A 72,089-nucleotide genomic window follows, 5' to 3' on the forward strand; every position below is an offset into this window, starting at 1 on the left:
GTGATGTGTGAAAATTGCTCTGGTTTTTAAGTGGAAATAACCTGTGCTGGGGAACTGGTTAATAACAAATAAAAGCAGTAATAATTATAGAATAAACAAATTGTCTATGAATATTACAGAAAAAAAATCTCACCACTCCTTTCCTATCAGCTCCTAAAGTTAATTGCAATAGATAACTTTACTTTTGTTAAATTTGGCATACTATTTTGATTATTATTACAAATTCACATTCAATCTTGATTTTGCATAATTTTTGCAAGCTACGCAAAATTACATTCTTGGAATTCAATAGTGTTTTGAACATATTTTCACAAAGATAAGTGCAAACATTTATGAGCGTACAGCTGAAAATTAATTTTCACCTAATGCATTCAATTCAATGAGTATTTTTACATGGATGAATATTTCACAAAATTACGCATTTTATTTACAATTACATACAAAAATTAATTTCGCAATAGTTGAAATTTCACATTACAGTTTTGCATCATAATTTTAGATGAAGTAATTGCAAAATTACTATTATACAAGTTTACAAAAATATTCTTTAAGAAAAGGGTAATTAGTGTAAACAACTATTATATTGATTTTCTATCCTTTTTGAACTATTCTCTCTGCAGGGAACTTTAATGCTGGGAATACACCATGTGTTTTTCCAGCAGATACATGGTTTAATAGATAATTTCCGACATGTCAGATCTCACGTTCGATGGTTTTACCCAGGGCCGGTTTAAGCAACAATGGGGCCCCAGGGCAAAATAAACCTGGGGGGCCCCCCCAACATATACCCCGGAACAAAAATCGGCATTAGGGGACCTTTTTTGCAGCTGGTATAGTCAGGGTGTGAAGTCCCAATCGGTCGGAGCTCCACATTCTGGCTATCCCAGCCTGCATGGGGGACAAGGGGTTAAAAAGTTTCACATAATTTAAAAAAAAAAAATTCCCACACTCAACATAAAAAAAAATTGGGAAAATAGAAAAAAATGCCAGGGATCTTCATACAGCCATATTGCGGCTGTATAGCGATCCCTGGCCAAAGCGCTGTGGCTGCGTATAGACCTCCTGGAAACCCAGTCAGGAAATGTATTGCGCTTTCTTTTGATGCATCTAAAATTACACTACCGTTAGGTTTGCTACTAAAAGTGACAATTTACCGCATTTAAAAGTATACTTTTTTCCTTCGAAACTTTAAAATCGATTTTCTCAAAAACTATAAGGTCTTTTTGAAAAATTGTTTTTTCCTCTTATGCCTAATGATCTCCTTAACATATCCTGCAAATTTAGGGTTTCTAGCATTTAAGGTGGATTTGCTATCAACCATTAAAGTCGGCAGGTTTTTAAATGTGTATTTTTTTTCCTTTAAAACTTTAAAATCGATTTTCTCAAAAACTATAAGGCCGATTTTGAAAAAAATTTTTTCCTCTTGTAGCCACTGGGGGCCCCTACAAGCTCTGGGGCCCTAGGGCAGCTGCCTCCTCTGCCTCTATGGTAGCGCCGGCCCTGGTTTTACCCCTCGATTTCTCATACAAGTGAAAGGAAAAAGATAAGAAAAATGAGCAGAAGAATCAAGGGGAAAAACCGCTTCGTGTATTCCCAGCATTAGGCCTGCTAATCCGGACTTCTGTTAAGATTCTGGTTATTTAAAAAGTTTGTTTGTTTTGTTTGTTTGTTTTTGCAGAAATGTATTATCTATTATCTAATTATCTATCTTTACTTCTTTCTATCTGCCACTCTCTATTTCTCAGTGAGGCTGAATTCCAGCAGGGGGCAGCATCACCCAGAATGATTAAGAGGGTGGTAACAGAGGCTGCTGCATCATAATGTGCATTATAGGAGAACCAGTGCCAGCAGGACCGACTGGTAGACGATGGTGGTGAACCACACTGACTATGGCATGGCACTCTGTGTTGTGCACTCTGCCAGATGACCCAAAAATATATAAAAAAAAACAAAAACAAATATAAAAAAAGATATGATACCATGATTTTTGACAACTAAGTTTGTGAAATATATCTCTTTCTCTCTCTATCTCTCTCTCTCTCTCTTTTGCAGCTTACTACTTATAAAGAAGAACAATATTAAGGTAAAAAGAATGGAATAGCGTTAATATTTTATAATAAAAACTTTGGGCTGGGTCCACTAGAAATCACAAATTGTTCTAAAAAAAAACTATAGCCATTTTTGCTCAAAAAATGCTGCAGGCACCATGTTTTTGGCAAATCAGAATCGCTCCTGTGGAATCACCATTATAGACATTGGCAAAGCGCTATTGGAATAGCTGGTGATTCCAATGTAAATTGCTCCTGTAAGTGCAGTAGTGGGCCCCGCGCCTTAGAGTTGATCTTATGGTACAAAAAGAAAAAAAATCACCTGTCGCGGAGAAAGCTGATCTTCCCCTCTGTAGTAAAGCTGCTGTTAATCAGGAAGTAGAGAGTGTATCAGGGGCTATGCAGACGGAAGGAGAACAGTGGCAAGTGAGCTGCGATCGGAACAAGCAGGGAGGTGAGTTGCTAATACGAGAATTCCCTGCACTTACTCTGCAAAGAGAGGGGAGCATGGAGGGGTGCCCTGGGTAGTCAGAAGGAGAAGTTGGGCTCCCCTCCACACGGCTGAGTCTCAGTGCCGCTCCCCCTTCCATCACCTATACGGAGGGGGGGGGGGGCACCTATACTTAGCTAACCTATACTGGTCGAACCTATACCTATCTAACCTATACTGGCTGCAACTATACCTAGCTAACATATACTGGTGGCACCTATACCTAGCTAACCTATACTGGCTGTACTTATACCTAGCTAACCTATACTAGGAGCACCAATAGCTAGCTATCTATACTGGTGGCACCTACAGCTGGCTACCTATACTGGGGACACCTATGCCTGGCTACCTATACTGAAGGCACCTATACCTAGCTACCTATACCGAAGGCACCTATACCTAGCTACCTTTAGCTACCTATACTGAAAGCACCTGTACCAAGCTACCTATACTGAAGGCACCTAAACCTAGCTATCTATACTGGTGGCACCTATACCTAGCTAACCTATACTGGCTGCACACATCTCGAACTAACCTATACTAGGAGCACCTATAACTAGCTATCTATACTGGGGGTACCTACAGCTGGCTACCTATACTGGAGACACCTATGCCTGGCTACCTATACTGGGTGCACCCATACCTGACTAATACTGGGTGCATGAGTTCGCGAGTCCACGGTGAGGGGGGGGGGGTGCAATTTTTACACCAACGCCCTGGGTGCAATTTAGCCTAGAAACTGCCCTGGCTGAAGCTCTCATCTTTTCCAGATCTCATGACTGGGAATCATGTGGCCAACCTATCTGATGCTTCCTCCATGCTTGGTCAGCTAGGCCGCCACTGCAAAAATGGTAAGTACTCCTGTCAAGGAAAGCCTCGCTCTTTAATTTTCCATAACTTCCGATACATTTTATTAAGGGTGGGATGTGGTGGTCATCTTGGAAGAAGAGGCAGTGGGTCATAAGCAATGTCCCAATAGTGCAAGAGCTTTAGAGTAATAAAGAGGGTTTTTTTGTTTGATTTGTATATTTTGTTTTAATATTAATACTACTTGGCCTAAGGCTTGGTTAGTAATGCCTTTTATAGATGGTAATAATTCACACTTGCATGCAATTTTTTTCCATGCAGCTTAGAATTGAGCCAATCAAATAATAGCAGTAAAGTGGGTTTAGGCCCAACTCCAATCTGCATTACATCTGCACGCAAGCCAGAAATATTAGCATCTCACTGACCATCTCAAATGGCTTTAGGTTAGTTTTAGCTATAGTTTATACATCACCTTAGTGTTAGGGTAGGTTTACTAAGTGTATTTAAGGTTAAATCAGGCTATATAACTTTCTGGTGGCGTGTCTCCTTTCCTCTGTGACAGGTTCATATATTACTGAGATCCTGGCACCAAATAATAACATCCTTACACCAACCCTCTTCCTTTCTCAGCATGGGCTTGCGCTTGGCAATGCAGTGGCTATATTAGAAGAAAAGCACTTCTAATTCTGGTATGGTGACACTCTTGCATGTCACTTTCAAATTTATGTAGTCGGTGTGTATTCCCAGCTGTATGGTTCAGAGTGCAGTATATGGGGAAAAGCTGTGCGACAGAGGCTTGTCTACAACATGCTGACCATGGCTGAACATTGCTGTCTGTATGCTGTGGTTCTTGCCTTCCCACGTGCAGCAGCTGTACAGCATGTGTGAGGTGCAGGAAGGAGAGTGATAACTCACCGAGGTTACAGGCCACATGGGGTTAACCTCTGGCTCTGACTCACTCCGGGGTGGACACTCCTGCGGTTGGTGGTTTGGCTTCTGGATGACCCCCTGATTGTCTCACCACAGAAATGACACCTCATCCCACGACGGGAGCTAGCCAGAGAGGAGCCAGGATGACAGAGGGACTGAATACCCACAGAAGGAGCTAGGGTGAAAAATATTACACATGACAGCTGGATACTGCACAGTAGGGCAGGCTCAGCCAATCCACTCTATTTCTCAATGGACACATACATACAATGATTAGGACATCACCATTGTCACATGACCATTCATTCAGTTTTTTTGTCGCAGCAGCTTGTTAAGCTTTGGATGAGAATAATTGTAATAAGCATTTTAAAACAGATGGTCTACGCCAGTGTTTCTTAACATCATTAAAGGTTGTATGGGAGTCAGCTTGGGTGTCCACAGAGAAGTATCCAGAGGGAGGAAACCTTGTTAGGTGACCCACAGAAGAAAGACACATTGGCCCCAGTGCATGAGAGTTTACATCTTAACTTAACCTAGCAAATTAAAAAGAAAGGCCCATATGCATTTTCTCCTAGGAGATTTTTTTTATTTCTTTTTAAAATAACTTTTCAGCACTTTGCAATTAAAAAAGTACCAAAAGGAGGCCGACGAAGTATCATCTAAATTATTTTGAGTATTTTCTCGCTTGTTGGCGGTTTAAAAAAGCATTTTATTTACAAGATGTGAAAATATCCCTTAGGAGAAACTCAGGAGAAAAAGTTAATTGCATATGGGCCTAAGGCTCTTATCCAATTCATTTTTCTCCTACGTTTTCTGTTAGGAGATTATTTTTTATCTTCTGTTCAAAGATGCACCCAGCCATTAGAAATCTACCAAAAAGTAGGTGAAAAAGTACCATCAAAATTAATTTGAGTATTTACTTGCTTGCTGGTGGCTTAAAGGGCATTTTACTGACAAAGGCCCATATGCAATTACATTTTTCTCCTTAGCTTTCTACTTGGTGATATTTTCAAAATTGTCATTCAAATACATTTTAAGGTACCAGCAAGCAATAAATACTCAAAATAATTTTGATAGTAATTTTTCATCTACTTGTTGGTACTTTTTTAGTTGCAAAGTGCTGAAACGTTATTTTAAATAGAAGATGAAAAATTATCTCCTAGGAGAAAACTCAGGAGAAAAAGTAAATTGACTAAGGGCCTAAATGTTGGGCTTACTTTCTCACATTACTTGGTAGGTGTAGAGAAGTTGCACAGAAAAAGTAAGTAAAAGACGCATTACCTTTTTTTGAAAACCTAATCAAGTTGATCAACAATAGAATTCTAAAAAATATACTGGGAATTAACCTTCACCAAATCAGGGTAAATTTTAAAAGTATTCTTTGTTTCGGTTTTCTATTTTAAAAAAAATATAGTTTGGCTTGTTGCCTTTAACATTAACCACTTATTGGCCCATATGCAATTCACTTTTTCTCCTGAGTTTTCTCCTAGGTGATATTTTTAAACTTGTCAATAAAATTCCTTTTAAGCCACCAGAAAGCAAGAAAATACTCCAAATAATTTTGATAGTACTTTTTCATCTACTTTTTGGTACTTTTTTAGTTGAAAAGTGCTGAAAAGTTATTTTAAATCAAAGATGAAAAATTATCTCCTAGGAGAAAACTCAGGTGAAAAAGTGAATTGCATACGGCCCATTGTGTCTGCAGTATATCTATGCCCTGCAGGACTTCACTTATCGTCCAAGGGGCGTAGCTAATCGTCTCTGGATTAACCTGCGCACGCACCCATGACCGGCAGTTACAGAGCAGATTGGTGAATGGGTGAATTGGGTACATACGATCCCAAAGCCAATCTAAGTGCCGGATTTATGAATACTGGTAATCTCTGCTGTAACAAACAGCAGAGATTATTCATTGAAAAACTGTAAAAAAGAAACATTTCTTTCGCATTCGTTATAGTATAGAAATCTGTGGTTCAGCTGTCTATACTTGATGGTGCCATCTAGTGGACAGGTATAATAGAGCACTACACTATTATTTCTGTCAGACACACAAAAAAAGACACATATATAATAACATAAATAAAATACACATTAACCCTTTTCATTCCCCATAGTTACTATAAAAAAAAAGAACCAAAGTGACAGAATTTAAAAGAGAATGCATTCATTGTTACATTAGAGACTTAGCTTTTTTTTAAAATATGTTTGCCATGAGGGTATATTATTGTTTTTTGTAAAAAAAAAAAAAAAAAAAATGGAAAAAAAGCACCTTTACTTCCAAATAAAATATTGTCGCCATACATTGTACTAGGGACATAATTTAAATGTTGGAATAACCGGGACAAATGGGCAAATAAAATGTGTGGCTTTTATCTACAGTCGCATGTGATATTTTAAAACTATATTTTTTTGAATTTGTTTCTTAATATTTCTGTTAAAATGCATATAAAATAAAAAAATTCTTAGCAAAAAAATATGACCCAAAGAAAACCAAATTTGTGGCGAAAAAAAGAATGTGTAGATGATTTCAGTGTGAATGAGAGGAGTGCAGAAATGTGAATATTGCTCTGGTCCAAAAGCAGAAAAACCCCTTAGTGGTGAAGAGGTTAAATAATATTTACACGATGTAACAATGATATTTGTGATATAATTCCCATTATCACTCTTCATTGCACAGCCTGCACAGTGACATCACTGATTAGAGCAAACCTAGAGGAGAGCTCCAGCCTGGCCGGTTTAAGTAGCACAGGGTACCCAGGGCAAAAGGTAACATGGGGGCCTCCTAAACCCCCTCACCCCCCACAACAACCGCCCCCACCCGGTGGTCTCCAGCAACTGCTCCACGGGGCCCCTGCATGATGTGTTGCTGCAGTGTAACACCTCACCTTTCCGTGTGCACTGCTCCATCTGTGCTCCATGCTGCGCATGTTGAGCATAAATAACCTGCACCAGATCATGGAGAAGAGGCAGGCAGCAGGGATGAAGACGGAGCACGGATGGAGCAGCGCGCACGGACAGGTGAGTTATTACAATGCAGCCACACATCATGCAAGAGATTTGGGAGCAGTTGGGTGAGATCAAGTGGGGGGGGGGGGGTCCAGAGGTGCAGGGGGACCCAGTTATGATTGGGGGCCCCAGGGGAATTGCTTCCTTTTCCTTAATAGCAGCGCTGGCCCTGCAGTCAGGCAAGGGACACCAGAATGGATGTGTTTGGCTTTCAAGGACAACAAAGGGACACTTTGCACATTTAGCAATGGTGCATTGTGGGAGACCTCAAATGCTCACTTCAACCCAAATGATTGCAAATACCTGTTGTTTTAAGAAGGCACATTTCTGTTTTGCATAGGGTTAAAGTAAGAAATAGGGCTTTTGGGTCCTTTTATAGAGCCCCTTACGCACTCCTAGAAGTTCTGGTTCACCATGAGCTTGCTGGCAAATCTGTAACTCCAGCTCAGAGCTGTAGTTGTGCAACACATTTTTCAACTATACCATTTTCAGCCCCAAGGCTTCAAAATATTTGCTTCCTTCTTGACTGTAAGGGGTTGGGCTTACTGGGAGTGACACCTAGTGGTCAGAGGAAGAGTAGTTGTAAACAATGTCTTGGCTTTTTTTTAATCACATGACCCCTGGTGCCAGCAAATAGGAAAGTGGATGTGTGTGTGTATACAGCACAAATTTTGGATATGTATCCTGTGTAAAGGTGACCACTAATGATCCAATCTTTTTTTGTCCAATCTTACCATTTCTATGCAATATAAGGGACTGACTAAAGTATCCATTCAATATATTCACTTTCAAAAAAAGATTGGATTATCAGTGGCCACCATAAGTCTGAATTTCCTTTAATACCATTGTTCTGGGGCATTGCTAGGATCCTGGACTATCCGGGGCACCCCTGGGCACCAAAGTAGTTGTAAATGCACCCTAGAGCAAAAAAAATTAAAAAATGGGTGTGTCCATGCATCACAAAGTGGGCATTGTCATGGGCAGGGCCAAATGTATATGTAAGTAGCAGTAGTGGTTCAAAGACAGTGGGCCTGCCCAGAAAAAAAATTGGATGATACCCCTCCCCTTAGCAGCAGGTAGGAAGATTCAGGCTGGTAATGAATGGTACACAATCTATTGGCAGGTAGGTAGTAATCCATAGATTCTAGTGGTGTGTAAGTAGTCATCAGTAGAACCTAATGACAGGCAAGTAGTGATCAGTAGCTTCTACTAGCATGCTGGAAGTTACAGTTAGATTCTAGTGGTGGGTAGGTAGTGATAAGGTAGTGACTGTAGAGGCAATGTGGTAATGATAGTTAGATTATAGCAGAGGGTAGGTAAATTCTAGTGGCAGGCTGGTAGAAATCTGGTAGGAATTTGTAGAATGTAGTGATAGGCAAGTATCAGGCAATTCTAAGTAGTGATAGTCAGGCATTAGGTTACAGGTAGTAAAGCACAAGCAGTGATAGACAGTGTGCTGACAAGCAGTAGGTAGTAGGTGAAAAGCAGTAGGAGATGGACAACTAGTATGATAAAGAAGCAGTGGATGCAAAGATGCAGTGAATTTGAAGCAGCAGTAGGTGCACAGTGGCCCTGGGCACTTAAGGTACGTGCAGTGGATGCTATGGTCCAGTGGGTAATAAAGTGACAACATACAGTTTGTCTAAAATTGCAGATAGTGGCAAGGTCCAGCTTCTGCCAAGTTGCAATGGGTGCTAAGTAGTACTGGGTGCCTCATTGCAGTGGGTGCTAGGCAGTACTGAGTAATAGCTAGCAGTTGGTGCTAATTTCAGTAAGTGCTGAGCAGTGCTGAGTGCCAAGTTGCAGCGAGTGCTAAGCAGTATTGGGTACCAATTTGCAGTAGATGTTAACCACTTTTAGGTATAGAGTTGCAGTGGGTGCAAAGCTTCAGGTGACATTAAACAGTCCTGGGTGCCATGTGGGTGCAGGCATAGGGGGTACTGGGTGCCATGGAGGTGCTAGGTATGTGGATGCTGGGTGCAATGTTGGCGCAGGCTTCGTCAGGTACTGGTGCCATGTGGATGCTGGATGCAGACCATAGGGCTACTGGATGCCATGTGGGTGGTTTAAGAAGGCTAGGGGGTGTACTGGGTGCCATGTAGGTGCTGAATGTGGGCTATGAGGGTGCTGGGTGTTATGTGGGTGCTACATGTGGGCTATTTGGTTGCTGGGTGTCATTTGGGCTCTGGGTGCAAGCTAGGAGAGATTCTGGGAGCCATGTAGGTCCTATATGAGAACTATGTGGGTCCTTGGTGTCATGCTGCTGTTACATGTGGGCCATGTGGTTGTCCAGGCCGGCGCTTCCATATAGGCAAAGGGGGTAATTGCCCCAGGGCCCCCACATCCATAGGGGCCCCCAAGTGTCTCCATTCACCCCAATAAATCATATGCCTGATGGCCAGATGCCCCCTGAAGACACACACTCACTTCCTCCAAGTTCCAAGTGATGCAGCTTCCATCAGTCTCCCCTGTAGTGACCCTGTCTTTCACTTCCTGCTTTGAATTTGGAGGAGTTGAGTGTGTGATGGTACCCAGTCCCACTGCCTCCGTTACACTGTGGGGGGGGGAGCGAGCATAGAAGGGGGCCTCTTGCCGGCAGCCACAGTGGGGGGGGGGGGGGGGCAAGTGGGGGCCTCTCTGGCGGCAGCTAATTTAGCAGCTAATTTAGTGGGATGGGGGAACATCAGGCTACTATACTGGGGATGGAGGGAGGGACATCTGGCTAGTTTCTGGGGGGAATTAGGAGGGTGCACATCTGGCTATCACTGGAGATGTGGTGGAGGTCAGGGGGGACCCCAGGTCACTTTTGCCCCAGGGCCCCAATTGTAGCTAGTACCGGCCCTCGGGGTGCAAGCTAGGGGAGGTAGTTGGTGTCATGTGGGTACTGGGTGCCATGTAGGTGCTGGGTGAAAGCTAAGGGTCATACTTAGTGTAATGTGGGTACTGCATGCCATGTAGGTGCTGGGTGAGGGCTAAGGGTTATACTGGGTGCCAGAGCCGGAACAAGGTCCTCCAGCACCCAAGGCTGAGACACCAAAATGCGCCCCTCCATCCCTGCCTCCCCAGCCGTCACACACTGATTCCTATTAGACTAAGAGGTGCCACAGGGCCCACAACCTCCCCAACACCTTACTATCTAGTTATCTGGCTTGCAGTCACTGCCATGTATCCTCTTTTCTTATTTCTCTCTGCTTCAAACACAATTAGGAATGACAGCTGAATGAATTCTGCGCCCCCTCCTACATTGCGCCCTGAGGCTGGAGCCTCTCCAGCCTATGCCTCGGCCCAGCCGTGCTGGGTGCCATGTGGGTACTGTGTACAATGTAGGTTCTGGGTGAGGGCTATGTGGGTACTGGGCACCGTATAGGTGCTGAGTAAGGTCTAAGGCAGGGGTGGGCAAAATTTGTGACCCGAGGGCCACATGGGATTCTCAAGTTTGACCGAGGAAGGCTGGACCAGAATAGGAGTGCGCGCCACTGAAAAAATGGGAGTGGCCATGACAGAATGTGGGTTGAGCTAACGAATGTAACAGTGTAACTCAAAGAGGTGAGATGCCATTTCGACGTCCCCCCTACATTCGGGGGAAACGGTCCACAAAACAAAAGGATTGGAGCTCTAGGCCCGAATCTATCCCCCTAGCGTCTGTCATACGTAATGTAAGTGCATAAATCACTTGAATTTACAGAATATGTAGCTCATATTCAGACAATTAAACCTAAATTGCTGTTAAAAATATGCAAGCATACGTCACAGCTGAAGAGCAGAAGACGGCTGGCATTATTACAGAAGAGAGGCTACAAGCGAACATAACATAAGCTAACATAATATCCTAAGGGGCTGATTCTGAAGTTTCTTTTCAGCATCTGTACAGGTACAAGGCATTGTGACAAATACAGTGGCAAACGTTTCTTGAGTAATTCCACCATTCATGGACAGAACATTTTCTATTTTCCTTGCTTGTTTTCACAGATATGAGATTCCCAGCGTTGTATTTGTGACATACCATATTGTGCTGCCAAATGGCGTGTGGTGGGCCTCAGGGAACAGAAGCAGTTCTGTGGCCTGGCGAGATGTGAGGACCTGCTTATTCTTTATTTTCCTAAGGAAACACATTGGTGGGGTGCTTAGTAACCAGGAGAAATGAGGAAATCTAAAAATAAAATTATAAAGCAGAAAAGGACAATGTTATTGTACACGTTTGACTCTTCATTTCAGCAGCTCGTCCCCGGCACAGATTTCAAAACACCATCTAACAACTCAGCAGTCAGTGTGCTAAAATGTTACCTGTTTGTGGGAAATGAGAGTTTTGCAGCTAAAAACTCTGCCATGAACACACTTGTCATGACCGGCATTTTGCCACTGCTGTATAAACACCTGCAAATTATCTCTTTTTTGCACAGACTCCTCTAGGATAAGCATAGAAAGAGCAGCAAACTCCATAAAGGAAATGTATATACCGTGGGATGCAAAAGTTTGGACAACCTTGTTAATCGTCATGATTTTCCTGTATAAATCGTTGGTTGTTACGATAAAAAATGTCAGTTAAATATATGGTATAGGAGACGCACACAGTGATATTTGAAAAGTGAAATGAAGTTTATGCGATTTACAGAAAGTGTGCAATAATTGCTTAACAACTTGAGGAACGCAGTGTTAAACCCCCCTAAAGACCAGGCCATTTTTAGTTACATTGGCCACTGCAGCTTTAAGGCCAAGCAGCAGGGCCACACTACTCAGCACACAAGTAATTCCCCACCCCCCCCCCCCCTTTTCTCCCCACCAACAGAACTTTCTGTTGGTGGGGTCTGATCACTCCGCCCTGTGTTCATTTTTTTTAAATAAATATTTACTTTATTATTTTTATAATAAAATTTACTATTTTTTGTTTATTTATACCCTGCTCCCTCCCCCATCAGCGTGATCGGCTGTCATAAGCTTCAGCCTATGACAGCGGATCATTTCCGCATCACCAGAGGGGACAGTCGTGTCACACGGCTGTCCCCAGTACAGCTCTGCTGCAGATCGCAGCACTGTACAGCATAATTAGACAGCGGTTTCGCCGTCTAACAGTCTCCGAGCGGCAATCACTGCTGGGAGACTGAAGGTGGAGCGTAGCTCTGCCTTCCAAGCAAGAGATGTGCGCGCAGCCTGCGCGCGATCTCCTGCTAGCCCCATAGAGACCTGCTCACGCCAATCGTGAAAGAGTATTTAAGGGGGTCAATTGTAAGTTTCCCTCCTCTTTTTAATTTAACTCTGAAGAGTAGCAACATGGGGGTCTCAAAACAACTCTCAAATGACCTGAAGCCAAAGATTGTTCCCCATCATGGCTTAGGGGAAGGATACAGAAAGCTGTCTCAGAGATTTCAGCTGTCTGTTTTCACAGTTAGGAACATATTGAGGAAATGGAAGACCACAGGCTCAGTTCAAGTTAAAGCTCGAAGTGGCAGACCAAGAAAAATCTCGGACAGACAGAAGCGACGAATGGTGAGAACAGTCATAGTCAACCCACAGACCAGCATCAAAGACCTACAACATCATCTTGCTGCAGATGGAGTCACTGTGCATCGTTTAACCATTCAGCGCACTTTACACAAGGACTTGCTGTATGTGAGAATGATGCAGAGGAAGCCTTTTATCTTCCCACAGCACAGTCAGAGCCGCTTGAGGTATGCTAAAGCACATTTGGACAAGCTAGCTTAATTTTGGAATAAGGTGCTGTGGACTGATGAAACTAAAATTGAGTTATTTGGGCATAACAAGATGCGTTATGCATGGAGGAAAAACAACAAAGAATTCCAAGTAAAACACCTGCTACCTACAGTAAATTATGGTGGTGGTTCCATCATGCTGTGGGGCTGTGGGGCTAGTGCATGGACTGGGAATCTTGTCAAAGTTAAGGGATGCATGGATTCCACTCAGTATCAGCAGATTCTGGAGACCAATGTCCAGGAATCGGTGACAAAGCTGAAGCTGTGCCAGGGCTGGACCTTTCAACAAGACAACGACCCTAAACACTGCTCAGAATCCACTAAGGCATTCATGCAGAGGAACAAGTACAACATTCTGGAATAGCCATCTCTGTTCCCAGACCTGAATATAATTGAAAATCTGTGGTGTGAGTTAAAGAGAGCTGTCCATGCTTGGAAGCCATCAAACCTGAATGAACTAGAGATGTTTTGTAAAGAGGAATGGTCCAAAATACTTTCAAACAGAATCCAGACTATTGGAACCTACAGGAAGCGTTTAGAGTCTGTAATGTATGCAAAAGGAGGATCTACTAAATATTGATTTCATTCCTTTTTGTGGTGCCCAAATTTATGCACCTGTCTAATTCTGTTTAACCACTTGAGGACCGCAGTGTTAAACGCCCCAAAAGACCAGGCCATTTTTCATTAAATTGGCCACTGCAGCTTTAAGGCCAAGCTGCCGGGCCACTTGACACAGCACACAAGTGATTACCCCCCCCCCCCTTTTCTCCCCACCGCTCTGTTGGTGGGGTCTGATTGCCCCCCCCCCCCAATGTTTGTTTGTTTATTTGTTTGTTTGTATGTTTTTCTTTAATGAAAATAAATGTTTTTTTTTAAACTACTGTAACTCCCCTTCCCTCCCTCCCACCACCAGCCAATCCCCGGGATCAGCTGTCATAGGCTTCAGCTATGAAGGAGCCCCTAGTGGCGGCGCCTCCTGATGCGTCATTATGCGACGCATGTGAAGCCGCCGGGTGGACAGTGAACGAAGAGAGAGGACGGGCCGCACAGCTTCTGGACAGCACAATGGGACGTTACACCGGCATGGAAAAGGTGAGATGTCCCCTATCTGCCCTCCGCTGCGCCTACTCTGCTTAAGGAATGGGGGAGACCCGACATAAGAACAAATTCAGGTTACGAACGAACCTTCAGCCCCTATATCGTTCGTTAACCGAGGACTACCTGTACACTTTCTCTCCCCTCAAAATGGGGAGAAAAAGTCACACTAATACAGGGAGTCCCCAACTTACGAATGCCAATGATGTTGGGGACTCCCTGTTGGAGACAACTCCTCTCTCTTACTGCACCCCTAGTGCATGGGGGAGACAAGAGGACACATGGGGACACAGGAGGACACGTGCGGGGACACAGGAGGACACATGCGGGACACAGGAGGACACGTGCGGGACACAGGAGGACACGTGCGGGACACAGGAGGACATGTGCGGGACACAGGAGGACACATGCGGGACACAGGAGGACACATGCGGGACACAGGAGGACACATGCAGGACACAGGAGGACACGTGCGGGACACAGGAGGACACATAGAGACACAAGAGTAACAAGAGGGACATAATAATTAGAGGGATAACATCTACAAGACACCAATGGACCATGGACGAACCAGGTTTAGTATATTTTTTCTTTTCCCTGGTTTTTGTCCTCTAAACCGAGGTGTGTCTTTTAATCCAGAGGCTGGAGCGTCTTATATTAACTACTTTCACATCCTGGAAGTACTAGCTACGACCAGGAGGCCGACCGCGGTTCGTTAGCCAGGTAATCAGTGAATCGGGCTATGGTGCCAGATTACTGATTCCTCTCCCCCGCAGAAAAAGCGACAGCTTCTCTCGGAAGCTTCGCTTTTTCTGGCTCGAGCGTCCCCATGCGTCCCTCTAAACGTTCGTGTTACGCCTAGAGTGAAGTCATGTAAACAAACTCATGGCTGCCATCTTGTGGCCAAAAAGTAAAACTACAACCAAATGTAAAAAAAAATAAAAATCAACACATATTTACTGAAAAAAAATACTGTTTACATCCCACCCTCCCAAAAATACCCAAATAAAATGTTTAACCACTTCACCCCCCCCCCCCCCAGTGCAAAATTTCTCCGTCCCTCTGCGAACCGCTTCACCCCAGGGACGGAGAAAGGCGCACTTGTTTGTTTACTGGCTGGGAGTGGGCGGGGAACTCTCGCTCATACTCCAGCCAGCCCGCACAGCAGGTGACTAATTGGATGTTAGGAACAAGCGTTCCTAAATCCAATTAGCCTCGCCGATTGCGAGTAGAATGAAGACGGCTTCAAACAAAAGCCGTCTTCATTCAAAACAATGTAGGTAAACAAAGGTGCAGCGCACGATCTCCAGTCCCCAATAACCAATCATAGTACATAAATTCTAGAATGCAAGCAGCGCTGAAAGGTAAACAAATCACGCTGGTGTTTCAGGGGTAAAACCCCTCAGTTGTGAAATGGTTAATATAAAAAAAAAAACATTACAATAAAAAAAAAACATGTAAATATTTACCTAAGGGTCTAAACTTTTTAAATATCAATGTAAAGATTAAATATTTCTATTTTTTTTTCTACTTTTAAACTTGTAAATAGTGATGGATGCAAAAAGGAAAAAAATGCACCTTTATTTCCAAATAAAATATTGTCGCCATACATTGTGATAGGAACATCATTTAAACGGTGTATTAACCGGGACAAATAGGCAAATACAATACGTGAGTTTTAATTATGGAGGCATGATTTATTTTAAAACTATAATGGCTGAAAACTAAGAAATAATGACTTTTTTCAGTTTTTTTCTTATTCTTCCTGTTAAAATGCATTTACAGTAAAGTGGCTCTTAGCAAAATGTACCACCCAAAGAAAGCCTAATTGGTGGCGGAAAAAACAAGATATAGATCAGTTCATTGTGATAAGTAGTGATAAAGTTATAGGCTAATGAATGGGAGGTGAACATTGCTCAGATGCATAAAGTGCATGAAGGCTGAAGGCTGAAGTAGTTAAAAAGAAATACGGTATATGTGTTTTCCATGTCTGCGGTGCAAGAGTTTAGGTCTGCTTTAAGGTTTGATTGTATTGACTGTATGATTGTCTCTGGTGTGGAAGTCAGACACTACTACAGCTAGAAAGATTTGCAAGACAAGCTACTAGCATTGTTGAAAATGTAATAATATTTGTCTCACTTAAGGGTCACTGTAAACAGTATGAGGCCCAAATCAGCCAACTGGGGTCCATTAGCATGAGGAATCGCTCTGCTGCACATCACAGCATTGTTTTTGGTCGCTGTACAGAATTGATGGGGTATTAAACTTCAGGAATCAAACCCTGACATAATATTCAATAAAAACATGTTTTCCTTCTTTTTATATGCCATATGGTTATCATATTTGCATTTGTGCATAGGTATTATTATTCATTTAGAAATTATAGGTTCCCAAAAGTACATTTTTTTGCTTTTTGAGCTGACTTTGCATTTTATTAATAACGGGTTTTATTTATTATGTATTGAAGGCAGACATGCTTTGACTCTCTAGTATACAAACATGGAGAAAAGGATACCCCCATAAACAGCACCAAACTAGTCGTATTCAAACAGTATAAATCTTTATTGTTTTTCCAAATCCATCAAAATTGTTAAAAGCAATTAAAATGTCACAAACTGTGACCACCGGGGTCTCTTTACCATAATATATAACAAAAATAAGCACACAATACTACAATGCAACCTCTGGCAACTAAATTTTTATGGACTAGATAAATAGCGTAAAAGGACCGCCTATAGAAATGTATAATGTCATGAATTGATAATTGCACCACCACAAAAAGAGTTATAAATAGAATGGTGATACATTATATATATATATATCTGTGTGAATTAGATCTACATAATAGGTCCAAGATTGGATAATAAATAAATGAATGGTTGATAAAATATATATAAGTGGTATATAGGGTTGATAAGGAATAGATAATCTAAATTGGATACGTGCACAACCATTCAAAAAATCATCAATAGGTGCATAATCAAAAATACGAAATGGGTTATACAATTAACATTAGAACACCTGTGGAGCAGATTTGTATATTAATAATACATATGTATAAATAAATAAGTAAAGTGCTGAGCGCAAACATGATGAAAAAGTGACAGCGGAACTTACGCAAGAAGATGACGGGATGAACGTCCAAGCTGCCAAAGGAGAGAAGAGAGACACCCGGGAAACAGCCTTAGTGCACCACGCAGGCACGACCTGCTTCAGAAGAGGCTGAAGTAAGAAGGAAAATAGGCCGCACTTATACCCTATGAACGCCGGGAAAACCGGAAGTGATGCACCGCAGAAAACGGATATGACGCAGCAGCGTCATCAGTCAAACAACTCCGGGTAACCATAGAAACCCGACGCTATTGACTGTCCGAATAAGAAGGAGCCATATTGAGTGACACTGCGGGCAAGGGGGCAGGCGGAACAATTATAGATTTAGAAAAAACAACAGTAATCTTCATAAATAAGAAAAAAGAAGAATTAAGAATAAATATATGTATATATAAATAAATAGGTTAAGAAAAATACACATATATGTATATAATAATAATAATAATAATAATAATAATAATGATAATAGAGGAATAGAAATAAGTAAGTTACATTGTATAGAGTCTCAGCACCATAGTCAAATAGTGGCAATACTGCCACCTAGCGAAAAAATAGAGGTCAGACAGAGTCAATTTTAAGAAAAAAAATAGCGAAAAATATATATATACATATATAACAGAAATCATCTATGTATAATAACAGGAGGAATAAGATCCATCTGCTCTCTGCTGGAATTGTCATCTTTTCTTCGGAGATAGGTTCATGCCATAAAGACAGAGGTAAGTATTTATAGATTTTCCACTAAATAAGGAGAAATATAAGATATAAAAAAGGAGGATGTTAGTATAACTAATAATAACAAAAACCTTTAAACTTCAACAGCTCCATCAAAGGATTGTGCTCATCCCAAGGTTTACCTCCAAAGTGATACAGGAAAATATAGTGAAATATAGTATAAATGTAAAATATATATATATATATATATAAATTACCAAGAGGTAAGCAGCACAAACCAATTTTTTTTATGCAATTCTATGCAAAGCATGCACGCAGCGCTGGAGGTCCCCAGACTCCATAAGAAATATATAAATACAGAGGGGCTGCAGCCCCTCTGTATTTATATATATATATATATATATATATATATATATATATATATATATATATATATATATATATATATATATATATATATATATATATATATGAAAAGGGCCTGAAACAAAATAGACCAGAGTGGGGAAGGAGAAATACTCACATATCTCCTCCAGGATACATATCAACATGCCATAAAGACAGAGGTACGTATTTATAGATTTTCCACTAAATAAGGAGGAATATAAGATATAAAAAAGGAGGATGTTAGTATAACTAATAATAACAAAAACCTTTAAACTTCAACAGCTCCATCAAAGGATTGTGCTCATCCCAAGGTTTACCTCCAAAGTGATACAGGAAAATATAGTGAAATATAGTATAAATGTAAAATATTATATATATATATATGGATAAATAAAAGGGTGTATAGTCACCAAACCACAATCTTTTCTATATATATACACAACGTCTTTTCATTCCAGTCGACTTGGAAAGAACGTTACTATGATCCTCCATAGAGAGTAGGCCAAGGACCTAGAAGCTATAAAGGGAGAAACACAATAAAATTGGTTATTTGTATATAATATACACCTTACTACTATTCCCCCAAGCTCTGGAATGGGGAGGAGAAAGAGAGAAAGAGAAAGAAGGGAAGAGAAAAAAGAAAAAGGAAAAAACGAGGGGGAAGGAAGAGAGAAGAAAAATATATATAAAATATAATAAGGAGTCACCAAAGGAGAAAAAGTGGTCAAAAAATCGGTCAAAAAATCAATCAAATAATCCAAGAGGAGAAAGTACCAAAAAACACCACCAAATCCGGGGGAGATAAGAAGCAAATTGCGAAGGGTGCTATTACACAATGAGAGCTCAGTGTAAAAAACTAATAAAATAAAAGTCCTCATTAAGACCTGTGGGTACCTGTGTATCCATTTGAAAAATCCATCTAGCTTCTGCACTTAAGAGTTGTTGAGTGATATCACCCCCTCGAACTGGGGGAAAGAACCTTTGTAAACCCGTAATCCTCCAACCAGAGGTACAGCTATTATGATGTAATAAAGCATGCTTTGCTACTGGCGTGTTTTTCCTTCCTCAAAATCCTTCACAGACAGGCGAATAGTAGAAAAATGTTTCTGCATCCGTTGTTTGAACACATTTTTTGTTTGTCCAATATATTTCAGGCCACATGGGCACTCCAGAAGGTACACAACTCCCGTAGTTTGACAATTAATGTATTGATTTATGTTAAAAAATCTTGTATGTGAGGAGTTCCAAACTTGTTTAGTTGGTTCAACATGCTTACAAATATTGCATTTCCCACAAGGGAAGCTTCCCTTCACTTTTAATTGTTGGTTAGATTTTTTGTCATAGTGACTTCTACAAATAAGGTCTCGCAAAGTCAAAGTCTCTTTTGGCTGTAATGGATGCCCTTTCGGTAGTATACTGTTGTATCACCTGGTCATTTCTAATGATAGGCCAATGTTTGGACAAGATCCTTTTCATGTTTTGCCATTGATTATTGTAGGGAGTGCAGAATCTTACCACATCCTCACTCTTTTGCTTTGACTCTCTGTCTGTGTGGAGCTGCTTCTCCACAGTCAGATAATGTGTCACATTCCTCACTTGATACATTTAAGTAAACACAAGATAACATAATTTACAACTTCAGATGCGTCCACATTTCACTGCACTGAACTTTCAAGCTCTGTGTGTAACCCTTCGAATGCTGGTCTAGTAAAAAAAAAAAATGCTGGTTGCATATAATATGCTGTAAATAATGTTTTAGAGCAGGGGTCCTCAAACTTTTTATACCGGGGGCCAGTTCACGGTCACTCAGACTGTTGGGGGGCCGGAACTATTATTTGTAGTGAAAATAAAACATCAAAGAAACTACCTGTTTCTGTGTGGCAACTGATGCAGCTGGTCTGGAATTCTGGGTGGCAGGCGATGCAGCTGGTCTTGGTAGCAGGTGATGCAGCTGGTCTGGGTAGCAGGTGATGCAGCTGGTCTGGGTTTCTGGGTAGCAGGTGATGCAGCTGATCTGGGTAGCAGGTGATGCAGCTGGTCTGGAATTCTGTGTGGCAGGTGATGCAGCTGGTCTGGGTTTCTGGGTGGCAGGTGGTGCAGCTGGTCTGGGTGGCAGGTGATGCAGCTGGTCTGGAATTCTGGGTGGCAGGTGATGTAGCTGGTCTGTGTTTCTGGGTGGCAGGCGATGCAGCTGGTCTGGGTGGCAGGTGATGCAGCTGGTCTGGGTGGCAGGTGATGCAGCTGGTCTGGGTGGCAGGTGATGCAGCTGGTCTGGAATTCTGGGTGGCAGGTGATGCAGCTGGTCTGGAATTCTGGGTGGCAGGTGATGTAGCTGGTCTGGGTTTCTGGGTGGCAGGCGATGCAGCTGGTCTGGGTGGCAGGTGATGCAGCTGGTCTGGGTGGCAGGTGATGCAGCTGGTCTGGGTGGCAGGTGATGCAGCTGGTCTGGAATTCTGGGTGGCAGGTGATGCAGCTGGTCTGGGTTTCTGGGTGGCAGGTGATGCAGCTGGTCTGGGTTTCTGGGTGGCAGGCAATGCAGCTGGTCTGGGTTTCTGGGTGGCAGGTGATGCAGCTGGTCTGGGTGGCAGGTGATGCAGCTGGTCTGGAATTCTGGGTGGCAGGTGATGCATCTGGTCTGGGTTTCTGGGTGGCAGGCAATGCAGCTGGTCTGTGTTTCTGGGTGGCAGGCAATGCAGCTGGTCTGGGTTTCTGGGTGGCAGGTGATGCAGCTGGTCTGGGTTTCTGGGTGGCAGGTGATGCAGCTGGTCTAGAATTCTGGGTGGCAGGTGATGCAGCTGGTATGGGTTTCTGGGTGGCAGGTGATGCAGCTGGTCTGGGTGGCAGGTGATGCAGCTGGTCTGGGTGGCAGGTGATGCAGCTGGTCTGGAATTCTGGGTGGCAGGTGATGCAGCTGGTCTTGGTTTCTGGGTGGCACTGGGTGGTACTGGCTGGAAAAGCTGCTGGCCTGGTACTGGCTGGAAGTGCTGCTGGTCTGGTACTGGCTGGAAGTGCTGCTGGCCTGGTACTGGCTAGAAGTCTTGTACTGGCTGGAAGTGCTGCTGGTCTAGTACTGGCTAGAAGTGCTGCTGGTCTGGTACTGGCTAGAAGTGCTGCTGGCCTGGTACTGGCTGGCGTGAGCAGCTGCTGGTCTGGTACTGGCTGGAAAAGCTGCTGGCCTGGTACTGGCTGGAAGTGCTGCTCGTCTGGTACTGGCTGGAAGTGCTGCTGGCCTGGTACTGGCTAGAAGTGTTGCTGGCCTGGTACTGGCTGGAAGTGCTGCTGGCCTGATACTGGCTGGCGTGAGCAGCTGCTGGTCTGGTACTGGCTGGAAAAGCTGCTGGCCTGGTACTGGCTGGAAGTGCTGCTGGTCTGGTACTGGCTGGAAGTGCTGCTGGCCTGGTACTGGCTGGCGTGAGCAGCTGCTGGTCTGGTGCTGGCTGGAAAAGCTGCTGGTCTGGTACTGGCTGGAAGTGCTGCTGGTTTGGTACTGGCTGGAAGTGCTGCTGGCCTGGTACTGGCTGGAAGTGCTGCTGGCCTGGTACTGGCTGGCGTGAGCAGCTGCTGGCCTGGTACTGGCTGGAAGTGCTGCTGGCCTGGTACTGGCTGGAAGTGCTGCTGGCCTGGTACTGGCTGGAAGTGCTGCTGGCCTGGTACTGGCTGGAAGTGCTGCTGGTCTGGTACTGGCTAGAAGTGCTGCTGGTCTGGTACTGGCTAGAAGTGCTGCTGGTCTGGTACTGGCTAGAAGTGCTGCTGGTCTGGTACTGGCTAGAAGTGCTGCTGGCCTGGAACTGGCTGGCGTGAGCAGCTGCTGGCCTGGTACTGGCTGGAAAAGCTGCTGGCCTGGTACTGGCTAGAAGTGCTGCTGGCCTGGCACACGGGAGCTGCTATTTGCCTGGTACTGGCTGGCAGAAGTTGCAACAGGCCTGGCACTAGCTGGCGGGTGGTAATTGCTGCTGGCCAAGATTTGCAACAGGCCTGGTACTGGTTTTGCTGCTTAAACCTGCACTTGGGCTGCCAAGAGCTGCTGCTGACCTGGCAGGTTTGCTGTATTGCAGCTGGACCTGCTGGTGTATTGGAGGCCTCTGTAGTATTTCAAGCTAACAGGGCTCAGTAATCATATGAAGAAGCTTGTTGGCAGACAGTTGAAAAAAATATGGTACTGGTACTGATACTAGCAGATATTGTACCCGGGCTGCTAGTATGATGAAGGAATTAGTGATGTCTGAGAGAACACACACACACACACACTCTGCTTGTTACTAGACTAGAGAGAACCCACACACACTGATTGATCGTGCAGCTATCCTGCTACAGGGCGCTCTGCACGTCACATCCCCTTCTGCACGTCACATCCCCTTCTGCACGTCACCGCCCCTTTGGTTACCATGGTAACCCGACCCCTGCGCAGAGGACGCTGAACAGCTTCTGTCACGCTGAACAGCTCCCCATGATTGCGCATTATCGCCCGCATGGTTACCCGAACAGACGCTACCTGCAGAGGCGGGGACTGGATCTCGGAACTCCGGGCAGCGGCGGTTTGAAGCGGCGGTGATGCGGCGGGCCGGTAGAACTCGGGCCAGCGGTGGTTTGATGTGAAGGTGACTGGCGGGCCGGCAAAAAGGAGAAGGCGGACCGGATGCGGCCCTCGGGCCGTAGTTTGAGGACCTATGTTTTAGAGCAAAGATGAAATGCTGGGTTATATTCCGCTTTAAGGAACATAGCAAAATTAAGCACCTCATACCTCCAGCAGATCTTCCTACCCTAGTTCATCAGCTGAACTACTGCAATGTTCTCTACACAGGCATTCCAAACAAAGACCTGCACCGCCTGCAATTAGTAACAAGCCAACCCCGTCATTGCCACATAACACCGATCCTTGTCCACTGGCTGACAATAAAATGTAAAATTCTGTTTAAGATTGGTTTATTGACATTTAAGTTCTTGCACAATCTGGGCCCTGAATACCTTAAAGGAATACCATTGATTACATTTTAGGGCTCACAAGTACTAGGAGCAATTTCCTTCCTCACACAGCTCTGCCTCTCTGATGTAAAATCCTCCATCAGTTTTAGATACAAAAGTGTTGGGCTCTTATGCTGGGAATACATGGGTCGATTCTGGCACTTGATTCTGTGCCCGATCGTTTTGCCCGCTCGATTCTCTTATCTTCCGCTCGGTTTTCTTATTTTTTTCAATTAATTTCCATGACAAATCGAGCGGCACAATGATCGAACGGTGATCGGACATGTTGGAAATTATCTATCGAGCCATCTTAATGGCTCAAAATCGAGCCGTGTATTCCCAGCATTAGAGGGTTAGACCATGTTCCTACACAGGGGCATTCAACTCCTCAGTGTATAGTTTAATAACCACCTTGCTGAAAGAATCTTATTCAGATGGTGGTAAGGGGGTAAAGATTCCAGCAATGTGTGTTTATTATCTTTTCTTCTCTGACTGATAAAGATCCTAATAAATAATGCCTTTGTAAACAGGGTCTCTCCCTCTCAGCAAGGCACCACATAGAAGCCAACAAAGTAGATGCAGCCTGGGGTGAAAAGTCACAAGCAAGCCAGTCAGTCAGGAATAGTGTTTACATATCTCCCTGCTAGTTACATTACAGCAATATGACAGCACATCTAGCTACATGTTATCTCCTCAGATCAGCCTTTTCCTCCTCATGTCTCCTGCATGCTCTGACACAGTGAAGTATATTTGTGAGCTGTGTGAGGAATGAAGGATTATTTTTAAGCAGGAAGACAGAGAGAGAGAGAGAACTGGGTGAATAAATAAAGTGCCCCTAGCACTAGTGGTCATGTGTACCTTAATATAGAGCATTAAAAAAAAAGTTGTTTTAATTGATAGTGTTCCTTTAAGGATTTGTAACAACTGTATCATGCCTCCTCCAGATCAAAAGCATCTAATAACTTGGTCAGCCTGATAGTTCATCTCGGAATCTTTGGAGACAGAGCCGTCTGTCATGCTGCCCTTACACTTTGGAACTCCTTGCCAAATCCAATAAGGACATATCCATCCCTGGAAGCAGGGAAAGCAAATGAAAAGCTACCTGTTTAGTCTGGCATTTATGTAACACAGTCCATCCTGCAACTATGTATTGATCTGAGACATATCTATGCGCTTTGAGTCCAATAGTGGAAAAGTGCTTTACAAATGTTATTGTATTGTATTATTGTATATTGTATAATAAACGCTGGCCTTTCATAAACAGGTCACAGTTTACATGTATACATTGATAAATAGCGTTGCGAAAAATGGCACAGGGTCATGCCGATAATAACATCTTGTTACTAAGGTTAACGTTTTAGAAATGTCCTAAAACGTTAAATAACCTTAGTAACAAGATGTCATTACCGGCATCTATTATACATTACCTAGTCCTGGCCAATCGTGTCTCCTCCACTCCTGGTTCGTATGCAAAAGTTCTGAAGCCAGCTGATCACCATTTGGGGACTGAAGCCACATGGTGATTGGCTGGCTGCAGGACAACTGCAAACTAACTAGGAAGCGGAAGAGATGTGATTGCCCAGCCAGGACCAGGTACTGTATACTTGCCAACTATCACACTGAACCCCCCCTCAACCTATGCCTAACCCTAAGAGCCCCCCAGGTGCCTAACCCTAACCACTTCACCCCCGCTGTCTAACTCTAACCACTCTATCCTGCTGCCTAACCCTAAGACACCCCCCAGGTGCCTAACCCTAACCACTTCACCCCCGCTGTCTAAGTCTAACTCTAACCCCTCCATCCTGCTGCCTAACCCTAAGGCCCCCCCCCCAGGTGCCTAACCCTAACCATTCCACCCCAGCAGCCTAACCCTAACCATTCACTGGTGGTGCCTAACCCTATGACCTGCCTGGTGGTGCCTAACCCTATGACCACCCCAGCGCTTATAAAAATGGGCAGTAGTAAAAGCCGCAATTAGCAGCAAGTAGCTTAAATTATGGTGTCCGATAAATATCAGGCACAATAATTTAACCTCCTTGTTGCTGATCGCGGCTTTTACTACTGCCCATTTTTATAAGCGCTGGGGTGGTCATAGGGTTAGGCACCACCAGGCAGTGTCTTAGGGTTAGGTATTGGTAGAGGGAGGGTTCTGGGTGAGAGTAAGGTTTAGTTTAACTATAGTAACATCGGTAAAATTTAACGACAAGAAAGCACCACACACTACCAGTATAGGTTGCTCAATCACCAGTGTGATTTATTAATCAACTAGCAGACCTAAGCCTGTTTAAAAACAGGCTCTAGGTCTGTGTTTCTCGCCGCCGCCCGCCGCATGTTACTGTGCACACCCCGCACACGTGCGCGCATGCACACCCAGCCGCCTGCTCACGCCTGCCCGGCTCCCTGGCCCCGTCCTCCTGTCTCTGTGAGGCTGGGTCCGTGCTGCGTACATGCGCAGTAGCAAAAAGCACAGACCTAGCTACACAGGGACAGCGTGACGCAGGGACACAGGATTTTTTACAGAGGATTTTTAAATAACAGGTAGTACACGAATTGTATATATCAGTTACATATGAGCATATATCCACTACTAGGACAATTTAGTCCCACAAGGCCAATCAGCCCAAGAAAGCCTCAATACTCATGACTCCATATAATGACCATGAGGCACCACCCCCAAACCTGTTGCCATGGTGCCCCGTGAGCTGCTCTCCCATCCTAGTCCTCAAATCGCAGCTACTCTGCCCGCCTGCCCTCCTCCCCTCCCCGCTCGTCCCCCCTCCTCCTCCTCCCCCCGCACATATACAAACAGTGGCTGCTTACCTTTGCCTCGATTCCAGAGTCGAGCCTGGAGACCAGCCGCAGACCTCACTCTCCCTCCTGCTGTTCCCCCTAGTGACTGGCTTCTGCTAATGACGCTGATTGTGCTATTACCTACCTACCTATACTGAAAGCCCTATTACCTACCTACCTATACTGAAAGCCCCATACCTACCTACCTACCTATACTGAAAGCCCAATACCTACCTACCTATACTGAAAGCCCCATTACCTACCTACCTACCTATACTGCAAGCCCTATTACCTACCTATACTGCAAGCCCCATACCTACTTACCTATACTGAAAGCCCCATTACCTACCTACCTATACTGAAAGCCCTATTACCTACCTACCTATACTGAAAGCCCCATACCTACCTACCTATACTGAAAGCCCAATACCTACCTACCTATACTGAAAGCCCCATTACCTACCTACCTATACTGAAAGCCCTATTACCTACCTACCTATACTGCAAGCCTCATACCTACCGAGCTATACTGAAAGCCCCATTAACTACCTATCGATACTGAGGACCCCATACCTACCTACCTATACTGAGGACCCCATACCTACCTACCTATACTGAAGGCCCCATACCTATCTACCTATACTGAGGACCCCATTCCTACCTGCCTATACTGAAGGCCCCATACCTACCTACCTATACTGAAGGCCCCATGCCTACCTACTTACTTATACATGAGGACTCCATACCCAGCTATCTATACTGAAGGCCCCTATACCTACCTACCTATAGGCCTAAACGCCCAAAAATGCCCTCACCCCAGGTAACCCACAGCAAATTGCCCAGCCCAGCAAAGCCCCCAATAAATCACCCAGCAAAGCCCCAGGTCCAGCACCCAGCAAAGCCAGGGCAGCACAGCATCACCACCAGCCAGGCAGCCCAGCATCCGCGCCCTCTTGGTGCCCAGGGGTGCCACAGATCTCCCAGGAACCTAGAAACGTCCCTGTGAATTGACATGATACATCTGCAGATGTGCTGAGAGGCATCAGTAGAAAGAGACTATGTTTTGCTCAAAGTGACTTTCCCCTGATTTTTGCTACCCGCTTACAAATATATACATATATATATTTTTCTACAACTGTTACATGGCATCCAACCATTGATGATTGGGGTGACGACCGCTATGGTGACTATTGTGTACTAGAGCAGGGGTGTTGTGACTGCGGGGGGGGGGGGGGGGGGGGGGGGGAGATAGCTGTCTAATGAGCGTTGTTTTGTGTTTATTGCTATGGAACAGGGCATTGGCAGATTTCACTTTATACCAATTGGTCTCACTATTGATTATGCCCATGTTCTGTTTCATGGTTAGTGAACATGTGTGAGAGAATTACATATGGCAATTTTACTTAACAAATTTGGGTCCTAATGTATGGACATGGTCATTAGATGGAGTCATGAGTATTGAGGCTTTCTTGGGCTGATTGGCCTTATGGGACTAAATTGTCCTAGTAGTGGATATATGCTCATATGTAACTGATATATACAATTCGTGTACGACCTGTTATTTAAAAATTGATTAATAACTCACATTGGTGATTAAGCAGCCTATACTGGTAGTGTGTGGTGTTTTGTTGTCGTTAATTATGACCAGTGCTGTCTCTCACCTAGGTTGCATACGATCATATGATTGAAGGGTAATGCATATTGTTTTGATATCGGTCAGTAATATTTACCTGTTTTACTATGCTTATTACGACTGTAAATATATTTTCATTTTCAATGTTATAGAGGATATTTTAAGATTTCAGCTTCATTTGGTACCCTTTTTATTACTGTAATTTTAACATATTTATTATTATATTTCAGATAAAGATGAAGAAACAATAAAAAAAAATAGTTATAGACTATATTTTAAAATGTCGGCTATACCCAGTGTCGTTTTTTTCCTGGTGCCCTTATTTAATGTATGCCTTGTGGCTGCCTTGCAAGCACTTTGAGTCCAACAGGAGAAAAGCACTGTACAAATACTGGAATTATTATTCTTGTTATCTGTCTACAGTAGCCTTGGATTCAATTATATACTGGTATACCACCATTTCTGTCAGTGAAAACAGGTGAAAAAGTATTCGCAAAAAAATGAAAGGGCAAGAAAAAAGTATTTTATGCTTAAATGCTTTAGTGATTGCTTGAATCCTTTTACTGTTTGGAATTCATAGTCACTTCACTGATGCTTTGCTGCCATCTGGTGGCCTGTTATTGGGTTACGGCTTCAGAAATGTCATTTGTTACTTTAATTGACAAAAAGTTATTCTTTTTGAACACGTTTTTTGCATTCCAGAATGCACAAGCTATTTTCTACCATGAAATAAACACAGTAATATGTTTTATCTATCTATTTTACTTTTGCATGGTGCATGGGTAAAACGATTAAGAATGAAAGCTAAATGTGAGAGCTATGCAACTCACAATTACTGGCATAGCTACACAGTCATGTAAATACTTGATCGTTATTATCAGGGCCAGGCCGAGGCATAGGCTGGAGAGGCTCCAGCCTCAGGGCGCAGTGTAGGAGGGGGAGCACAATTCATTCAGCTGTCATTCCTAATTGTGTATGAAGCAGAAAGAAATAAGAAAAGGGGATACATAGCAGTGACTGCAAGCCAGATAACTAGATATTAAGGTGTTGGGGATGTTGTGGGCCCTGTGGCCCTCTTAGTCTAATAGCAATCAGAGTGTGACGGCTGGGGTGGGAGGGATGGAGGGGCGCACTTTGGTGTCTCAGCCTTGGGTGCTGGAGGACCTTGTCCCTGCTCTGGTTATTATTATTATTTATTGGATTTATATAATGCTAACATAATATGTAGCGCTGGACAATAAATAAGGTTACAGACAATGGTAATAGGGGTGGTAATAGCAGTAGGATACACAATACACAATGGTAGATCATGCACGGGAGTGGTAGTCCCAGTAATTCAAGTTCACGTTATTCTGTAGGCAGAGTGCATGAGCAGGCAGGATACAAACGGTGGGAGGGCCCTGCCAAAGGCTTACAACCTAAAGTGATGGGGTGGTGACACGGTAGGAGGGGGACTGTTTTGAGAGGATCTCGGCTAGTAGAATATTTGCAATACTGCTGATATTCTACTAAGGCTTTTACCTGGTTATACACTAACTCTACCCCTAGCTCCTTTCTAATCTAGCCCCTACTGTAAACCCTATCCCTAACACTACCCATCCCTTTTTAATATTAATTTGGACCTTGCCTATTGTTGATGCCCAAATTACTGTACACACTCCAGGCACTGCTGTAGACTTAATTAACATTGTGGTCTATGGCGGCCCTCAAATCACCAGGTGCCAAGCAGCACTCAAAGTACCAGCTTCATTTGGGTCTTCTCCTGCTCTTTAATGTTCAGTCTGCTCTTCCACAAGTTCATTGCCAACACTGGTTATGTGAACTGTGAAGTGTCTCTGCCTCTGAATCATGGTTCTTCCTGAGCCCTACCATATACTGTATATGGCACACTTGTACATCTTCTGGTCTAGGTGCACATAGGGTCCCTTGCCTCTTGTGATACATGACCAATTTGGTGTATATGTTACGGCCAGAACCCGAAGTCTGGCCACTTCGGGATCTGGCTGGCCAAAACGCGATGTGGCCAGTTGCTGCGGCCAATGTTAGAAATGAAATAATTCCTGTAACATTCATGTATTTTCTGGCCGTCTCGCTGCGGCCAAATGTATAAAAGTGAGTTAATTTATTTAAATTAAGCTGGCGGCAAGGTAACAGAATATGCCGCCGGCTTCGGCTCTGCCTCCTCTCCCTGCCCCCTATACAATACTGGCAGTCGGGGACATGCGTGTCCCCCCAGAGTCGTTCATCGCGCCAGGGAAGCAGAGCGGGGAGGCTGCAGACATTGCTTCTGCCAGCACCCGCTCTGCAGGAACGGCAGGATTCCCTGCTGCGACAAACGACTCTGGGGGGACACGCATGTCCCCCGGCTGCCAGTATTGTATAGGGGCAGGGAGAGGAGGCAGAGCTGAAGCCGGCGGCTTTATCTGTTACATTGCCGCCGGCTTAATTTCATTAAATTAACTCACTTTTATACATTTGGCCGCAACGAGACGGCCAGAAAATACATGAATGTTACAGGAATAATTTCATTTCTAACATTGGCCGCAGGGGCACGGCCACGTTGCGTTTTGCCCGGCCAGATCCCGAAGTGTCCAACTTCGGGTTCTGGCCGTAACATATATATTCAATACAATGAATGTACTATTATGACGCTTTTCCTCCTTTATACCATGATGTTTACGGTTTATATATTATCATACAGCTGATGCAATGAACATTGTTCATTGCATCAGCTGTAATCAACCAGTGCCTTTTATTGTTAACTATTGTATTGTTTATTTTGCATTACTATACCTTATATTCTGTTCTACAGCGCCACAGAAGATGCAGGTGCTATATAAATCAGTAATAATAATAATACATAGAACTGTCTAGCACCACTATTATTTACAGTACCTTGTGAAAATCCCTGCCTTGCAGAAGTTGCAATACCTTTTGGTTTTTTTTTGATGTCTAAACGATTTTAAGATGTAAAGCTTATATTTGTTTTCTGATCCTTTTATCTATATTGAACAAAGATGTCATTACGAAGCCTGCTTGTTTATTATTACAGTATCTGTAAAGGATCTTCACTGATAGGATATGACTACACCCAATAGGCAAAAACTTTTCAGCTGTAGTAACAAGCAAAATTTGCTGTTGGTGCCCCAAATAAAGCAATGTATATGAATATATATGAATAGGTACATTGAGGATAAATTCATGCACAGTGCAGGCTATATCTCATGTTCACTCATGTGTGAAGTGCTTCTGAACACAGCTAATGATTTGTGCGTGGTTCCTGTAGCTTTATAAGTCAATGAGAAATGTGTTATTTTTGGCGCTATTGCCTGCATTGTTTCAGACAGCCATAAATAGATCCTGGCATTCTGTGTGAATTGGAAAGAAATCTTTTGAGGAACCAATTCACAGAAAGCATCTTGTGTGAGCGGTAGCAGGAATACACCTTGGTCTTCTCTGTCATCATTGTACAGCTCAGAGCAAAATCTAGTCAATCAAACCGCCCATTCCTTAGTAGTGATGGGCCAAATACCGAACTTTGGGTTTGCGAATTTCGAATGCGAATCTCCGCAAAAATTTGTGAATCTGGTGAATTTGCAAATCTCCATAGACGCCAATAGGCAGGAGAATTTTAAAACCTACAAAGACTGTTTCTGGCCACAAAAGTGATGGAAAAGTTGTTTCAAGGGGCCTAACACGTGGACCGTGGCATGCCAGAGGGGGATCCATGGCAAAAGTACCACCAAAAATTACGGAGTTGACGCAGAGTCATGTTTTAATTGCTAAAGGGCAGAGATCACATTATATTCCTAAATTGGTGGAATAAAGTGCTTTAAAACATCTGACATGTGTACACGTCCATCAGGTAAGTGTAAGGGTTACGCCTAACACTGACAGACAAAATGCCGTGTTTAATGCACCACAAACAACCTCAAAGACCTTTAGTGATTACGGCAGGTGAGCATATCTTTGTTTTTCCTAGTTGACACCTCCAGAAGATAAATGTTAGTCCTATCTGTGGCAATCTTTGAGTAGTGGTGTGTAATGGCCACTGTGCTTGTGCGCACAATCGTGGGAGTGCAGGTGATTGCGGTTTTCCAGTCTCTATGGTCAGGCTAAGGTAGTATATATATATATATATATATATATATATATATATATATATGAGAATACACCTCCGCTCGCACACGCTGCATGCGGGGGGGGGGGCAGACACACAGTAGGGGGGCCATTCAGAGGGAGGGAGGGAGGCATGATGCCGATGCGCCAGCGCCCGCATCCCACATTGCGCGGCTAGTGCCTCAATCATTTTTTTCTCCACTCTACCCAGCCGGCCGGGATTCAGGGGCGTGATACCGGGGTAGCGGGAGAGCCCCCCAACCCGGGACAGTCCCGCAGAATCCGGGACGGTTGGGGGGCTTGCCTACACACACACAAGTGTCCCAGCAGGTCAAACAGCAAGCAGATCAAACATAGTGCAATTAGAATGCATATAAACACACAAACTTACACTGTAGGTCACATATAATTAATCAATTACTGCCGAGATAATGCTTATGAGTCCTCTCACCAGTCACCAGGATCAGGGCTTTGGGAGATAAGCATCCAGTATGCTAATGCTGGCGTCCCAGGAGAGGTGTGCAGAGCCTGTCTCACAGCGGGCTGGTCAGTGTGGCTGCAGGAGGAGAGGAGAACTGACAGCCCTTCAGTCTAGCAGCAGCCCCAGCCTCACCCATCCTCTTCCGTCCCCAAGCTTGCTCCTTGCTGGTCTTTGAAATGCTGCTGCCGCTCTTCTACTACTTCCTCCCCTCACCAGCGTGACCCAATCATCATGCAGCACAACAGAGGGGAGGTGGTTGAAAGAGGAAGCAGTGTGTAGCTGTTGTGGGCTCAGGGGCGCCGCGAGGCATAAAGCAAACCAAGCGGCCGCTTGGGGCCTCAAGATCGTAGGGGCCTCGGCGGCTCAGTGACGTCGGCGTGACGTCACTGTTTTCCCTCAGCCTCGCGGGGCTGGCTGAGCAGGGCAGCAGGGCTACGGGAAGATGGCCGCCGCCGAAGCCCTGCTCTGGAGACTATTTATGTCTCCAGTACAGGGCTTCGGGTGGCCATCTTCCCGTAGCCCTGCATTCAATCAGCGCGGGAGATTGGAGGAGGGAGGGAGCTCCGTGGGAACTGCGCGCCCGAGGAGCCGCCCACCGGCCAGGAGAGGAGACGGGGAGAGAAGACTTCTGCCAGTGCCAGGTGAGTAAATTATTTTCTTTTTGCAGCCCTTATCTGCTGAAAATGTGCCCTAATTGCATTTGATATCTGCTGAACTGTGCCCTAATTGCGTTTGATTTCTGCTGAACTGTGCCCTAATTGCATTTGATTTCTGCTGAAAATGTGGCCCTAATTGCGTTTGATTTCTGCTGAACTGTGCCCTAATTGCGTTTGATTTCTGCTGAAAATGTGGCCCTAATTGCGGTTGATTTCTGCTGAACTGTGCCCTAATTGCATTTGATTTCTGCTGAAAATGTGGCCCTAATTGCGTTTGATTTCTGCTGAAAATGTGCCCTAATTGCATTTGATTTCTGCTGAACTGTGCCCTAATTGCGTTTGATTTCTGCTGAAAATGTGGCCCTAATTGCGTTTGATTTCTGCTGAACTGTGCCCTAATTGCGTTTGATTTCTGCTGAAAATGTGCCCTAATTGCGTTTGATTTCTGCTGAACTGTGCCCTAATTGCGTTTGATTTCTGCTGAAAATGTGCCCTAATTGCGTTTGATTTCTACTGAAAATGTGCCCTAATTGCGTTTGATTTCTGCTGAAAATGGGCCCAAATTGCGTTTGATTTCTGCTGAAAATGTGCCCTATTTGCGTTTGATTTCTGCTGAACTGTGCCCTAATTGCGTTCGATTTCTGCTGAAAATGTGGCCCTAATTGCGTTTGATTTCTGCTGAACTGTGCCCTAATTGCGTTTGATTTCTACTGAAAATGTGCCCTAATTGCGTTTGATTTCTGCTGAAAATGGGCCCAAATTGCGTTTGATTTCTGCTGAAAATGTGCCCTAATTGCGTTTGATTTCTGCTGAACTGTGCCCTAATTGCGTTTGATTTCTGCTGAAAATGTGGCCCTAATTGCGTTTGATTTCTGCTGAACTGTGCCCTAATTGCGTTTGATTTCTGCTGAAAATGTGCCCTAATTGCGTTTGATTTCTGCTGAAAATGTGCCCTAATTGCGTTTGATTTCTGCTGAACTGTGCCCTAATTGCGTCTGATTTCTGCTGAAAATGTGGCCCTAATTGCGTTTGATTTCTGCTGAACTGTGCCCTAATTGCGTTTGATTTCTACTGAAAATGTGCCCTAATTGCGTTTGATTTCTGCTGAAAATGGGCCCAAATTGCGTTTGATTTCTGCTGAAATGTGGCCCAAATTGCGTTTGATTTCTGCTGAAATGTGGCCCAAATTGCGTTTGATTTCTGCTGAAATGTGGCCCAAATTGCGTTTGTTTTCTGCTGAAATGTTGCATAAATTGCGTTTTTATTTTCTGGTGTCTGGGGTAACTGTTGCTGCATTTATTATTTAATGGTCATAGTTGGCTATATTTGCTGTGCTACGGTTAAGCTCCACCCATACAATGTCATGGCCACGCCCATTTTGCGGCGCGGCGCGCTACGCTACGCGCGCCTCAATCGCCCCACATCCATTTTTCCCCGCAAACAGCCCCGCCCCAATCCGCCCTCCAGCTCCACCCACATGCCATGGCCACTCCCACTTATGCGGGATAGCCACACCCATTTTTCACCGCGGATAGGGCCACTTACTACAGTCCGCTTGGGGCCACAAAAACCTTAGCTGCACCCCTGTGTGGGCTCAGGCTGTTCCTATTGAGGATCGGGTGTGAGTTGGTTCTCAGGGAGAGACAGCAGCAGCTGATGAGCGCCCTCAAGTCCCAGCGCCCGGGGGCATTTGTACCCCTCACTCTTCCCCCCCCCCCCCAATAGCTACGTGTCTGCTGGGTGAGTAACCTCTCAATTACACTTTGCTCTGGACTTTGCATTGGCAAAGGCGGCAGGGTGGCACTTGAGGAGGGGAGTGAGCCATCTTTTCATTATCAGGCGCCTTATGGTAAATCCGTCCCTGAGAGAACCCCATTTGTGGTACCCAAGATTGTTAATCCTGCTAATGTGAAAAGCTTGCATTTCTATATATTCTTTCAACTGACTGGGTGTTTAAAATGAACACAGTGAAACATTACTATTTAGAGCCTTTATAAAATCACTGCATATTGTGATAGACAAAATAAATAGATAACAAGTTAGCAGCAGCACCTAAGGCTTTGTGTGGTCAAGGAAAGAAAACGAAATCAGTTTTTATAACTGCCAAATATGCATAATAATATTTAATTGTTCTGGCAACTCAGAACTGATGAAAATTAAAATCACGAGTCAGTATTAGTAACAACAAGACAATACTACAAATGGGTCTTTTTAAACAATTAAGTCTCGATGAGAAGCTTTGGAACCTGTGTGGATAATATGCTAACAGGATGTTTCATAGTTCCTGTTCTTACAGTAGGAAGATGGTTATAGGCATGTTTTATTGTTAGCAGCATTGCTGTAGTGCTGATTGTACAACCGGGCAGTAATATCACCTTTCCATCCTGTTCCAAAAGACATGCCAACTGCTTTCATCAGCACATGCTGAACACAGCAAACAGATTCTATAAGCAAATATACCGATCATCTGTGACCTAGAATGAACCTGTGTATGCTATGGTGGTGACTGATGTAACTGTGGTGAAGGTGCCTTGAAAGATATCAGTCATTTTGAATCAGAGCTAACCAGAAGCAGCACAGCTGATCACAGCCACACACGATGAACAATTGTTCTCAAGTGAAATAGGATGGATCCATTTGGTAAATTTATCATGTATTATAATCGCCCATTAAGTAGGTATAGAAATATCAGTCTGTAATGAAAGGAGCTCTTATATTCACCTATACTTCCCTGCCACCTCGCATGCGTTGTTTGTGACGTTTCTGCCTATAGTGCTGGATGGCTGTCCATCTGCTGATAGGTTTGTGACTGTGGATAGCATGATGTTCATCTAATATGAGTAAGCAGTGTAAGTAAAATTCCACTTTTATAACAATCTCAACTTCAGTTCTGAGCACTTTACATAAGCTCTTTACAAGCATTGCACCCATCAGGCGCGTCATTAGGGCAAGAGATTAGGGGCACTTTCCTGAATCTCGGCCCATGGTGCCCCAGTTGCTCGGGCACGGAGTGCTATAATGTCTCTGGCAGGGGGCGGGGTGTCGGAGGTTGGAGTAGTGGGGTGCAAGAATGGCCAGGCCAAAGTGTTGTCGAAGCTGGGGGATGTCAGTAGGGGGGCCAACTTCTATACTCCCTCACCTTGGGGTCCTCCCTCATGTCACTGTGCTCCCTCCATAAGAAATAGCGTGGAGGAAAATACAGCTTCACACTCATTAGGCTCCAGTCTCCATCAGAGCACCAGCCCACCAGTGTTAATCACCAGCCACCAGTATTGCCCATCCTTCCACCAGCCACCAGTATTGCCCATGCTCCAACCCCACCAGCTACAGCGGTGCAGCTCTGCGGGTGACCATGAATTTATATCATGCCGCACCTGCATTGCTATTTGTTGCAGTGCTGATCCGTTTTACTGATACTGAATCGGACAGAGCTGTATAGTTGTGAGTTACAACAACACACTGCTGTACGGTCCACAAGTACAACTGTCAGACAATGCAGTGTATGAACCTCTGATGTCTATCTTTATCTCATACTATACATGTTGCTGGGATGTGCACAGTAAGAGATTGAACCCACTAGGAGCCCTTTTCTAACATTTGCCGATTGGCAAAGCGCTATAACAGTGAAACCCTATGAGAGTTATTCCATTATGCTAATTTCCAGGGCTTGTTGTGATTTGCATTTGTTAAAAAGCAATCTACCTGCAGCATTTTTGGAGGATTTCATTTAAAGGAATGTGGGGTAAAATTTCATTAAAGGATACCCGAGGTGACATGTGACGTGATGTATGTGCAGTGCCTAGCACACAAATAAATATGCTGTGTTCCTTTTTTTCTTTCTCTGTCTGAAAGAGTTAAATATCAGGTATGTAAGTGGCTGACTCAGTCCTGACTCAGACAGGAAGTGAATACAGTGTGACCCTCACTGATAAGAAATTCCAACTATAAAACACTTTCCTAGCAGAAAATGGCATCTAAGAGCAGGAAGGAGATAAAAAGAGTCAATGGCTCATAGATTTTAGTTTGGGCATACTTCAATGAATGTGTCATTGAGTAAAAACAATAAAACAGTAAAAACTTAAAAAGTAGATTTAAACATAAACTAAAACTGTGGAATATCTTAAAAAGTCATTTTTAGGAGAAGGAAGATAGATACATCGGTTTATTTCATTCGTTTATTTTCGCCTCGGGTGTCCTTTAATGCGGGGTAAAATCATTTTGTGTAACAAGCATTTGGGATTCAAGATCTCTAGTGGGTCCTAGCCTCAATGCATATAGCATGATGTTTATAAGCACCAATAATGATTTTAATATATCTATTTCTGTTTATAGGAATATTTTTTTTTAAGTCAAAATTTTTTATTTTTGAATACAATTAAAAGAACAACAGGTGGAGCGTGGCCTGCACGAGCATGTGAGAGGACGTGTTTTCTTGAGCTCTCCCTCCGGGCTACTATAATCCTCCTCAATCCTGCGCACCGAGGGACTTTGTTTCCACTGCAATTATTCCCATTTGCTCTCTCCCCCGCCTCGCCTGCACGGCTCGCCGTGAAGATGCCTCCGAAAGCTGCCGACAAAAGGGAGAAAGATAAGGAGAAGATTGTGGGCCCTCTGGACAAGTTCAGACGTGCTACCCAAGATGGCGCCCGGCCTGACGAGGAAGACGCCAGCCCAGACACGGCGCGTATATTGGAGGCTATCACCGCTATGCACACTTCACTAACGGATACTTTATCGGCTAAGGTGGACGAGGTGAAGGCGGACCTACAGCTGTTAAGGGCTGATCTGGGTAACCTAAGAGAACGGGTGGGAGATGTCGAGCGCCGGGTCTCACAACTTGAAGACGACTGCCGCCCACTCCCGCAGCAATCCCAAAATATGCAATCACAAATTACAGCAGTGATAGCTCGCCAAGAAGACATGGAGAACCGGCTGCGTCGAAATAATATTCGACTGGTAGGCCTGCCAGAAAAGGCGGAAGGCACCGATCCAGCGCGCTTTCTGGAGAAGCTGCTCCTTTCCCAATATGGCGCTGAGGCCTTCACTTCTACGTTCTCTGTCGAGCGTGCCCACCGCATAACAGCCCGAAAACCAAACCCAGGTGGTCTGCCGCGCACGTTTATTGGAAGGCTGCTGCACTTCAAAGATAGAGACACGGTTCTCCGGCTCGCCCGAGAGAAAAGGAACTTCAGTCTAGACAACGTGGAAATATCTATTTTCCCGGATTTCGGGGTCGAGACCCAGAAGCAATGGGCTAGCTTCCAAGATGTTAAACGCAAGCTCGACCTCCAGTACTCCATGCTGTTCCCTGCTCGCCTTCGTGTGATAGACAGCGGCAGCAAGACACACTTCTTTGACGCAGCTTCGGATGTCCTAACATGGTTGGACTCCCGCCCTGCAGTAACAGCCTCGCCAGATCAGTAATGTATATATAAGTCACTCTGTTTTTTCTGCCTTTTCTTTTTTCTTTTTTTCCCCTGTTCACCCTGGAACAAGACTGTGCTATTTACTCGACTGTCCCTCTGCAGTTATCTTATGATTGATACACCAATGCAGCCGGATGGCTTCTCCTATACACCTTATCTGGACTAACTTTACTCTCCAGTTCCATGCGGCAGTTCGCCCAAGACATGCTGCAGCGAACTGCAGGCAAGACGCAATCTTTCCAAATGCCTCCTTTTTTGAACTACGCTTGGGTTATCAGACTTAGTGGTCTTGTTTTTTTTTTATATTTGTCCCCCGCACAGTTTTTGCCCTTGATATATCAACAAGCCGAATGTGTAGCTTAAACTTTCATTATTTTTCATATTGCATGAACAGGTCAAACTGCCTCTGAATTTTGTTATGCCTGGATACGCCCTGAGGGACCTACCCCCCCCCCCTTTTTCTCCTCTACTTTTCCATTTTTATGTGCTACTCCCTCGGGCGATGTGCCGGGGCCAGGCCGGGGGAGGATGACCTCTCCGCCGCAGTTGTGGCGGGGGGGTCGGCGTCCCCCCTCCCCGCCCCGTCACCAAAGGCCCGGGTGGGGGGGCCCTGTGGATTGCTATTGAGTGTGTCGGCATTGTGCACCCTACCGGGTGTTCCCCCCCTCCCCCCCCCCCGCTGTTTGACTGTACACTGCTTAACACACTTCTTGTACGAAGTGTCGCGGGCCTGTTGCCTGTGATATTTTGTCTCAGTGATGTGCAGCCACTCAGTGTGTTACTTGGTTACGCGCTCTGGCTAAGAGAGTTATGTCAAGAGCCGGGGCCTTTAAAGTCCTATGTTATTGTTCAGGTTGTTGCAGTGCACTATGAGCTTGGCGGATCCAATATTTTTTACTATTTTATATGGTATAAATGATGGCTATGTCTAAGGTCTCTTTTCTTACATGGAATGTGAGAGGCATATGTGAAAAGGTCAAATGTTCAGTTGTACTTAATACCCTCATACCCTCAGAAAGCAAGATGTTGATGTTATAGCACTACAGGAAACCCATTTTGATGGAAATATGCCCCATACATTACGTAGGTCATGGATAGGCTGACATTTCAGCTCAGTTTTTACCTCACAGTCTAGAGCAGTCTCTCTTCTGATTACAAAACGAGTGTATTTTCAAATGTTTACTATTGATGTGGGCAAGGAGGGCAGATATATATTTATGCATTGCTCATTCTATGGCATGCCCCTGCTTATACTAGCAGTCTATATCCCTCCTCCTTTCTCATATGAAGTAATTAAAAGGGCCCTAGCGTTTATAGCTTTATATCCTCATCTTCCATCTATTTGGATGGGTGATTTCAATTACGTCCTGTATCCACACCTAGATAAAATGCCTGTCTCCACTGTATCCTCGACTCCCACTAAACTGCTCAAAATGCTGCAACTAGTTTCTGTCGCAAACACCTGGCACAGTAAATTTCCTAATACCTCCGCATATTCCTGCTTGTCTGCTACATACCACTCGCGCTCAAGACTAGACTATATACTGGTAAGCAATGCCCTTCTCCCGAATACCCAATCGGTCACCTATACCCCGCCCATTCTATCAGATCACTCTCCCTGCGTGGTGTCCTTTGCCTGGACCTTCCCACCTAGGGCTCATCTCTGGAAGTTAGATACTTTTTGGTTGGAAAAGGTGGAGGACACCATGCGGTTAGAAATTGAACTTCAACAATTTCTCTCAATGCAAGGGGACACTGCTCGCTTTACTTCAATATGGAGTGTGGTTAAATTACACCTTAAACAATGTTTTATAAAAGAAATCAAAAAGGTTAAAACACAATCTATATTATCAGAAACCGCAATTCGTAATGAATTATCCAAAGCAGAAACTATATATGCCGCCTCGCCTAATCCAATGAATGAAGCTTCCTATAAGCATAAACTGCGTGATCTTGAGCAGTTGCTAATTGAAAAAGCAAACAGGAAAATGCTATTTGCTAAACAAAACTGGTATGAGAATGGAGACAAATGTGGTGCTCTGCTTGCCAAAATATCACGCCAGCAGCAATCTCCACAGGTGGAGTTGGGAGTCGAGGATGCAGGGGGCCAGATGCTGTCCTCACTTGAGGAGATCCTTACTAGATTTGTATCTTTTTACAGTGACCTATATACTAGTCATATAGGTCAGCATCCGAGATCCTTGATTATCTTAATGTAATTGAACTTCCCACTTTATCTGCACCTCAAAAATCCAACTTAGATGCCCCTATCACTGTGAAGGAAGTGGAGGAGGCTATCTCCTCTTTTCCAGCCTCCAAGTCACCCGGGTCAGACGGGCTACCTATAGAACTGTACAAACTGCACTCCGCCTTTTTTGCCCCTAAACTTCTGCAATTATATATGACTGCTAGGGAAGAACAAGAACTCCCTTACTCTATGAGAGAGGCTATTATTACCTTGATATTAAAACCCGATAAGCCCCCCAGCCGTTGCGAAGCATATCGACCCATATCACTACTCCAAACTGATGTGAAAATATTAGCCAAAATTCTTGCACGCCGCCTTAGTACAGTTTCACGCTCCTTCACACACAGGGACCAGTCTGGGTTTGTGCCGGACCGTTCTACAGCACTCAACCTACGTCGCCTCTTTCTTAATTTACAGACCCAATATGACGAGGTTGGTACTAGAGTGGTATTATCCCTCGACGCCGAAAAGGCTTTTGACACTGTGGAATGGGATTTCCTGTTTGCGGTCCTGCACAGACTCGGATTTGGTCCCTCTTTCATTAGCTGGGTAAAACTCCTATACACTAACCCGGTGGCACGAGTAAAAGTCAACGGATGGCTCTCCACTCCATTCACCCTTCACCGAGGCACCCGACAGGGATGCCCCCTCTCTCCACTCCTTTTTGACCTTGCTGTCGAACCTTTAGCAGCCATAATTCGGGCAGAAAATAAAATTCGGGGTTGGACTAAAGGTGATATAGTCGATAAAATCAGCCTTTACGCTGACGATATGCTGATCTACCTGTCTGACCCGGGCGACTCACTCACACAAACACTGCAGGTAATTAATCAATATGGCTCCTGCGCAGTAGAGCCCGGCGGACGTCCGATGACGTCAGCGCGCCCGCGTGGGACGCAGAAGTGCCAGGCCTTGGAGCGCAGAAGAGCCCGACCTGGCAGCCGGCCTGGCCAGGTCGGGTCGGCCACCGGAGACCACCGGGAGCCTGCGGAGCACCTCCTGCCTGCCACGGGCTGGAGGAAGCCCCAGGTAAGTGGATATTGATTTTTATTTTTTTACCTCCCTCCCTGAACCTTCCTTTTAACCACTTCAGCCCACAGGGTTGAGATTTTTTTTTACATCTGATCAACTTTCACCTCCCATTCATTTGCCAATAACTTTATCACTACTCATCACAATAAATTGACCTATATCTTGTTTTTTCCGCCACCAATTAGGCTTTCTGTGGGTGATACATTTTGCTGAGAATTAATTTATTCTAAATTCATTTTAACAGGAATATTAAGAAAGAAATGGAAAAAAATCATTATTGCTCAGCTTTTGGCCATTATAGTTTGAAATTAATACATGCTACCATAATTAAAACCTATGTGTAAGGCTTGGTGGTGTATTCTCCACAGTCAGCATGCAACGCATGAGCTGACGTGGAGGAGGTACACACACTAGCACAAGGAAACAGGCTATCCCTAGTATAGTGGAGGGGAGGACTGACTCCAAAAGGAGATTGTGGCGCACAGAGCCGGTGCAGATCCGACAGCCACAAACAATGCTTTCGCTATAACGTCTCAGCGCAAAGTAGCGCTGAGCGCATAAACCAGAACTGAGGAGATCAGGACAGGTAGACAGAATGAACGCTTGCTAGCTAGCCGCTACTTAGTGACAGCAAGCGTCCACAACAAGACAGACTGGAATGAGGCAGCCAATGCGTGGCGGCGATGGCGTGCCTCACAAAGACAGGACAGGATAGTCAGGAAATAGCAGGATCAAGATAGATGAACGTAACACAGATAAATATACAATAAGTATGATTTCCTAGCGTATTACAATTACAGCTATCAATGAAACTATTTGTAACGTCTGACTAACATATGTATACATCGGCAATGAACCGATATATGACATAAGCAGGAACACTGACTTAGGACTGGAACGATACAGGGAACAGGACTCAGAAGGATTCGCTATCTCTTCGCAGAGATGAACGCAATCCACAAACGGTAACAGGACAGGATTCGGAAGGATTCGTTATCTTCTCGCAGAGATGAACGCAATCCACAAACAGGACCAGGAACAGGATAACTAGCTCAGCACGGGGGATCACGATACGCGCAACCACCAAAACGTGCTGGAACTGACTAACTGAACACAGGATATAAACAGTTCATGTACATATATATCAGCGTCACTGATGTATCAACGTAACACGAATACAAGGAAAATAATAAACGTGCTGGTATGCATATATATGGGCAATGAACCAATATATGATGCAAAACCAGCAAAGTATCTAGAACAAGAAACACGATCGGGGGCTGAAGCGACAGCAAGACAGGCTTAAACTGAAGCTATGAAAACCCGAGGAGTCCTGCAGGAAGCAGATCTTTATACTGAGGTCATCCAATGGGAGCAGACATGCAGATTCCCACACAGGTGAATGATAATCAGTCACAAGCTGACAGCAGGGAAAGGCAGACAAAGCTATGCAGCTTGCATGGAAAGAGATCAGAACTGCCTGAGCTGCAGCACTACTACTTCCAGCAATACCTGCTGCAGCAGCGATCATGACACTATGTACTTTATTTACCAATGTATTTATTACACCATTTACATTATGTCCCTATCACAATGTATGGCACCGATATTTAATTTGGAAATAAAGGTGCATTTTTTCAATTTGCGTCCATCACTATTTAGAAGTCCATAATTTAATAAATCATATTGATATACTCCTTTGACATGAATATTTAAAAAGTTCAGACCCTTAGGTAACTATTTATGTTTTTTTTTTTTTTTATTATTGTAATTTTTTTTTTTTTTTTTTATTAAAACTTGTATGTAGGTATTTTTTGGTGTGGGAGGTAAACAGGGGATTTTAAATGTGTAAAAATGTATTTGTTTAATAAAATGTGGTTTGGGGTGTAGTTTTACTATTTGGCCACAAGATGGCCACAGTCAAAAAGTCCTGGGAGTGATCAATCTCGCTCCCAGGAAGAAGAAAGAAGACCAGAGCTCAGAAAAGCCGCAGCGTCTGAAGAGACGCTGTTGGCTTTTCTCCGGGGGGGGGGGGGGGGTCCGATCAATGAAAGGGATCTATAATCCCTTTCATTGATCACTGGGCTAACGGCCGCCTGCGGGAGCGAGCACGGGGGGCCCGCGTTAGCGCGCGCAACTCGCGGGAGTGCGCGCAGCCTAACTGGACGAAAATTTTCTTACAGTTAGGCTGAAGTGGTTAAGAATAATAACCTTAGTTGCTTCTGTCTTAATTGTGTCATTAATGATACCTAATAGGTAATTTCTGGGAGCGTTTGGAATTGTATGCGTAGGAAACATTTTCTGCATTAGGGAATGTGCTTGGGACCAAAAGGGCAGCAACCGAGGACAAAGCCACAATATATGGAAAAAATCGGCCTCACTATGATTGCACCTAGGGCAAGCAGAAGAGTTTTCATTCTTAATTTTATGTATTCTACTAGAGGAGTAGTACACTCTGTGAATAATTTTGAGCATTATTAGTTTGTCTCTAGCTGAAATCCTAGCTTTGATTGAAAACGTGAGAGCTTCTTCCCAATCTTCCTGATCAAGATCTGGGTCAAGTGTTTGCCATTTGGAGAATAATCTATCTATATTAGGGGAGGATTGCGGCCTGAGGGCCTGATACAGGGCAGATAAGGCTTTAGGCAAGTCCCCAGTAGCTGCAGTTAACTCTATTTGTGTAGATTCCAGCTTTATTTGTACAATAATTCCCCCAAATTGGGCCAAAAAGGCGTGACAAATCTGGAGGAATCTAAAAAAAACCTTATTCGTGATTCCATACAGTTCCTTCATCTGGTCAAAAGATAGTAAAGAACCTCCAACAATCATATCACGCAGTCTAGTAACTCCCAGCCCCACCCAAAGTTTATAGGAATATTAACACAAAGATCATAGGACATACTGAACTGCCATGGCTCTCTGCTTTCAGGAAATACACAGTTTAGAGAGTTTGCAATAACATTTCAGACTGTAATGTTTCTTGCTGTGAGGTGAAAATGTGAAATCTGGCTTGGCCACCTGATGTGTGAATTGGGAGAGTCAGTCTGGCAGCACAAAGGGTTAAACCCCAAAACCTGGAACAAATGTTTCCTGCTCTTGTGCAAACACTCAGTTGCAGAGCTTGTTTTATCTGTACATACACTCCCTTATTAGCTAATGTCAAATAAATCACTTTTTAAGTAACTGGCCAGGAAATCTTTTACTGGCCGCCTCCTGTGACCAGGGCCGGATTTTCCATAAGGCACTGTAGGCGCGTGCCTACAGGCGCTATATTTGGGAGAAGCGTCCCCCCTCCTCAGATCACTGACCTCAGGCACTTACACCCTTATCCTAGTCTCATGTTACTAAGGATGATATGAGACAGTGATCAGAGTGTAAGATGCTATGGACAGTTAGTGGCATAAGCCGGGAATTAGAGTTCCCAATATTTTTACTTGGGGTGTGGCTTGTGTTCAGGGGTGGAGTTTAGGGCCCCAGAACAGCTGTGCCTATAGGCCTCTGAATTGTAAATCCATCCCTGCCTGCAACCAAAGCTTCCAAAGCCGAACGCTGTGATACGTTATGCCTGTGCCCTGCTCTCATGCTGTGTCTGCTGTTAATTCCCTCAGATGGTCTGCCTCAGGTCCTGTGACCACATTTTTTTAACACAATACTTACAGACACTTGCTATAGTGCCACATGGACAGTGGGGTAATAGGCCTTGTGACTGCGAAGGGGAACCTGGGGTTACGGGAGCCACTCCTCATCCCTCTCACCTTGCAGAATGTAGAAGAAGTGCGGTACTATACTTCATTGGGTCTCTTCCGGCAGTCGTACACTCTATGCAGCCATCCTCTGGCTCCTGATGCTTGTCATGTGATCAGAAGCCTGCGGAAGGCAGCAAAGAGTGTGCAGCTTCTGGGAGGAATAGGAGACCTGATGCAGCAAGGACCAGCAGGGCTGGCTTTTCCATAAGGCACTGTAGACTCCTGCCTACAGGCGCCTGATGATGGAAAGGTAGCTCCCTCCCTCCTCGAATGCCCCCCTTCCTCCTTCTGTATGCAGAATCCCGAGCAGAGTGTGCATGAAAGGCTACTCAACCAGCTCTCGGCATTCCACTGACTAGATCTTTCTTCAGCCGTGGGTACCTCTATCTTGTGTTGGGCGAACACCTAGATGTTCGGGTTCGCGAACGTTCGCCGAACATCGCCGCGATGTTCGGGTGTTCGTGCCGAACTCCGAACATAATGGAAGTCAATGGGGACCCGAACTTTCGTGCTTTGTAAAGCTTCCTTACATGCTACATACCCCAAATTTGCAGGGTATGTGCACCTTGGGAGTGGGTACAAGAGGAAAAAAATATTTGAAAAAGAGCTTATAGTTTTTGAGAAAATTGATTGTTAAGTTTCAAAGGAAAAACTGTCTTTTAAATGTGGAAAATGTCATGTTTCTTTGCACAGGTAACATGCTTTTTGTCGCCATGCAGTCATAAATGTAATACAGAGAAGAGGTTCCAGGAAAAGGGACCGGTAACGCTAACCCAGCACCAGCAGCAGCACACGTGATGGAACAGGAGGAGGAGGCGCAGGAGGAGAAGGCCACGCTTTTTGAGACACAACAACCCAGGCCTTGCATGAGGACAAGAAGCGTGCGGATAGCATGCTTTTTACCGCCATGCAGTCATAAATGTAATAAAGATGAGAGGTTCAATAAACAGGGACCGGGCGGCAACGCTAACCCAGCAGCAGCAGACGTGATGGAACAGGAGGAGGCGCAGGAGGAGAAGGCCACGCTTTCAGGCGCAACTCAGGCCTTGCATGAGGACAAAAAAATGCGTGCGCAAAGCAATGCAATGAGTAGTTTTCAGGACACAATGGGCTATTCCGAGGAGCTATTCCCACCCCCACAATCTTCTACCTGTGAAAGGTCAATGGAACAGCCACAAATGTTGTGCCCGGATTCACAACCTTTTTCTGTGGAAAATGCACCTCGCACTGAAATGCAAGGCGAGGCCGAGGATGAACATGACGTCAACAACTCAACATGACGCAAAATGGGGGCGGAACAGAAAGCTGCTTTCAATGTTTTGAAGGCCTTAATTGCCTCCGGTGGCCAGTTAGATGCATCATTCATCACACCCAAATCCCAGCGCAATGTGTGCAGGAATTTGAATCGCAGGAGGTGTACCGAGATCATCTGGACAAGTGACCAAGTGACCAAGTGACCAAGTGACCAAGTGACAAGTGACCAAGTGACAAGTGACAAAGTGAAAAGTGACAAAGTGACCAGTGACAAAGTGACAAAGTGACAAAGTGACTGACAAAGTGACAAAATGACAAAGTGACAAAATGACAAAGTGACAAGTGACAAAGTGACAAGTGACAAAGTGACAAGTGACAAAGTGACAAAGTGACAAAATGACAAAGTGACAAAGTGACAAAGTGACCAGTGACAAAGTGACAAGTGAGAGGTTGTTCTGGGGAGCTCTACTCCACTGCACACAGTCACATATGAGGAGAGGTCTCGTCGGGACTGCTGATCCTCCTCAGCTTGCTCAAAGCCTTGAGGGTCCCTGAAGATCCTCTGCTTGGAGTTCCCCGGGGTTCAGCTTGGTGTCGGGGTCGGCGGCGTCCTCCTCACTCCAACGTGGCAGATCTTCTGTTGAAGGAAGAAAAAAAAACATTTTTTAAAGTCCAGTACCGCTTCTGAAGGACTCACCAAGAGATGCAGGAGCGCTTTAATGTAGCGCACCATCGCTCGCTGGGTGATGTCCCTCCCTACGCGCTGGAATTCTACGCTGCACATGCTAGCACGCTTTTGCGCAGTGCCAAGGCGCATTCCAGCAGCTAGCTACCAAGCTTCTGTGGATCTGATTGGGCCACCATGTTGGATCTCTGCCAAGTCCTCCAAAATTTTGAGCAATCCACGTTGCTTGTGACTGAGCAGTGAAAACTCTACAGTCAGCATTACAATATCACTGCTGTGTTTACTGAAGAAATCAATGTTGAAGATGAAAACCGCTGGCATGATGCAAGTGGGGGAATCTGAAGATGAAAACGATCAGCGTGATGATACCAACATCAGGCAACCTGCCTCAGGAAACGCTGGTCCCAGCTATGACAAAGAACAGGACGAGGAACAGCGGGAGTTGGAGCAGGAATTGGATGCCCCCACTGCCGAGGGACAGGGCGGTGCACGTTGGACTTCCACAATTTAGCGGGAATGGACAGCAGAAGAGGAAGAAAGTGATGCTGGTGACGAATATGGTGCATCACAACAATCACAACGCTCACAAGAACATGAAGACAGAGGAGTCTGGCAGGATTCTCTGGCACACATGGCTCAATTCATGCTAGACTGCATTGAACGCGGCCCGCGCATTATTCACTATTTATTATTATTCATTATTCTGGACAACACCAATTACTGGGTTTATACCCAGTTTATACAAACACAATGTTAAAAAACTGATTGAAGAAAGTGTCAGACAGGTCAAAAATGGAACAATTCCAGCAGGCCCTTGAGGATGGAGACTTTAGAGAGGAGATTGACATCCTCCTCCTTCTCTAGCCAGTTGTACGCCGACAGACTAACTTCAGCAAACCCAGGAGGACCAGGAGGGCAGCAAAGAACACAAGCTGCTGCTAGTGCCTAAAAGGGAATGGTATTGGCAGTGTCCTTGGAGTGGGAACATTTTCTGACACCCATGCAGCAGCCCACAGAACAGCAATCGGGCAGTTCCATGTCCTCCAACACCAATCGCCTGGAGAAGATGGTCAAGGACTACATGTCAGATGGCGTAGCTGTGTTGAACAATCCATCTGCAGACAGACGGTGAGTGTGACAGCACAGAAGGACCATGGCAACTCACTCATAGTACCACAGTTTGATAGTGCTGCCCAAAAAATTATACGGATCCGTGGACCCGGGCAGTACTGGGAAGTGGGAACGCAGATTTTAGTACCTAAACACACGATACAACATGTTTTCCGGGGTCGGACTCTGAGGCACATACAGATGGTCCCGATCATCATCCTCATCATACAACTCTTCTCCTGAGTCTGACCCACCCACCACCTCTGCCACCCCAACATCCCCAGACACAGACCCCTCATCGTCCTCAACATTAACTTGGGATGCTGGCCTGAGCCCGACCTCCTCCTCCACATCAGGCCCCATCATCTCCTCAATGGCAGCCCTCAATAATCGCTCTGGCGCCGGACCGATGGACACAACGTTCTCCTCCGGGGAGGGCTGCTGCTGACCACTGGCTGCTGGGGTGGATGTTATAGCTTGCGTGGGGCGTTGGCTGTTGCTGTTGTTGGGAGTGCTGCTCACAGCGGAGGTCTCTGAGGAACTCATGGTGAGCTCATATAGTGGTTGACGTTGAGTGGAGTATTACTGATCCCAGCAATATACACACTGACTGGCAGAGTACGCAATGCTATATAGTGGTTGACGGTGAGTGAAGTACTACAGATCCCAGCAATATACACAGTGACTGGCAGTACAATGGTATGGGTGGGTGAGCAGAGTACTACAGATCCCAGCAATGCTATATAGTAATGGGGTGACTGAGTGAGCGGCAGTGTACTACTGTTCCCAGCAGACACAGAGTGGCAGTAAACACAATGCTATATAGTGTGGCTGAGCGAGCGGTGTACTACTGTTCCCAGCAGACACAGAGTGGCAGTAAACACAATGCTATATAGTGTGGCTGAGCAAGGTACACAGAGTGGCAGTAAACACAATGCTATATAGTGTGGCTGAGCGAGTGGCGTAGTACTGTTCCCAGCAGACACAGAGTGGCAGTAAACAGAATGCTATATAGTGTGGCTGAGCAAGGTACACAGAGTGGCAGTAAACACAATGCTATATAGTGTGGCTGAGCGAGCGGTGTTCTACTGTTCCCAGCAGACACAGAGTGGCAGTAAACAGAATGATATATAGTGTGGCTGAGCAAGGTACACAGAGTGGCAGTAAACACAATGCTATATAGTGTGGCTGAGCGAGCGGTGTTCTACTGTTCCCAGCAGACACAGAGTGGCAGTAAACACAATGCTATATAGTGTGGCTGAGCGAGCGGTGTACTACTGTTCCCAGCAGACACAGAGTGGCAGTAAACACAATGCTATATAGTGTGGCTGAGCAAGGTACACAGAGTGGCAGTAAACACAATGCTATATAGTGTGGCTGAGCGAGCGGTGTAGTACTGTTCCCAGCAGACACAGAGTGGCAGTAAACAGAATGCTATATAGTGTGGCTGAGCGAGGTACACAGAGTGGCAGTAAACACAATGCTATATAGTGTGGCTGAGCGAGCGGTGTACTACTATTCCCAGCAGACACAAAGTGGCAGTAAACACAATGCTTTATAGTGTGGCTGAGCGAGGTACACAGAGTGGCAGTAAACAGAATGCTATATAGTGTGGCTGAGCGAGCGGTGTACTACTATTCCCAGCAGACACAGAGTGGCAGTAAACACAATGCTATATAGTGTGGCTGAGCGAGGTACACAGAGTGGCAGTAAACAGAATGCTATATAGTGTGGCTGAGCAAGCGGTGTACTACTATTCCCAGCAGACACAGAGTGGCAGTAAACACAATGCTATATAGTGTGGCTGAGCGAGGTACACAGAGTGGCAGTAAACAGAATGCTATATAGTGTGGCTGAGCGAGCGGTGTACTACTATTCCCAGCAGACACAGAGTGGCAGTAAACAGAATGCTATATAGTGTGGCTGAGCGAGGTACACAGAGTGGCAGTAAACAGAATGCTATATAGTGTGGCTGAGCGAGCGGTGTACTACTATTCCCAGCAGACACAGAGTGGCAGTAAACACAATGCTATATAGTGTGGCTGAGCGAGGTACACAGAGTGGCAGTAAACAGAATGCTATATAGTGTGGCTGAGCGAGCGGTGTACTACTATTCCCAGCAGACACAGAGTGGCAGTAAACAGAATGCTATATAGTGTGGCTGAGCGAGGTACACAGAGTGGCAGTAAACAGAATGCTATATAGTGTGGCTGAGCGAGCGGTGTACTACTATTCCCAGCAGACACAGAGTGGCAGTAAACACAATGCTATATAGTGTGGCTGAGCGAGGTACACAGAGTGGCAGTAAACACAATGCTATATAGTGTGGCTGAGCGAGCGGTGTACTACTATTCCCAGCAGACACAGAGTGGCAGTAAACAGAATGCTATATAGTGTGGCTGAGCGAGGTACACAGAGTGGCAGTAAACACAATGCTATATAGTGTGGCTGAGCGAGCGGTGTACTACTATTCCCAGCAGCGACACAATGACTGGGGGGACCCTGGCTAGCGTGGCTGGAGCGCGAACTACCCTGCCTGCCTACCCAAAGCTAAACCCACAGACAAATGGCGGAGATATGACGTGGTTCGGGTATTTATTTACCCGAACCACGTGACAGTTCGGCCAATCAGAGCGCGTTCGGGTCCGAACCACGTGACCCGTTCGGCCAATCACAGCGCTAGCCGAACGTTCGGGGAACGTTCGGCCATGCGCTCTTAGTTCGGCCATGTGGCCGAACGGTTTGGCCGAACACCATCAGGTGTTCGGCCGAACTCGAACATCACCCGAACAGGGTGATGTTCTGCAGAACCCGAACAGTGGCGAACACTGTTCGCCCAACACTACCTCTATCTACCTAATAATAGGGGTTATCTCTAGCTACTTAATACTGAGGGTACCTTTGTGGCTACCTAATACTAAGGGGCACCCCTTCTACCTATGCCACACAGGGGAAGTAGAGGAGAGGTGACAGATGTGTCAGCCAGCACACTAGTTACGTTTGGTGGGAGTTTATGAGTTCGAAGAGGGCAAGTCTGGAGTGTCAGAACATGTGTACCTATAGGCTTCTGCAATGTAAATCAAGGCCTGGGGACCAGGTAAATATTACAGTACTCCCTGCTCTACTGTGCAAGGTTGGGGCAAATGATTAACCACCTAGCCACTATGGATGGGGGCAGGGTGGAATGACTGGCCACTATGCGGAGAAGGGGGCTGCAGGGTGGGCCCATGATCATTTTGCTTGGGGACCCAATGCCTATGCACATGGCATATTTCATTCCAATATACTGTAAACACTTCATATAAAATATGTTTTTTCTTCCCACCTCGTCTAGTATACTGCATATTCTTCAACACTACAGATGCATCCTAATTCTGCTCACCGCATTGCTTCCTAGCCATCACATCATTATATTCTCTTTTATCTAAAATTACGCCCCATTATTGCCTTCCTTGAAGGTTTCATAGAAAAGAGAGTTTGTTTATAAATATAGATAAGAAAATCTGGATCGATGGTAAGATGACTAATAGCCCACGCAAAGCAGTTTTGATATAATGATAATCCTATTTATGAGAGCTTCCCTGTGTTATTTTCCAGAACATAACGTTGAGGCACTGCTAGGCTTCACAAAGGATTATACAGTCTTATCTATCACCGAGCTATGCTCTGTCCCTGCTGGAGTCATATTATATATCGTAGCAATGTATAACAGCACAAAACTCTCTTCTCTGATAAATGACTCGAAGTACAAACATCAAGCCTGCTTCAGAAATGTCTGTGTCTTCATTCTCAGCCATTCCTTCCCCAACCTCCTGATCCATTTAAAATCATTTCTGGGGCACTTCGCAGCTAGGCCAATATTTCTGAGTTGGAGGTTTTCTGGAACAACCACACATCACTATATAGCAACTGGCAGCATGTTTATTTAACTGGAATATAGCACAGTTATTGCCCTTTAACTGCTGCAAAAACCTGACTTATAAACCTAGTAATTATTAGCAGTAGAAGAGAAACGTACATAAAATTATAATTGTATCATGTAGTCAGCTAGTTTTAAAGGCCAGTGAAATTTCTGATGATGCTTGTTCAAAAGAGGTGAATGTCAATAACAATTATGTATAGCAAGCAATTATATTAACCATAGTGAGCCAAAACCAGCCTGACCTCCTCAGATCTACATGTAAGGTAAGGAACCTCTACCTGCTCCTTTGTCAGAGTTATGGACATTAGAGGACTTACTGCATTGAAAGACTTTCAGACCACTAAAATTACTTTTCCGGTCAACTTCCTTGGTGTACAGCTCTACCTTCTGCTACTTCTATTACTGTTGTAAAAACACATCCATAATAAGTAAGGGCTCTGTCGCCAAAAAAGAATCAGACAGCAGACCTTAGAGAAGCAGACTGCTATAAACCAAATGTTGCTCTCCCAGATATAAGATTTGCAAACACAATCCTGGAGCAACAACATCTGAATACGGCGTTTACCGGACTCAGTTAGGCGGAGGTCCTTCAGCTTGCCATGCAGCATATTTTCAATGCTTCCAGACCAGTAGATTAAGCTGGTCCTTCACTCCCCAAGGCTGGAAGCCTTGTTCACAGTGAGAATTGTTACAACTCTCTGCTGGAGAATATTGTAACTCACCAGATTCTAAACATGAAGGGGTAGTAGTTATTCTATCTTAACAGATCAACACTCTCAGTTTAGATTTCTTTGCAGACCCCCAAGGTAGATTTCTCTTAGTTAATGGGACATTTAATACAACCTTACTCTTGGTGTAATTTACACACTTAGTTCTAAACATATTACCTTACATTTTTGGAACAGTTCTCAGAAATTCTTGATGAATTTGCAGAGGGTTCAGTAATTATGGCAGGTGACCTTAATTTTAAATTACATAAATTTTACATTGGACTCTAATCATGATCCTTCAACAGGAAAGACCAGCTTACGTATATGGCAATCAGAAAGAGAAGACAGCTTCTTATGAATATTTATTTATATAGCGCAGATTCTTGTATGATTCTTGTATAGCGCTGACGTATTACACATCGCTGTACAGAGTATATATTGTCTTGTCATTAACTGTCCCTTAGAGGGGCTCACAATCTAGTCCCTACCATAGTCATATGTCTATGTTTGTATCGTGTGGTGCATGTATCATAGTCTAGGGCCAATTTAGGGGGAAGCCAATTAACTTATCTGTATGTTTTTGGGATGGGGGAGGAAACCAGAATACCCGGAGGAAACCCACGCAGACACGGGGAGAACATACAAACTCCTTGCAGATGTTGACCTAGCTAGGATTTGAACTGGGCACCCAGTGCTGCAAGGCAAGAATGCTAACCACTAAGCCACCGTTTTGCCCAAACAGCCATATCAGGTGTCTCAGGCTACCCACCGCATAGGATTACACTTTTTACTCCTGCCCTTATAATTTCTATTCACGTTTAGATTCTTTTCTGATTTCATATAATTGACGTTCTGAATTCACAGTCAGATACAGACATTAGAGGGTCCCCTCTTTTGGACCTTTCCCCTGTGTTTCTCCAACTGGGAATCAGGAAACATCACCAGAAGCCTCTTACTTAATGGCTCAATTCCTCCAAGAAAATGTCTAGGAAAATAGCAGAAGAATTCTAATCTTGATTTGAGATAAATGATTCTGATGATCTTGCTCCACTAGTGATCTGGGGGGCTCACAAGTGTGTAATTATGGAGAGACGGTGTTTATACAAGAGGAGAATTTACTTAAATGGAAAAGGAAAAAGCCATAGCAAATGTTTTGTCTAATATCTCCCAATCAGAGACTCAACACAAAAACTTTCTTTCGATTGATACTCTGACCATAATGAGAGAAAAACTTAAAATGCATTAAACTTAAAATTATGTCTTATATATACAGTAAATTATTTTTTCTGTATATAAATGATTTGGAATGTTTTAAGCATTTTAGAAGCAAATCCTTAGTTTGTATTTTTAGAACATTCTATGAAGATCTATACAGAGGCGTATCTAGAGGGGTGCAGTAATGGCTCGTGCCATGGGCGCCACAGCAACATGGGCGCCATGCCTGCTCCTGTGCTGCACCCCATGCCTCCCTGTCACTCAGACCTCAGTTTACTTCTGTTATCTGGGGAACATTGCTACTTAATCTATATATGTAGGTGCACTTGGCTTAGTGTTAGAAAAGAGGACAGAGAGGAAATAAGAAGAGATATTTCCAAAACTTCGACAATATTCCGAGTGAAGAAATATAGGCAACCAAAACCCATGTACAGTACTTGAGAAAGGATGCAGTTTTTAGAGGGGAAGGGGGCTCTGACCGGGAGAGGGGGGGGCGCATTTTCAGTGTTTGCAATAGGTTCTATATTACCCAGGTATGCCCCTGGATATATATATGTTTCCCTGCCTTGAAAGTGTGCAAACTAGAGAGAGAAGAGGATGGTGGAATATATTGTAGCCTTGTACATGCCAACAGTTTCCCAGTCAGAGACTGAAGACTCGGAGGAGCCTATCCCATTAGATGAGCTTAATCAGGTTATTGCACAAACTCCCACTGGCAAATCACCGAGCCCAGACAGCTTCTCACTTTACTATTATAGACAAAGTCCACTTTAGGTCCTTATTTCGTAAAAGCTCTGAATTCATTAAAGAAGAAAAAATAAGTGTGTTAGAATATTATTTCACAGTGATTCATAAACCTGACAAGGATCCCACATATTGCTTCAGTTACAGGCCAATCTCAGTACCTAACATTGATTTAAAACACTTTGCAAAAAGTATGGCCAAAAGTTTGTCCCTATCCCACATTAGCCTTGTCTACTATGATCAGGTGGATTGCGTCCCTCAGAACGAACCTCAAGATAATACAATAAGGACTTTGACTCTGGTACAATACATAACATCAATCCCAGCCTCAGTCATTCTTCTCTTGACATATACCATACTAGCCTTGTCTGCTATGATCAGGTGGGTTATGTCCCTCAGAGGGAAGCTTGAGATAATACAATAAGGATTTTGAATCTGGTACAATACACAGGATCAGTCCTGGCCCCAGTCATACTTCTCTTGACTGATGCCAAGAAGGCATTTGACAGTGTTGGCTGTGAATTTATAAAGGCATTCTTACACTATATTGGCCTTGGGTAAGAAAATGAGGATACATATCCTAGTAATGTATATGTCTCCAACTGCAATGATTAAGGTGATTCCTAAAAACATTACACAGATTATTATTTCAGCTTAAGGGTGTCTTTTCTTCTCCTTTCCGTTCACTACTGTACATTTTTTTCTACTCCTAATTTATCTTCTCTTCTAACTCTAAAGAGAATAAAGTAAATGCGAAATGACCTGTAAATAGAGCCTTCCCGGTACTCTCTTTGTGTGCTTGGTCAACCTCTGTCAGTCCGTGCCTTAAGGAGTCCTCAGAAGGCTTCAGGAGCACTTGTGTCTCTGAGTGCTTCTGATAACTGACAACTCAGCTCTGTAGTGTAACGATCGGTGTCAGCACACAGAGAGAATCTGATTATTGGTGATCTGCAGTATCACCAAGAATACAGAATACCAAGAACAATGGTGGAGGTTGCCATGCCATGGTAACCTCTGGACACCTATGTAATGTGAGTGTTTTGGTGCAACAGTAATGACTTTGAGTGCGACCACCCGAGGAGCAGGTGGTCCTTGGCAGTATGGGCAATACTGCTTTTAGAGAAGAGCAAAAACCTTCCAGCAGCCTGAGACCTCCAATGGGGTGGAGTCCCAGGCTGCAGGTAGGAAGGACCTATGAGTGAGTGACACCTGAAAGGTGGATGTCACTAGCAGGTCTGGAGACTATCTCTTAAGGAGAGAGATAGCTCTCGAGATCGGGCAAGCCAGGTCGGCAACACACGGACAGACAAAGTACAGAGACAGAAGGCTGATTCGGTATCCAAAGGCAGGCAGGGTTGGCAACAGAAAATCAGATATGCGAAGGTACTGAATCAGAAAGCAGAGGGATAGTCAGAAAAGCAGTAGAACATAACAGATATCAACAATGCCTAGTCTTGGGTGTGAGGTCCGTGGTCTCTACACCCTGGAACTAGTCTGGAGTATAATATGATGGTACACAGTATCCCTAGTCTTGGGTGTGAGGTCCGTAGTCTCGTCACCCTGGAACTAGTCTGAAGTATAACAGAATGATAACACAAGTCCCTAATCTTGGGTGTGAGGTCCGTGGTCTCGACACCCTGGAACTAGTCTGAATAATAACACAATAATAAACAGAAGTAATCTGGCTCAGTGTGAATTCCCAGGTCCTCCTGGTTCTAACACACTGTGGGATCTGACTAAGGTCTGAGTGCTTCCACGTAAGTGTTCGCAACGGCAGACAACCTGAAACTGGCCAGCAGTGATAGGACAGCGCTCTCCGGCGCCACCCATCAGCGATCAACCAATAGCCACTTGCCTTGAGGTCAGCTGACCGACCTGGTCAGCTGATCCCTCCTTGTTTGTCATAAAGGTTCTGCCTCTCAGCGCGCGCGCGCGTATTCCTCAAACTGTGTGAACTAACAGACCCAGCCACACCAGACGCACGCTGCTGCGGACAAACCGCCGTGCTGGACGCGGAATCAGCCGCCTTGCCGCCAGTACACACGGCGGCTTTTCCGCGTTCTCTCACATGTAGATGCGCTAGTCACCCATCTTCGGAAGCATTTGTGGACACAAGTTCTTCCGAAGCCTTCTGAGGATTCCTGAAGGTGTATTCGACCAGTTGGTTGAATCATTTCAACACAGCAGTGGACCGAGGGCACGGAGAGAGGACTGCGAAGGATCTATGAGATCCAGAGCCTTCCCTCTCCATAGGTGAGTATCTAACTTTTTTCACGTCACTTCATTTATTTTAATTTCTTTAGAGTTAGAATAGAAAATAAATTAGGAAACAAAAATAAATGTAGAGTAGTGGACAGAATAACAATATCCACACTGTAACCTATTGTTCTGATTTCCTGGAACCATGCTACTAGAGCATGGATGTTGAAATCCAGTCTTCGAGGGCTGAGTTCCTCACACATTTATAGCACAACTCAAATTAATTGATGGGACTGTATCAGGAAAGGTGTGGTTCATCAATTAGAACACATTTCTCCATTTCTCAGTCCTTCCTTCCTAACTGGCATATATAGGGACCTCGAGGACTGGAGTTTGACATCTGTGTACTAGAGAGTTATAGTGAAATAATATGATACTTCATAGGTCCCACTGACTTTTTCTTCACATATTTCTAAGTTTCACTATAATTCTGTAATAGAAACTTGAAATAGAAATACATTGGAATTAATGATTTAACGGCACAATATAATTGCTTTTGATTGAAGATTTTAAGTCTTTTTTTATGAACGTTAATTAAGTTTCTTATTCCTTATAATATGCATGTGACATATCTTGGCTGTTAAAATATAAAAATAAAGATTCTGTATAATATCAGGTGACAGTGCAGCATATGAGCGATCTCTGTACAGGAATTATGTTTGGCCTCCTGCAGAGAGTACCGAAGTGGACGTGAAAATCACCCTGGAAACATTACTGTTGCAGAACGGTGAAGGGAAGGTTAAATGCTTGACGTCTGCGTAGGTAGAGGCGAGTTTTCTGTTAGTTTAGCTTCACCATTTTAATTATTATAGTTCTCTTATTTGAGTCAGTATGGAACTTTATGAAACATATACACTGACTGAAAATTAGTAGTTTGTTCTGTAAACATGTGTGAAGCTATAATAACGTTATGTACATCTCAGGAGTCAGCACACACTTCAGAATTCAGAGTACTTAATTTGTCTCTCTTGTGCTTATTTATCTTGTTTTTATATCCATGTAAAACACAAGCCCCAAAATTGCAAGCTGAAGAGGGCAGGAGTCTCTCTTCTAATGTTTCCAGTACTGATGTTTATATATCTTTATCCCTCACCTACAAAAGAAAATCAAGAGAATTTTAACTGTTGACATAAGGTTTATTTTGATATCTTGACTGTGCATTGACAAGACTAGACACAGAACATTTATATCACGCTTTTCTCCTGGGGGACTCAAAGCACCAGAGCTGCAGCCACTAGGGCACGCTCTATAGGCGGTGGAATTGTTAGGGAGTCTTGCCCAAGGTCTCCTCACTGAAAAGGTGCTGGTTTACTGACAGGGGCGTAACTAGAAATACCAGGCCCCCCCTGCAAAACTTTGGATGGGCCCCCCTCCTACCCCCTACTCCCTACCCCAGGTATCCAGTATCTAATTAGGTGCCCAGGCCCAGGAGCACAGCGCATGAGGGGAGAGCAATGCAAGCACACAGCAGTGGGGGGGGGGGCCTACTCCCCCCCTCCCTCACCTTCGGCTCCCCCCTTAGCGCTTCCTTCTCTAGCAATGGGCAGCAGCGGGCATAGAAAAGGGAACGCAGACACTCACTTCTGCGTTCCACTCACCAGAGGTTCTTCTTCTATTAGTGCCTGACGCTGCTTCCTGATAAACCGAAAGTAGCATCAGGCACTGATAGAGGCAGGATCTCCGGTGAGTGGAGCGCAGAAGTAAGTGTTTGCGTTCCCTTTTCTATGCCTGCTGCTGCTGCCATTGCTAGAGGAGAAAGCACTTAAGAAGGCGAGGGAGGGGGTAAGTTGACCCCCCCTGCCACTGTGTGCTTGCATTGCTCCCCCCTCATGTGCTGCATCCCCTCCTTCCCCCCAAAATGGCCCTGGGCGGGGCCTAGAGCGGCCCCTGGGCCCCCTGTGGCTGCATACTTTGCAGCCCCTATTGCTACGCCCCTGCTTACTGAACATGAAACATACACTGACTGAAAATTGGTAGTTTGTTCTGTATACATGTGTTATTCTTAGGGCCCATTTCCACTTGTGCGGTGTGAATTAGTCACGGAAAACGCAAAAACAAATTTGCACACGCGGATGCAAATTTTACCACGAATTAGCGGGCGTTTTCGCATAGGTTAATGAGTATGCGAATTTAGCCATGTCAGTGCCTGTGTGCTTTTACATTGATTTTATGCGAAAATGTCCACGAATTTGCGGTAAAATTTGCATATGAAAACGAATGCGAATTTCCTATTAAATATATTGTATGCAAATCCTCTGAGGGCTCTGCCGTGCAGATTTTTTCTGCGCAAAAAAACCCTCAGAAATCCTGACAAGTAGAAACAGTCCCATTCACTTGTATTGTCTATGCGAATCTGCATGCAGGAAACGCATGCAGATTCGTACAAGTGGAAACGGACCCTAAAGGCTGGATGTCACCTGAGCCCAATCCCTCAGGAAACACAGTTGGGCTTAAAGTGTAACTGTCGGGCATAAAATCAAAAATCAATTCTTTATTTTTATCCGTTAAACAAGTAATAAGGATGCTTAGGCAATCCAAAAAGTAAATTCTTTATAAGTTTTCTTGATTATAAATGATCATTCCCCAGTTTACCTGACTCTTATTTGGTACGTTGCCACAAAAAGGAAGTTGCAGGGCATGCTGGGTTGTCCTTTTTTGCTTCTGTATGTTAGTTAAGTCTGAGGGGAAATAAAGAAGACAACACAGCATGCCCTGCAACTTCCTTTGTGCAGCAATGTACCAAATAATAGAGTTGGGCCGAACGGTTCGCCTGCGAACGGTTCCATGCGAACTTCAGTGGTTCGCGTTCGCGTCCCGCAGGCGAACCTTTGCGGAAGTTCGGTTCGCCCCATAATGCACATGGAGGGTCAACTTTGACCCTCTACATCACAGTCAGCAGGCCCAGTGTAGCCAATTAGGCTACACTAGCCCCTGGAGCCCCACCCCCCCTTATATAAGGCAGGCAGCGGCGGCCATTACGGCCACTCGTGTGCCTGCATTAGTCAGAGTAGGGCGAGCTGCTGCAGACTGTCTCTCAGGGAAAGATTAGTTAGGCTTAGCTTGTTCCTGTCTGGCTGCATACCTGTTCTGTGAACCCACCACTGCATACCTGTGCTGTGAACCCACCACTGCATACCTGTGCTGTGAACCCACCACTGCATACCTGTTCTGTTCAGTGGACCCGCCACTGTATACCTGTTCATTGAACCCACCACTGCATACCTGTGCTGTGAACCCACCACTGCATACCTGTGCTGTGAACCCACCACTGCATACCTGTGCTGTGAACCCACCACTGCATACCTGTTCTGTTCAGTGGACCCGCCACTGCATACCTGTTCTGTTTAGTGAACCGCCACTGTATACCTGTTCTGTTTAGTGAACCCGCCACTGCATACCTGTTCTGTTCAGTGGACCCACCGCATCAGTGCGCATACCTGTGCAGTTAAGTGAACCCACCACTGCATACCTGTTCTGTTCAGTGGACCCGCCACTGCATACCTGTTCTGTTTAGTGAACCGCCACTGTATACCTGTTCTGTTTAGTGAACCCGCCACATGTACATGCGCCCATTCCCCTTCGTGATCATTACCTTGCCGTGGTGAAGGGGCTTGCGTATCACAATGGAGCAATGACCGGCGCCTAGATGAGTGTCTCGGGGGGCACACCCACGATAATAAGGTCGTTGCCTCATTGTGGTCAGACCAAATTTGATCAGCTGGACAGTCACTGTTCTGTCATTCAGCTACATCAGCCAGGTGACCATATGGGCTGTAAAGCCACCAAAACCTGCACTCTCGCCATGGTGCGCACCAGTAAAGCACGGCCGTCACTACACAAACAGCTGTTTGCGGTGCGTTACACGATGAGTTTGGTGTGTCAGTGTGAAGCAGTACCTTAATTACACTACCTGATTGATGTATACACATGCAAGATGTTTGAAAGCACTTTAGGCCTGTCATTTAGCATTCAATGTGATTTCTGCCCTTAAAACGCTGCTTTGCGTCAAATCCAGATTTTTCCCGGGGACTTTTGACATGTATCCCACTCCGCCATCCCCCCCTCCAGGTGTTAGACCCCTTGAAACATCTTTTCCATCACTTTTGTGGCCAGCATAATTATTTTTTTTTTCAAAGTTCGCATCCCCATTGAAGTCTATTGCGGTTCGCGAACTTTAACGCGAACCGAACCTTTCGCGAAATTTCGCGAACCCGGTTCGCGAACCGAAAATCGGAGGTTCGGCCCAACTCTACCAAATAAGAGTCAGGTAAACTGTGGAATGATCATCATTTATAAACAAGAAAAGTAATAGAGATTTTAACTTTTGGATTGCCTGGTTAGCATCCGTATTACGTGTTTACCAGATAAAAATAAAGAATTGATTTTTGATTTTATACCCAACAGTTACTCTTTAAAGAGAAACTCTGACCAAGAATTGATCTTTATCCCAATCAGTAGCTGTTACCCCCTTTTACATGAGAAATCTATTCCTTTTCACAAACTGACCATCAGGGGGCGCTGTATGACTGATATTGGTGAAACCCCTGCCACAAGAAACTCTGAGGACCATGGTACTCCTGGCAGTTTCCTGTCTGTGAACCTTGTTGCATTGTGGGAAATAGCTGTTTACAGCTGTTTCCAACTGCCAAAAAAGCATGCAGCAGCTACATCACCTGCCAACAGTAAAAATTTCACCATGTAATAAATGTCAGAATGTAAATAAGGGATTTAAAAGATTTTACAATGGGCAAACACTGACTAAATCATTTCAACATAATTATTGAAAAAATTAAGCACTTTTTTTATTACATTATTTTCACTGGAGTTCCTCTTTAAGCTGTACAGATGCAAAGTTAGCCTGCAGGTTAAGGAGGCAATGCGGGGGAAGGGGATGAAGGGCCGTCAAAATGGCGCAGATGAGATGTCACGCAGAGCTCAGGGGAAAAAGTTATCTACATCACTCAGTCGAATTGATCCGCCTAGCAGAACCTTGCCCAGGTGGCGGACGCTTTGAGCTGAGGGGCCTGACGCTGAGTTAGACAAGTTCCAATGGCAGCGTGGCCAGGGACAGCTGAAACGTGCCCATGTAATAATTATATTACCGTACATAATACAGTGGCGCAAGGTTGTGCTGGAAACTATCAAAGTGTCGAACTTAGTCTAACACCTGAGGGCGTGTCGGATTAGATTAGATGGTGGTACAGGCAATGGCAGTAATATTGCTCCTTGTCGGATCTGGAAAACAAGCAGGACGCATACATTCACAATAGGAGGAGCTAATGGCACCCGATAGGAGGAGCTAATGGCAATCCCTATCCCTTATACTGTATTACATAGATATGGTAAGATTCTACAATCAAGATTATCACCTTTAGCTCTCCATCTTGCAGTACAATGCCCCCCCCCCCCCCCTCCCCTTCCCATAGCAACAGGTCACTCTGGCATAGCGAGTAAAGTCGCTTCAGTATACCAAGCTTCACCCTGATGAGCAGCACAAATAGTGCATGTGAGCAATGGATAATATTTAAAGAGATACTGAAGCGGAAAAAACGTTATAATATAATGAATTAATTGTGTAGCACAGATAATTTCTAGAGCATTAGTAGCAAAGAAAATATTCTCATATTTTTATTTTCAGTTATATAGTTGTTGTTTTTTTATAACATTGCATCGTTCTCTAATATTTGCAGTTTACACACTACTCAGCATTCTGAATGATTTTACAGAGCAGGCTATTGAAATTGTGACCTGTTCTCTGCAGAAAAAAACAAACAATACAGTGCCAGACACTTGAGATAATTAGCTTCAGAAGACGGAGCTCTCTGCGACTTCGAAAGTCGTGGAGCTCAATGGCTCATTTGCATAGATAACATCTGAAGTTTCTTAACTCTTCCTGTGCTGGAAACAATATTAGACTTATGTCTCTGCTTCTAATGATTTATTTCTTAGCTGTACTACACATAAAATCATTATATCATATTTTTTCTTCGCTTCAGTGTCTCTTTAAAGTAAACCTGAGATGGGGGAAAAAAGTTGACTTATTTTTGGCTTGTCTTGGCTGCACGACTCCTCTATCACAGTGTTTCTCAACATGTTATTGGTATGTACCCCTTTTAAAACCCTGTACTCACCAAGTACCCCCTAGCATAGCAAACATTATCACAAGTACCCCTTGACAAATGTATATTTAATCGTAACACATGATAATTGGTTCTAAACAATTTCCAAGCATTTATAATTGCTTTTAATTGGCTAAAACGCTCATTTGGTGTTGTTCAAATAAAATTTATAATTTTCCAAAACTCTAAATTTGTTATTCTTGGCCAAGTATATCAAGCCCGAGTACCCCCTGGAACCATTAGAAGTACCCCCTGGGGTACGCGTACCACACGTTGAGAACCTAGGCTCTATCACACACCCATGCCCAGGAGCGTTCTGTACATGCGCAGTTTGTACAGACTTGTAACTGCACATACGTAGAAAGCAATGGAAGAGGCACACAGGCAGAATAATACATGCTTCGTAAAACACAACTCAGCCAGGTTGAGGACTTTAATTGGGGTGACAGTGGAACAACGCAGGGGACCTAAAGGACACTGAGGCACCTCAAGGAGGAAGAAGCCCCAGCTAAGTAAAGGTCAAATTTTTTCCCTCTTCTCAGGTTTACATTAAGCTTCAGTTCTTTCACTTATCAAGGAGAAGGAACTGAGGTTTCTATGCAGATTAACCCTTCATGGAGTCATGCAATATGCATTTGTCTTCATGTCTCATGCCTTCATGTGTAAGGATCATTTTGCAGTATTCTGCTCTGCAGGAAAAAGATGAGCTTCCCATAACAGCCATGTACTCTGCCAATAGCTGAATCATAGTCCAATCTTGAAATAAAGATGCAATTATATAATAGGAGATACCCCTAATGTCGGTTATTCCTCTCTAGTTTCTTATAGAATTACATTAGATAACCATTTCATTTCATACATAAAGATGATGATATAGTGTTTTATAATAGACATGACATTTCTAATATGACATTGAGCAATCAATGGTGTTTTAAGTATTCAAATCACTGTGGATTTATGAAGGACCATTCTGATCAATCGGAACCTCTTAAGAGTTTCAGAGCAGTTAAATGGGACTAGTGAGTGACAGCAGGTTAGTATATTTAGATTGTGCATATCATTTACACATAAAGTAGATATATGGCATTTTTCCAAAATAACTGTGCTCTTTTTGTACAAACTGGAAATCTCTCTTCAAGCAGGAGAAACCAGACAGACCAAAAACATTTTGGGCTTGATTCACTAAGACAAATAGCATGCCTTATGAGAGTTAACACGCCTTATGAAAGTTAACACGCTTTATGAACGTTACCATGCCTTATCAGAGTTAACACCCCTTATCAGAGTTAACACCCCTTATCAGAGTTAAGGAAACTTGACAGGCAGCCTATTGGGCTAATCAAAGTGCGGGGATAATGTCCTTTAAAGTTATTGGGTCCACAGGGGCTTAGGGCAGGACGAGTGGAGCTCTCGTCATTGCCAATTAGCAGGCATACGTTTGTAGTGCTCGCTATGCTACTCTGATAAGGTGTGTTAACTCTCATAAGGTGTTTTAACTCCCATAAGGCATGCTATTTGTCTTATTGAATCAAGCCCATTGAACCCAACCATAAATGTCCCTTGCGGCGCATTGCCATTGTCTCAGACAAGACACAACACATTTATATCATACTTTTCTCCTGGTGGACTCAAAGCACTAAGGGTCCACTCCAGGGGCAACCAAGATCATTAGGAAACCTTGCTTAAATACTCCTTACTGTTTTATGTACTGGCCTGAGCCAGGATTCAAATCCTCGTCAAAGGCTCAAATGCTACCTCGAAGGCAACAGGATGACCCAGTTGTGTTAATATCCGGCAGCTCCTTTAAAAGAGATTTGTTATTGGTCAGCATGGCAACGATAGAAGGCAGAGCCAGGGGAAAACAGTGTGATGCTGGCTGTGACACTATGATGAAGTGAGCTACTACATGGTGTCCTGCTGTATAATAACAAGGCAAGGTGGACAGACCAGCTATCATCAGTACGCAAAGAGTGATACACACCAACAGCTCCATAGCCCCAACAGTAACTGTTAGTATACACTACCAAACCCATACAACCAGAGCATATCAAGTGGATGGATTATGGTGGTTAGACACCAGCACTTGGACATAGCAGCAAGCACATTGGGGGTGTCATTAATAAAGTGTTTTAATAATTTTTTTCTGCCCTCCAGCCCCCCAAAGCCCCATCAATCTTAACTAATGGGGTCCTTACCTTCAAGAGTCTAATTATCCCCTCTCCTCAGTGGACAGTCCAGCTTCTCACTGCACCGGCTTCGAAGTCTGCTCTACATACATTGTTCCCTCCCCCCAACAAACTTACAGGGAAGGATTGGTAAATCCAAAACCCCATAATACTCCACTCTACATGTCATAGTTAGCCGCTCCCACCCAAATCTGAGCCAGGTGGCAATCAGGTCCACACCCCCATTTCATAGACTCCAGTAAGAGGGTGTGAGGATCCGCTCGGCTGCCTGCGCAGGCAGGCAGCTTTTTGACCACTGTTCAGGTCTGCATTCTGCAGGTCTCTGGAAGAGAGACCTTTTGTCAGTTTTGCAGCTTGCTGCTGAGGAATTTGCATACGTTTGGCTGGTCATAAGGGTTAGTCCTGTGAAACACTCCTGGAGTGTCAGCCTTGCTCATTGTTTGAAGATTAGCCTAGAGTAATTCCTGGGACTGCACTAGGTAGGTTCCCTAGTGCAGTTAGGATTGCATATCTGTTTTGTTTGTCTGTTGCGATTGTCCTGTCCCAGCGGTGGTCGACAGGAAGTCGTTCTGATCTTTGTTCTTGGAGTATAGCTGGAGCAGCGGTCGCTACCAGCTACCAGCTATCTCATCTGATCTGTCTTGCTTGGATCGCGCTCGCCTTGCGCTAGTGCTGTGTATCCGTCTGATCTCCATCTCTCTTGCTGTACTTTGGATCGCACTTGCTCTGGCAGAAAGAGCAGTGGATCCAGCTCGCTCTGTTTCTATACTTGGATCGCACTTGCTCTGGTGGAAAGAGCAGTGGATCGTATCTCTCACTTATTCCTGTTTTCGTGTATCTGTCTTGTCTGCTACGAATGCTTGCTCGGTGAGGTAACCGTTAAGCAAGCCCTCGCGTCCTCTGTTTCATGTTTGTCTGTCGGTGGTTAGTTAGGCGTGCTTGTCTCTGTTGTGCTTAACACGCGGGTACCGCGCATAAACGCGTGCACTGTTGCGAATGAGTGCGGTGTTCGCGTTTAGTTAGCGTTTGTTATTTTCCTTATCTTCTCATTGTATGATTTTCTGTGCCTTTGCTACTCTCGTGCTTTGCCTTGCTGTAGCCTTGTGTCACCTCTGGCAATCGCCTCTCTCGCGATTGCGTTCCTACTTCATATCTGCTGTTGTATGTGCACCGTCGCGGGTTGGCGACTAGATTGGGGCACATACATACATTCTGTCCCTGTGCTCATTCTCTTCTGCAATCGCTTCTCTTGCGATTGCGTTCTCACTTGGTTTCATCTGTTGTGTGTCCACCGTTGCAGGTTGGCGGCTAGATTGGTGGACATACATACATTCCTCATCTGTGCTTATTCGGTCTTGTGTCGCTGTTAGCAATCGCCATCTCTGGCGATTGCCTTCTCACTTTATCTTCATGGTTGTGTGTTCATCGTCGCAGGGTGGCGACTAGTTTGGTGGACACACATACCCTCTGTCGCTTTGATCTCTCTCTTTCAGGGCTATCTTGCCCTGCGTTTCTTCCCTTCGTACAATTCCTGTCTGGCATCTGTGGCAGGGCAGAGGAGCTGTTCCTCTGTACTCCACAGCTCCACCTGTCGACAGGAATTTCCCTCTACAGGTGCATTGCACCTTTTGCTGGGTTCCCTCAAATTATAGGCTTGTGGAGGATTTCCGCAGTGTCAGCGCACGTCTTGTGCGCTGTTAACGGAGAGAATTCCACAATCGTTACAGAGGGAAAGTAAGTGGTATCCATAGCCACGCCCTCTCTCTAGAAGGGTGCAGAGGAGAGAGGAAAACTGACAGTGGGCTCTGGAGGAGGGCTACTGAGATGATGCAAGTGAGGGGACAAAAGACATTCACCAGATGTTAGTATTATCCTGGGGAAGCAGGTAGCCTAAAGGTGGCCACACACCATACAATTTTTTAAATATCTGTTCAATTTAAGAATTGTAATCAATTTTTCTGACTGATTGTAACATTTGAAAAATATGACCAATGTACCACATTCGTATGTTCACTTTTTCCCCAATTATGATAAAAATAATTGGAAACTCTGATAAAATTGCTAGGTTGTGTATATTAATAAATTGACAATCTAACACACACCATACAATCTTTAGAAAGATTGAAGAAAAATATCTGGCATTCCGGATTGATAAAAATCGAAGAAAACGGGAAATCCGATCTGATTTTTCAGTCGAATGAAAAAAAAGCTTTCGTTTTTTTCAGGAGATCCGATCGTTTTTATCGAATTGCCGTAAAATCGGATCATTTTATTGTATCGTGTGTGGCCACCTTGAAGGATGAATCATTAGGAAAATATTCTTGTACATGTTCTCTAAATGCAATTGTATTTCTTTATAATTTCAGGTAAACTTAAAGGGGAACTGAAGAGAGAGGTATATGGAGGCTGTCATGTTTATTTCCTTTTAGACAATACCAGTTGCCTGGCAGCCCTGCTGATCCTCTGCCTCTAATACTATTAGCCATAGCCCCTGAACAAGCATGCAGCAGATCAGGTGTTTCAGTGGTTCAGACTTATAAGTCTGATCTGACAAGACTAGCTGCATGCTTGTTTCTGGTTTTAATCAGATACTACTGCAGAGAAATAGACCAGCAGGGCTGCCAGGCAACTGGTATTGATTAAAAGGAAATACACATGACAGCCTCCATATACCTATCTCTTCAGTTCCCCTTTAATGCTGTCTTGGTGGGGTTAAAGGGACTCCGAGCAGTGCAGAAACCATGGAAAGATGCATATCATTTTAAAGCTCTCTTTCTCCTCTTTCCAATGATATATAAACTGCCGCCCTAAGCCTTTTAGTTTTCGCTATTTTTGCGATTGAAATTGCCGCGGCCGCGATTTCAATCACGAAAATAAAGAAAACTAAAAGGCGTAGAGTGACGATTTAGGTGTCGCCAGAAAGAGGAGAAAGAGAGCTTTAAAATGATATGCATCTTTCCATAGTTACTTGTATTACACAGGACGACACTTTCCCCAGTGTCAGCAGCTCCATTCAGCAGAAAAAGTCGGCCTGTGTAATACAATGTAACTATGGAAAGATGGATATCATTTTAAAGCTCTCTTTCTCCTCTTTCTGGCGACACCTAAATCGTCGCTCTACGCCTTTTAGTTTTCTTTATTTTCGTGATTGAAATTGCGGCCGCGGCAATTTCAATTGCGAAAATAGCGAAAACTAAAAGGCGTAGGGCAGCGGTTTATATATCATTGGAAAGAGGAGAAAGAGAGCTTTAAAATGATATGCATCTTTCCATAGTTTCTGAACTGCTCGGAGTCCCGGAACAATGGTCTATAATCAGGCTCATATAATATGTATAGGCCATTTCCACTTGTTCATTGTAGAATATAGTAAATTATCTGAAAAGCAATGGTAAATCCCAGTACATAGACGATTTATAATATTTACGCCATCTTTAGCAGAGACAAACATCTCCTTGAGAAAGGGATTTTTCCCCCAAAAAGGTGTTAGTGCAGGCTGTCACCACTACTGCCTTTATATCAGCTGAATATACATAGACACTTGTCTTTTTCTGAAGTATTGTTTCTAGGTTCATTCCGTGGCAGCACATAATATTGCTCCAATGCTATGTGTCGGAATCTGCTAGCAGAATACATATTATTTATATAGACCTCTCGTTGTTTTGCTCAGTTGTCATCATATGAATTTCTAGGGTTCTGTAGTCAATTTACATAATATTCAATGTACTTATTACTTGCTTGCTTGATATCTTTGTACCTATTGCCTGCTAAACATATCTACACATTTTACTTTGATTTTTTTTTCAAGTGGATACTCTCATGTGTGTATAGCACCTCATTAGATGCACTTAGAAGTTAGCTTAGAAGTCAGTTTACAGATCTCTGTGATGTGCAGATTTTGGCCTGTATTTACAACATAATAGCAGCACAGCCATCTGCCAGCAGCAACAGAAATACATTTTCTTTACGTAAGAAACAGATTAATTCACAGCCTGATGTCAGTTAAAGAGAAACTGTAGTGAAAATAACATAATAAAATTGCTTGTTTTTTACAATATTAATTTATAGATTATTTAGTCAGTGTTTGCCCATTGTAAAATATTTCCTCTCCATGATTAACATTTTGAAATGTATCACTGGTGGTGACAGCTTTAGTCCTGCCAGGTGATCTGTACAGAATGTTTGATACTGAGAGTTCTATGCACAGAGGGAGATATTGTTTGCTTGGCAGTTGGAAAAAGCCATTATTTCCCACAATTCAATGACTATGGTCCTGACATCACACTGTGGCAGTTAATTCACCACAATATCAACCATACAGACCACCCTGATGTTCCATTCAAGAAACAGTCAAGATGTATAGTGGGAAAGAGGGTATCAGCTACTGACTGAGATGAAGCTCAATCCTTGGTTAAAGTTCCTCTTTAACTGTTATCAAGGGAAGACGTTTAACTTTAAGTTAACAGACCCAACAGACATCTAAAAGTGATGCTCGTAGACAGTACAAAAGAGGGCATGGTGAGTGGTTGAAGTCAAACAGGCAAGATAATTGTACCCACATTTATTCTTTACTCTGCAAACATTCTGGGCTGAAAGATAAGGTACAGTGGAAGGGTCTAGAAACGACCTTGAACTTAAGGCGACCATACATAAGGTAACTTGGTAGCCAATCGACCATCTGATTCAATAACTATCGAATTGGATGAAAAATGGTGCAGCCAAGGGCATGCTCGACCAACGTTTCAACCAATTTTGGAACAAAATTAGTTGCGTGTAATTGTACATGCTAGGAAATATTGAGCCGATATGCTCGATCGGGTGCCCGGCAGTACTCACGTGCGATACCAGGATGAGTGTTGAATGCAACGGTAACCCTGGCATTGTCACGCTAATGTAAATTTGCCCCTAGCCCGTTCATTACACGTTATCCATCTGCAATTACCCGCCGCAGTGCCCATCCATCTTCCACTTCCACATCTCTCTCGCTGCCGACGTATAACACGTGGCATCACAGCGCCAATTCCCGAAAGATTTCATGATGAAATCGATGGGAACTTGGCCTGAGGTATATGGGCAGCCAACAGAGCTTGCTCTGATTAGATTAGAGAGAGATCTGTCTTTTGGTCAGATCTGCCCACACATCACTAGATTCACTTCTTCAACAGAGATTCATAGATTAGAATAGATTCAGAGCTATTAACTTACAAAGGCTTTTTCATAGAGATCAGCCTCCCATGGCCTCCACATTGGCTAGGGGTTAATGTAATTGACCAGAGTGATTGGCATTGGCTCACCCAAGCTGCAGGGTGAGACTTCTGGTCTTCACTAGAGCACTGTAAAAAGGATGATGGATCGGTACCGCTATTGGGAACCAGACTCCTTGTTACTGAGGTTGCAGTCCCCAGAATTGCCTCAATATCTGCTGCTTGGAACAGGAGAGGTCACTGTGGGAGACTCTAAGCAGTCCAATGAGGTGTTGACTTTGCCGGACAAGTTAAGGACATGTTATGGTTAGACTTTTTTCAAGCAAAACAGTGGACAACCCAAAGTCAGATAGCGCTCAAGTAAAATAATGGAGAAGCAGAGATTAAGCAGTTTACAAGCAATGTGATGGACTGTCCAGGTTGGTTCTTCATTCATTAGTAGTCAGAAGACTTGTCTGAGTGATGGAGCTGAAGCAAGGTAAACAGATACATACACTGATACTGTACAAACTCAGCACAGGAACTGGCAAAATAAGGGAGATGAAATACCACCTTAACATTATGGACTGCAGTGCTGGCTTAAAAGAGTCACGCGCCAGTGTACAGGGCCTACCCCACCAGGACAGCCATAATACCTCAGCAAAAATGCTCAGCACACGTGTTTGATGAAAGAACCCATTACGTATTCTTTTAAGTAGATATTTTCCTTTTGCAAACCTTTTTATGCATAATGTGATGATCAGAGCAGGTGTCTGCTTGATTCTGGCATGGATTTGGAGGTTAAAGTCCTGGATAGTGACTGTTGTTGCAGTTTAGCAACACCAACATTGTGTAGATTTATTTGGGATCCAGAACTGGCGTGTATTGGGAGAAGGGTGGGCCTTGCACGCCACTCCTCCAAGTCCAGACCTGAGTCTGGCAGAGAGGGGGTTAATTGGGTCACCTGCGCAATATGCATAAGTAGCTGCAGCTCTCAGAATGCAGTGGGCTGTGTGTGGAGCAAGGATGCTCCTGAGGCGATGTGCAGCAGAGACACTACTGGAGTAAGTTGGACTCCAGTACCAGGTAGTCCAGGAGAAGCCTAGATAGGTGAGTGGACCAGGAGTGCCATTAGGCCCATGGCAGGGTGTCACTCATGAGCCAGTGTGGCTGCAGAGGGAAAGGAACCCGAGGAAGAGTCGGTACAGATGCAGAAGCCTGTATATCTGGTGTGTGACTACAACCCTGTTGAATACCCAGTGTGGTGTATTTTTGTTGCTGTTTAACTAGCTAAGGACTGCACTAATTGAAACCTAAACCCTGTTTTGATGGCTATCTGGCTGCCAGTGCATAGA

This window comes from Hyperolius riggenbachi, chromosome 2 (genome assembly GCF_040937935.1).
Source record: "Hyperolius riggenbachi isolate aHypRig1 chromosome 2, aHypRig1.pri, whole genome shotgun sequence".
Classification (NCBI taxonomy): domain Eukaryota; kingdom Metazoa; phylum Chordata; class Amphibia; order Anura; family Hyperoliidae; genus Hyperolius; species Hyperolius riggenbachi.